Here is a 72089-nt window from a genome sequence, read left to right on the forward strand (position 1 = left end):
GTCCATCTCACACACAGGGAGCAAGACGTGGATTGGTGCCATGGGGTTCTGTATCGGACATTTTCTGGGTGCCCTCAAACCGACCCCACTATTTCTTTTCTCTCCTATCGGTTAGCCAATCCAGCAGAATGTGTATCTATGACCAGCTTCAAGAAAACTTTCTTGGCTATCCAGCAGTCCTTTTATGAAGCACCCAAAATCGATTCCTTGTCACCACAGTTCTGTTGCAACTGAGGCAAAACGGTCAACCTGGTGAGCAGCTTGAGCCAGCACAGTCTGGACGTTCAGTTAGTCGACAATTACTGGTTTTCCAGAAGAAACTTGATCACATCTTGTATATCCCCAAGAGAAAGAATTCAGCATTGACTGTCATATCACCCTCTCTGGAGTGACTGCCCGACCTAAAGAGATCGTCCTTCATACTGGCCACACACAACATTAGAGTTCTAATTAACCGTAGCTGGTAAGCCCAGCTTTGGTCACAGTCAGCCATGCATCGAGACGAGGCCGAACCTTAGGACTATCTTTAATTAGCTATCACCCAGTGACATCCGATGAAAATATCAGAAATCATGTAGCTTATTACTGCCAGCACATGCTGATGTGGAGCATTCAAAAGTAGATTTTAGGTAATAAAGAACACAAACTCACCAACCACGCCGGAGAGATTTCAGTGACGAACCACATTAAGCTTCTGTTGGTTTGGGAGGTATCTGTTAACCACCCAAATATAAACACACATTAGATTTGCACGTATTCACACAGGCCCAATCTAGCTGCAGAGTTCCGTGTGCCATATAAGATGTAGGATATTAATAGTACATAACAGAAGTTGGGCCATCAGGATGGTGATTGATTTTATCACAGAAAGCCGATAATTATTACAGTAAAAAAGCACAGAATATTCTGTATTGGTCTCGGTTGTTTGGCATTTCCAAAATCATTTTCAATCAAGTACAGTTTTTGGCTTTGGGTCCTCATCTTGGAAGTTATATAGGTACAACCGAACCGATTGGAGCAATGGTTGTCTTCATGAGTTTTCTTCAAGTATCGAGTTGACCATCCACTGCCTGTACCCAGCTCATTTCGGGGCATACCACGAGGTTTCGTTGGAGTGGGCGGCCAGGGGACACTCTCAGAAAATGATTCTCCTCCAAGATATTACTTGGATGGTAGTACTAGTCACCCGTCAGGAACAAAGACTTTATCAGTGTTGTTAGGTTACTTTCACCGGGCGTGATCAACGCCTCACATAATTTGGCCACCAAATATCCTTGATTGAGACATTTAGGTTTTGTTTCCGCACAGTAGCACAGTTATATTAGGGCATTTTAAATAGTACATTTCCGGAAAATGAGGATGTCACCGTCACTACAGGTGGAAAAAGTTGCATGGTCTCAACTACTCGACCTGAAATTCCATTATTTGGACTATTAACAATGAAGCCAATTCCCAAACAGAGGTTCTGCAGCACTGCAAAAGCGGTGGTACGGAAGGAGGCCTGCCAAACGTGACTATTCCTTTGTGGAGAGTGCCACTTTCGAGACGACAAGTAGGAGTAATGATCTTTTCTGGGTTGTTCCGTGCTCTTAGCTCAAAATCGCATGCGATTGCTGTTTTTCATTTATTTCAAGTCCGTCGGCAGTTCCATCAAATTGTTCCCTCCAGCTCTTCTGATGTCCCAGAATACCTTGCATGGCATTTAAAATGTGTCATCTTGGCTTGGTACTTGAGTTTGGGTGCTGCAATGACCCTGAAGGCAACATCGGTTGGAATTTGGCTATGTCATGAAATATAAACTGAAGCACTCAGAGTAATGAGGCCAACTTCTCAAATATTAGGCAGTCTGGAAGCAAAGTCGTGCTATATTCTGCAATAGGAGTAGAAGGAAATATGTTTTCCCATTCAGGTGACCACCGCATCGATATTTAAAAAACCTATGATGGTGTTTTCTCTTCATGGGAAAGACGTATCTAGAAGGGCTAGTCCTGTGGTTGATTATGACCACTAATTAGCTATCAAATACTAAATTCTAATTAAATCCTACCAAGAATAAGATTGGGGGCTAATTTTACCCGCAATGCACACTATGTACGGTGGCACGACGAATGAGATATCAATGCCTATAGCCCTTCTAACAAGTGGAAACCATACTACCAGGTTTCTACAGCTTTGACTAAGACGGAAAGGGGTTCGTATCGTCGGACAAAATAAATTTCAGTTTCTTTAGGCAATGAAGACCATATATCATCATCATGGACGGGTGTACTGCTGTTGTCAGGGTCCCCTAGGCGGCCTAAAGTTGGGGCTGTTTTTTCGAGAAGAACTATATACTTTAACCCTTAGATTGCATCATTGACCCTAAAAACAGAGATAAAAATTTAACCTAGCCAGTGTTGATCGACACACACCAAGATAAAAGTACACTGCCACGTGAACTTTTTCATGATAGGTCCATATTTCGTGTGCGGGTCAGGAACCTTTAAAAACTCACAAAAAATAAGCATCTGTAGCCTTTCAGCATAATTTTTTATATCGATCTGATCACTCCTAATTAAACTTTCAAACCTGGTAATAGCTCAGTTCATGTATTCCTAATAATGTTTTAAAACAATGTTTTATTAGAAAACAAGCCCAAGAGTTTGCCGCTGAACGTACAATCCGCACAGAATGATCCATTTCCTGTAATTTAGCAACAGGATGATTCTGATGCTTTCAGGAAGAGACAGTTTTAAGGCTATTTTTGGATTCATTCATGCTGCTTTTGAAGTATCTGTCACAGTAACCAAATCAGTTTTTCATTCCTTGATAAAAGTCCCATATAAGCACCCCACCTCTCGCAAACTCGCAATCGCTTATTTTATAATATAATGCCGCTACCCATTCCATGAAGATTCTTTTATGATTCACAGCATTCTGGAATTTGTAGGTGGTCGAGGGAACTGTAGACTCCAAACCACATCCCTCTCGTTTGAACAGTTGTCCTCCTGTCCTGGTGTGGTAATTCTAATGAGCCACCTTAGAATAATTACTGCAGGACAGGAGGACGACTGGTCATTCGAGAGTGGTGTGCACTTGAATTTTGAAGTTTCTTTCCTTGAAGGCTGTATTTTCCCTCCGTTGTCAGTTAGAACCATCTCACGAAGCAACAATCACAATATTTGTTTAGACCTAACGCACTACTCATCACGAACGAGAACTTCAGCTAGGTTCCATCAATACCAAATTGGTAAGGAAATGATTGTATTTTGCTGAATAGTTGTTCTCATTTAACCTCGGCAAAAACTTACAAGCACCCACCTAGTGACATTAGCACAACAAACGCAGCCCATACGCAGGCACACAAGGATACCCACCCCCTCGGTCACTCTCATTGGACTAGATAAGGTCATGTTTAAATGCACGTTACTTGGTAACTGGGTGGTATTGGTGTTTTAGTTGTCCGTACGCAACTCTTTCTCTAGTAGAATGATTGTCCTTAGGAAAAAAGAGTAAACTACCGTCAACTGACAGCCGAACTAGGACCGAAGACCAAACGGTTTGTACACTCGTTGCATCCGTTTTTTCCGATTTTCCCCTATATGTTTAGAACAGGTAGCTTTAGTCGTAATGAGCATATCAAATCTGTTATCTGTTTATAAAGATTAAATGTACGTGAACAAATCTAACTAATTTGTGCCCGGGAAATTGAGCTAACAACTAATCTTGTGGTAAATTGTGTGCCAGCTCCATATTGGCCGCACACGTTCTGTGAGCTAACATCACCAACCTTAGAAGTGCTGAAAAGATCCGCTTCTTTTTGAAACAACTTATTGAATTTATTAACACTTATCGTCAGCATGCAGCTGTAATAACCGCGTACTCGTCGCACAGTGGTTATAGCTGCCGCAGTTTCGTTCACCGATGATTTGGGGGGAGGGGTAGCTGGCTGCGCATTTGAGGCGGGAGCTGATAAATTAGTGCGTAAATAGAGTACTGTCAGTGAACTGTTAAGTGGTGAAATTGAGAAAAGAGCTATGCATTGAAGGCAATAGCATGGATGCACGAGTGCCATTGAGGGCGCGACTGGGCCCTGGATTATATTTACAACCATTGATGTGGCCCGTTTCGGGGTTCCCGTCTAGAAAGATGGCAATAACCGGCGCAGCTGAGTTTGCTGGTAATGGCTTTCACGCTTCGCTGCCAAGTCATTGTTTGACCGCCTCTGGCTCTCTTCCACCCTTCACATGGTTGTGTGAAAAGAGCCCTTCGAGGAAGTCGGTCGACTGGCATGCGGAGCGCGCTGCCAAACCAGTGCAACCTATGCAGTGTGATCAGTTCATCTATCGAGGGTAAGTTATTTCTCCCGAATACCATTCGACGTACTTCGGCATTGCTGATCCGGTGTTTCCACCAGACTCCGGCAATGCTCCGAAGACATCGATGGACAAACACTAAAAGTCTTTTGACGTCCTCAGCGCGCAGTGGCCAGGTTTCTGATCCATATAGTAATATGGAGCCCACCGCAGCATTGTAAGCTCGACCCTTGACAGAGAAGCTGATGTCACGCCTACGCCACAGGTGACGTAGGTGCTCTGTCCTTCCCAATCTTGATGGGAATATCAACAATCAACAATAGTTTATCAACAAAGAAGATAGTTCCAAATGCGCACGATTTAAACTCCCCGTTAGTAGAACAGTCCCGGGTTTGTTGCGAAAGAAAACCATTTGAACTGACTGGATTCTGTTTTTAAATTGCTATTCACTTGATAAAAAATAACATGGACTAAAATTTGGTTACGGATTTTCTATCCGTCTACCAGCTTTCCTTTTTGAGGTAGAAGACATGGAGCAAGTGTTTAGCCGGTTAAGCAAAAAAATCATTTTTGGTCCCTTAGCAACAATCAGTCTGCTCTAAGGGTTTAATTGCTTGGAATCCAATTGGGACCGGCCCACCCTGGTTTATGGGAAGACAGGGATCGGCTCCAATAATGCTTGGCTTTGTCGCTGCATAGTCTACTCTCTCCTCGCCCAATTTCTTTGGAGGACCCGTGAGGACAGTGTCCGAAACTGGTGGCGGAAGCGGTGGACGACCACCACCGGGATACCAGGATCGATCTTCATCTCCATTGTAAATGTAGGATGGAGCCGCGACGAATGCTGATGGCGGCGGTTTGGTGCAAGCTGTCACAGGTAGCGAAGGTTTTACTTTGTGCTGCAAAAAAAGATCAGGGAGAAAACTCTGACGATCGATGGTCATATACATTGTTTTCTCACTAAATGTTCAACATATCTTGCCTTACAAAATACATAAGTAGCCAAACACGAGTGAGCCGTGCATGTGAATTCACTCACGTAAGTGCTATTTGATATGCATACTCTTCCTTATTTTGCTCTAAAACGGCAAGTCTATGTACAGACCGTGGTCCTCAAACGATCTTCGTTTACTTTATTATTGTTAGAGGACGGTACGTTTACCGGCGTCTTGTAAGTTTTCCTTAACTTCGATGACGCTACAAGGGATGAGCACTATAGTTGAATGACGAAATTTCCATTGGCTTTACACAGAGCTTCTGGATATACTTTTGTCCAAAAGTCGATTGGGGAGCAAACTGTTGACGTGTTTGATTGATATGGTATTAAGACCGCTACAATAAAACTGACGTCGGACGATAAAAGTTATCCTTGAATAGATATAGACCTGGGGACCCTGCAACATTCTAGTAAGTCATAACGGCTTGAGTTGGCGTTTCTACCCATTTTTGTGTCAGTCCCACTCGTGAACCTCACCAAACCCGAGTGTTTTCTTTCAGTCCCAAGGTCTGAAATCCCTCATTTAATGAGGAAAAAGATATTAGCCAAAAACTTAACAAAACTAAAACCATACACACACGCTAATTTAATGATTAGAAGGGCCTGAGGCCAAATGTTTCACTGATTGCAACAAGAGAGGAGGAACTTTGACTGTGTATCTTACTCTGTAAATTCATAGAATGTCAGGTTTTGTCTACAAGACAACTAACAACAAAAGCCACACTTGTAAAAGTAAAAAATAAAGGTAAACTGCACACAAGCTTTACATTAAAAAATTACGAACCGGGATAAGGTGTTTGGCAATCTTGTTTGTGGCCTCCCTAAAACCTAAACTGTCGTCAGCGTTTGAGAGTTGATTTCTATTTATTAACTGTGGGCAACTTCCAGCTGTCGTGTATGATAAACCTAACCTCCAGGGTTTGTATGCTGAAACCATGTGTTGCCCAGCTACCACGCCGATCGAAGGCAGCGGGAGGGTTGTGATACAGCCAAGTTACTTAAGTCCAGACAGGAGCATTCCAGATGCAGAAGTTAGTTTCGAACCACAAATTTCCGATCACAAATTTCACGCTTTTGACTCTTCTAATGAAAACGAAATGAAATATAAAGCAAACCTCAGGCCCTTTTCTAAACAGGAAAATGTTGGTAACTCAAGTGGCGTAGATGGTCTTTGTTTTGTTTGTTGAGGTGGGCAACTTGACTGCAAACGCTTCATCACCAATCGAAGCGATATCATCAGTGCGTTTTGGGGAAGCGTAGTGGTGCGTAGCGATGGGTTGGAGGTTGTGAGATGAGTAATGTTGCGTGTGTATCACTGTACGCACTACTAACCGGGGCTGACCTTCAATCACGATTAGTTGTTCGGTCGAGTGGTTTCATTGGTCGCATATTATCCTGTGTCCTGATTCGTCGATGCTCACGTGACCTTCGAGCTTAGCATCTCCTGCCATCTTACTTTGGTCGGTGCTGGAGTGACCTCTGGTCTTGGCCCTTCCGAGTCCCGGCGTGTGAACTCTGTTGGGCTGACTCCAAAGACTTTCTCGTTTTTTTGTTTCTAAATCCGATATTCGGTACGTCTTGAGTATTCCGGTTGAGATTTTGGTTCTTTGCACATAGTGGTGCGTAAAATGGATCCATTTCAATGCAATGGTTGATCAAATCCATCGTGGAGTATCATGTTTTCAGAAATTTCCTTCCGTCTCCCGTGTCTCCATGTGCCAATTTTTCGCATTTTCCAGATCGAATTTGTGAAATTCTTGGTCTTGTATGGATATTAACGATAGGCGGCCAGGTTTCCGGATGTCCACGTTGTGTCTCTATTCGTGTGCAGAATTTCCTTCCAGTTTGTCCAACGTAGAATTTTTTGCAGTCGTTGTGGTTGATTTAGCATACTACACTTTTTTTTGGTTTTGTCTCGATTGTCCTTTCGTTTTGTGATTAGAATGGTGGGGTCACGGGGATTATTTTTTTTGAGCTAATGAACTGGTTTCGAGTTCAGATATACCTTTGATGTGATGCAGAATACCCGTCTGATGGCTTGTTGTTGCTGGTGCTGTTGCTGGATGCCTTCCTCATTCAGTTCCACCTGATAAAATTCCTTGGATATCCATCGTTCTGGAATACTCTGAATAGATATTTTTCTCCCATCTTCCGGAGTTCTGTGGTGCTGTGCTTCGCATCCGCCCTCTTGAAACAGGATTGGGACGCTGCTCCTCTTGCTGCCTAAAGGCACATTGGCATCGACGAATCAGGACACAGGATAATACGCGACCAATGAAACCACTCGACCGAACAACTAATCGTGATTGAAGGTCAGCCCCGGTTAGTAGTGCGTACAGTGATACACACGCAACATTACTCATCTCACAACCTCCAACCCATCGCTACGCACCACTACGCTTCCCCAAAACGCACTGATGATATCGCTTCGATTGGTGATGAAGCGTTTGCAGTCAAGTTGCCCACCTCACCAAACAAAACAATGACCATCTAAGGCTCTTTGATAATCACCTATGAGCAAAACTCGCAAAACGGCATCAGTAATAAAAACTTGCCTCTTTCACGGCCACCTGATCCTCCAAAGGACCATAGAGTGATTCTCGGCCTGGGAAAGATTGCGTGTAGAGTCCCCCAAATGGAGCATAATGTTGATGCCCTCCGCTTGCCAGCTGCTGAGTTGCATGCATACTAACCTGTGGATCAATGACCAGGATGAACGACCAAATTGCGACAAACCGTTGCAAGAATTTCAAGTGCCTTCTTTTTATCTGTTTCAAACGGAAATGCGCTCAATATGTATTCTATTCCTTCAGTGGTTTCATGATCCACCAGAGTGCTGTAAGAACTGCATTGCGTGAGATTGAAAATTTACCGTTTCACGCAGTTCAAGGCAGTTAGTCGGTCGTTATTTGTGAGTTGAATAACGTTCAATATTTCGCGTGCTTCAGCGCAACACATACGGCATAGTCTCTACACTGCTGCTCTAAAGTCTATTACGCCAAACATACTCTCTCTAAAGCTCTGATCACGCGAACCCTTTCTGGTGCCGTTTTGAAACAAGCCAGCAGGGCAGCCGCCTTCATAGTTGAGAAACATACGTTGGTAAACTCACTTGAATTCCACTGAAACATCCCCGAGAATAGTACAATTTTTCAAACTTTTTCTCTTTGTCTGATGTCTCAGAGACGAGGAGTGAAAGGAGTCTATTGAAGTCACCGTCGCTAAGAGGAACTTTTGCCATTTTCGTTCAGCTTGATAAAATAAAACAAGTTGACTGATATCATAAACAACCAGTCGTAATTACAGCCTCCGAGCATCACACAGAACATTACTTCCTGTCACCAGTTAATGGCAGTCTGATAAACTATTTGCATACACTACTAATGAGTAACTCGTCAAAAATATTTGGTTCTCTGTCGTTGTAGCATATACTATATAAAACCGCATGGTTATATTTATCCATATTGGAGAATTCACCTTTCTAAACCATTTCTAGCTATATTTATTAGCCTTATAGGTGTATTTTAGTACCAGAAGAATTTTCAACACGTGGCATTGAAATGCCTACTAACCATCAACGAAATTAGATTTATAGGGGTTCTAACGTCGAAATATCGAGACAGCATTTGAATTTGGTTCAGTTTAGAGTGGACAGAGGCGCAGGCATCAGGTCAGTTCATGAGGAACAGTTGTACTGATGCCGTCATATCTAGCCTTTAATTAGTACAGTAGACACAGTATGTATAATTTTGTAGTATTCTTTTGTTCGGAATGGTTATAGCTTATGGATTTGGCCTCGGCCACGGATAATTTTTCCACGTCGTTGGTTTCGCTTTTTAATGATGCTGGACATCCAGCAGCCAACCCTCCCGTCTCCTGTACGATGAACATGGTTTAATTAAAACACACGTAAGACGGTATACAGATTTTAGAGGTCATATCGCTGGATACATGTGAAACAGAGGCGGACTTGTGTATCAAAATCTTCGAGACCTCATTAAGCTGAGGCTACGATCACCTGTCGGACAAAATATTTAGCTGAAAAATTTTGTGGGTTCTGGAAACAGCTACTGTGTTTACGAATGTATTCTCGCTACGACCTGTCATGTGCTTAAAGGTTCCCCTACTTTCTAGCCAGAGCAGAAGTAGAGTTATCAAAATTTGTCCTGTGGTTCTTGCAGACAACTTCAACCTCGATACTACAAAAACAGAAAATCTGAGGAAAACTGAAACTTCAATGTTTTATTGTTGAACAATATCTGGATCCTAACTTGTAAATGTAGGAATGAGAGCTAAGGCACAATTTGTTTAACAAAAGACCAGTGTTATCAAAAAATAATCATGATGGCGTTATGGAGATAGTTCGGACGTTCTCTGCCGCTCAATAAAACCATGCCTTCAAAACAGATCCCCTTCGTTTTTTAAGATTTTTGCGAGGTTTGCAAAAGAAACGAGCTTTGCTTCAAGTTATTACTGGGTTCCTCTTCTTCGTTGTCAAGCGCTTGCTGAACTGCGTCAGCCATCAGCAAAGTCCTTTAATTGTATTTATGGTTACGCATTACACAAATGGTTGCCTCGTTGTATTGTTGGACGACTGTGTCTCACAAATGTCCTTGCCGTAGGTAACTTATTTTCCGACGACGTCATGATTCATTTTCCCGCTCCATTTCTACGTTGAAAACTCGCTCAACAGAAATCTAAGCGAAGAGATGATTTGAAATTTTCCGTTCAAGAGCTGAACCTGAGTCTCGGCACGAACACTCATTTTGTGGACTGAAGAGCCCCAAGTGATGCGCAACTGAGAACAATCTTATAAAATCTGTGTGCAATACGTAGTAGAGTGTAAAAACTAAAGAACACCCAAAAGCATCTAGGACTTTTAAAAACTAATATCAATAATAAACATGTGACTACGTCAAACTGCTGTGTACAAAAATAAATGAAAGACGTATGAGATCGCGCGTATGCTCTCTGTGATACGAAGTATAGTCCAAAGGAAGCAGACAGTATTCTGTGACCATGGTGAGGAATTGAGAGCGGTGTGCCAGCTTTTGTGTACATATGAGTTTCTTGTCTATTTAGGATGAATTTGCAACCACATTACCAGGGGAAAACAGCAGCTTCAGCAACAGACTGAAAATGAATGCATCTATTTTAGCAAATAGAAATCCTTTTGTTGCTCAACTGTTATACCACCTGAGGGAAGCAACAGAGCTATGGTAGTTCCAAGTTCCCCAAACATAGACAGATGCAGGGACTAAGTTTGAACCACAGACTTTTCGGTCATTAAGTCCGCATCTCAATGAAATGCTTGTGGAAAATCCAGAGAACATTGTGCTTACTAATTCTTGTTGAGATTCGTCTACTGGATAGCACGTGATAAAATGTCATCTCCATTCCCTTGAAAGGTCAATTCCTACAGTTTTTGACCGGATGCGGACGAAGTAAACTGAAATAGCAACTGATTATGCCATTTAGTAAATACCACTAAGAATATGTTGCGAATTAAAAACAGCAAAACAACAACAAGTTTACTGTGAAAAATATTTCATACATAAATTTTTCGGCTGTCGTAACCAATGTTTAGCCCCAGAAGAGAGCTAATAGCATTTATTGGTGCTACCAAAATGACAAATGCAAATAAAAATGATCAAAGGAGAGAAACAACATCTTGCTTACACATAAATTTTCTCATCATCATAGAGAACACAACGTAGCTGCTCAAAATTGATGCCTTGAAGTTGCCTAAACATTCCCCTGGTGTCAAAGGTTGACCACCGCTCTGCTTGCATTACCCTAAATTGGGTACAAGAAACGGTATTTTTCTGTGAAACAATGTATCAATGTTTGTAGCTCACAACCATATAACTGCGAAGTTTGGCGCAGGGCACATTCTTTTACTAAAGCCGTTGATGCGCATTGGAACCACCGCTTTCCAATCGTTTTGATTCGGATTTGTTGACACTAGCCTTTATAAGCTTTTGTTTTAAGAAATCTGTTGTTGAAGATTTGAAGGCGTTCTAGATACGCTGCCCGTAGAGCAATAGCCTTGAAACAAAAACATTTCACACCAAAGTTTCCTGCGGACGTCCATCGAGACTTAGATGCGTCAGTTAAGAGGTCAAAATAGGAAATCTAGCCTCATCTGTCAGGCCACTTTTTGAACTACTACGGCTTATAAGATACATGAAACGTTCCACAGTTTTCAGGGCCTTTCCTTTGACTGTAAGTGGTGGCAAAGTAACTGCATTTTCAGGCGAATAGTCGTGTGTTTTGTGGATACAAAGCTATAATTATTGTGTGGGCACGTCTTCGCAGAACTTTGTGGTTATTCAGATGGTCTATGAAGTTAAAAAAAATTGCTAACTGCTGATAGAAGCAGTATGTCCCGTTTGCTAGATGGAGAGTATATTCGCTAATACGGATAATAATAAGGCACCTGACGGTAATTATGTTTATGTTGACAACCCTGGTGGTATAATCTTTTGTTGGAGCACTATAGAGATGAAAGCTACATAAAAGTTGGATGCAAATGTTTTCAGACCACGCCGAGGAGACAGAACTGCGACTTCCCTACTGGAGTACATAATATTTGGAAGATATGTCATTCTTGGTACTAGACAGTTTTGTACATCGAAAATTTGATTCACCTAGCAAAACAGATTTATTTGTGAGTGAAACGTGATGCGCAGCTGAAGGGCAATATCTTTCTATGCATGCGGTGAGTGCAGACTGAAGAGAACTTTTTAATTGTGGGGCAGAACAATGATGCCACCATAGTTACATAAACGCAGACCTAAACCAATTGACCAAATGCTTTCAGATGTCAGAGGAGTTGACAAGTGTGGATCACAGAAGAGACCTTTTCAGGGATACAAAGGTAACAAAGAGCACCATTGTTTGTTCTCAACTTTAATCTGTCAACGACTCAATTAAACCAGCCTACAGCATAAAGGATTATAGGATCAACGACATCCACGTAGAGGTATCATATTCGGGTACAATATTCGCATAATAGCCATCAACTCTGGCAAATTTGGGCTTACGACACTTGGATCGGTGCAGGAAAAATTAGTGTATATCTGAAAACTTTGGCCTAGTACAGATCACGCGTGGCCAACTGTGCTGGTTTTTGACGTCTTCCTGGATGAGGACCCCGAGAAGGTCCACATCAATGGTTAGAGACATTGTCGGACATGGCCCAGTCGTGCCCTCAATAGCGCTCATGGATCCAAGCTATTGCCTTCAACGCATAGCTCTCTTCTCAACTCCACCACTTAACAGGCCACTGACAGTGCTGTATTTACGCACTAATTTATCATCCCCCGCCTCAAATGCGCAGCTACCTACACACCTCCCCGAATCATCGGTGGACGAAACTAAGACAGCCACAACCACTGTACGACAAGTACGCAGTTATCACTGACAATAATGATCATGAGTGTTTATTGTGATCTGATTGTTTAATAACCGGTAAAACCAACTCTCCACACGGAGTATGAGTTTTTTGGCATACTGTCATAAAGAACAAACATACAGTGTACCATTTGTGCACAAAGAAAGAAACGCAATAATCAAAACGAGTTTAATATAAAGAGTCTCAATTATATATGGAATTTGGGACTTATCGTGCAAAAAAGGACTTGCAGATCCATAAGTCTTCACCCTCAAATATTGAAGCTATGTATGTTCCATTAAAATGACCAGGCAAAAATAACGCTCTAAGCTTTCCTGATTATTGTAACCCTTGCGCGTCACAAGTGAGCTGTAGCTCCCATTAGCTTCCAGCAGGTAAAAAATAGTCCCTAGCGGGACTACGTTGTTTTCCCTATCAGTGATTAAACAACTGGCTGACTACCTCACTGAATGACTGGCTGACTGACATGAGAACGTAAGATAACAATGAAGAGAGTAATCAAACCGAATGTAATAACTCTCACTGGCAAAGTCGTGACCAAGTTTTGGAGAACAGTTCGTCAGCCGCAAGGGGTTTCACCTAAATAAGATACCGAATTCCTGATATTCACAGGATTATGAATGAAGATAAATATTGCCTCCGAAATCTCGCACCAAGCAATATTTGGAGTTTTCAGTTTGTCGGTGTAAAGTCGCTTATATCTAAGCAACTCCACAAGTGAATTATAAATAATATACCTAGGTATAAAGAAAAACATTGATAAAGTATAAATAATGGTAGTTCTTTAGAATTCTATGCTGAAAATTAGGTCTGGGTTTGGCGACCTATGAAGTTGGTAATTTCATATACGTAACAGATACTGGCAGTTGTTTTCAGTTTTAATCATTTGCTGAAGACACATTAGACTGTGATCCTTGTGACAAAGTACAGTTCAATAGGAGCTATCATCCCATCCTTAAAGCCAATCTAATCGATTTTGCGAAGCTTTCAGCATCTTTTGGTCATCTTGTAAGTTAGGGGATCAATTTTCAAACCACATGCTAAAAATGTGGCTTTTTATGACCCGAGACAGGTTGCGTCTAGCATAGTCATTTGCATTGTAAATGCTTTGTCAGTTCCTGTTACATTAGAAACTGGTGTCAAAGTCATGTTTTGTGGTCAATGCCAAGTCTTGTATTCTGATGGATTAAGTTTACGCGAAACCAGAAAAAAATATTTACGGCTGGGACAACTAAGAAGTGCAGGTGAATTTCAAACTACTTGTCAAATTTTGTAGCAATATAAGCCTGCGGCACTTCGATGACCAAAGAATCAGGGGTGATTCTTCAAACATCCAGGTAGTTCGTTAAACTTTTGGGCGAGGCTGAGAGGTGGTTGGGATAATTACCTATTACGGCAAAGAAACGTAGATTTAGCATATATCCCTGTTTTGTTATTCTTAGTGCAGGATAACATTAAATATCACTCCTGCTATGCAGAGCATAACGTTTTTGTTCTCTGAACAATATTGGTTAACCATAGATATCTCGTGCAGCCACACCCTGCTATGCTTTTTTTCCTGCGCCGCCAAACGCTCTGTAAATGTTGGATTAGTTAACATCAACATCAAGTGCTCCGTTGAGGTATTTTCAGCATATTTGGTTCATATAAGACCTTTGCTCCTGCAATATTTACCGCACAGATGATAAAAAAGACCTGATTATGGGTCTTCCACCGGAGTGCGCCCTATGTAGAGCGAAGTGAGCTACCTTTAGTTTGGAAGATCGGATTGCCAATCTCCTTCCTAAGCTAAGGTATTTATCCGAGTTTCTACTATGTGGAACCACAAGGTGTGTCTATCAGCTCTTGGTGGCGATTGGTCATCGGCTGCAAAAATGATTCACCATGAAGAATGGAGCTCTCTGTATTGTGTTCCTAATAAAAAATCTTTTTTCGAAGACTTTGCGTTCAATATTTTCTCCTTAGAATGTATGTGGTTTTGTGCAGGAAGTGCAACGATAAGAAGGCCATTGTTAATGAAATTGTCCAGGCAGGAGTTTGATCACCTCGATCCGTGTACGCGCGGTGCAACTGGTGGTCCGTTCAAGCACCGCCATACTTTAGCTTTCCAAAGCATTTTCAGTCCTTGTTTGAGAGCCCAAGTTCTTTCATCAATTTAGTAACCTGCAAAGCTTGCCACTTCCGCTAGCCTAGCAGTCTGGTTTCTGAGACACTTTATTCTCAACACCAGATCTCACAAAGCCTCCCATGCAGCGGCGCCAAGCCTCAATCCGCTTAAAAAGTCCCTGTTCGTCTTTATTTATAGACATCGTGCATCCAAGACAGTATTTTTGCTAAAAGATGTTAAGCACTGGGTGAACTGCTACGTTTGGGCGAGGTGGCCCAAGTGGTTAGAGCACGAATTTACTGACCGGAAGGTCCGTGGTTCGAACCCGGACTCTGCTTATCCACTTGCCCTAGGCTTGGGCAGCCTGGCAGTACCCCAGTCCCTGTTCAACCTTCGGGTGGCATGTCAGTTGATGAGAGAAAGGGTGCTACAACTCAACTAATCCATATGATTTTACTACCAACAACGACACACAAACAAGATGCTTCTTGTGCAGAGTAAGAATCTGTAATCCCAAAGGATGAATGGTTCATTGTATCACCAATTACTCCCTAGGAGGACGTCTTGGGCATAGAACTGACTTCTTTTACAAGTGCATGAGTCTATGGCGGTTATTCAGAATGAGACTCCAGCAAATTGGCAAATTCTGGATAATAATACCCGGGTAGGGCACATCACTGCAACCACAAAAATGTTGTAACGCTTTCTAGGCCGTTTTATATCTCTAAAGTCATCCCCTGGGACAGCAAGACAACTGTTGATACTGATACTCCAGGGCCTTTCAACTACATGGTCTATTTAATTATCCTGAAAGCATCAAGGTGGAGGGAAATAGTTGTGGTAATCGTGACATTTCTCATCACCAGAGGCCGATGTATCATTGTATGCCATCTGATTAGATAAGTAACTCTTTACTGCGACTGACTGCCCTTCCTCCATCCTTAAGGTTATTTTTCGTCGTCCGTGTGCATACGATAGTCTCCACCACTCAAAATAGTGGGTTTCGTTGTTACGGTAACTTCAAGGTCAATGAATAAAGGGTTGATGCACATGATTCACGGATTCATGGATTGATAAACATGATCGAGGCTTTTGCTCAAGTTTCCCGGGTCGCTTTTTCCTTGTCGGTCAGTGACTGTCGTTCATCTGAAAAAAGGGTGTAGCACTACTCTTTATGTTCTCAGCGCGGCTCAGTATGCTCGCCAGCGCAAGGATTCGGCTTTGAACTTCGTCTGCTATGGCTTCGGAAGTGGCTTCCTTTGAGAAATTTGTGGGTGTATCGTTTTCATACTTCACGGCATTTGAGAAGACCTTAAATGAATACGTGAAGGATAACTTTGTGATATTTGTGCGTTCATCCAGTAATCGAAGCACCAACACTATTCTGCGTTACGAATGGGAGTACTACAAATGCAGCAGGCGCCCTCCAAGGTTCACGGATTCACGGATTGATACACAGGATCGACGCTTTTGCCCAAGTTTCCCTGGTTGGTTTAGTTCCTGTCGGTCAGTGGCTGTCGTTCACATGAAAGGCATAAGTGGAAAAAGAGTGTAGCACTGCTTTTTATGTTCTCAGTGCGGGGCAGTATGCTTGCCAGTGCGAGGATTTGCAAAAAAAAGTGTCAAATATTGCCTTCATTGGGATCTAGAAGGAACGTGTACAACCGTCGGAGGGAGATGATTCCACGCAGCATCCACCCGAAATGAAAAAATTTGTTTAATAAATGTGTGCTCTTAGCTTGGAAATTTTATTACTATTTCCCCGCCGGGTGTTTGCTTGTTCAACCGTAAAAAACCTGTTTGCCAAGCTTTGTTCAAACAGGGCGTAAGTAGGAATTACGTCCCCTCGGGGGCGACGGTACTCCAGGGGAAAGAGATCAAGCATCGCGAGACGCGTTTCGTAGTCCACGGATTTGGGGCCGGCAACCATTCTCGTGGCGGCCCGCTGGACACGCTCAATGAGGGTGACGTCTTTCGTACGTCCTGAGTAGACAACTTGGTTGGCGCACTCAAGGAGCGGTCCGACGTAGGCACCATAGAGTATTTGGAAGTCCATGCGAGTAATACGGGAGAAGGTGCGTCGGATCATCCGCATAATGGCGACTGCCTTTTGGGCCGATTTCTCATGGTGCAGTGTGAAGGACAAGTATGACGAGACCCAGATGCCCAAATCCTTTTTGGCATCTATCCTCATGATGTTTTTTGGTCCTTTCTCACCATGCATAACAAAGGCATTCGCTGAATCCCCTCCAAACGATACATGGACGCACTTTTCATCATTCACAGGATGGTGCCAGTCCAACGACCACTACTTGGCAGCGTCTACATCCATTTGGAGGGAACTGGCATTGGAACTCAAGGATTTCAAGTTGTCCGCAAAAAGTAGACATGGACTCGCAAGAACGCCTGGGGGGTCGTTGACGTAGATCAGAAACAGGAGTGGTCGTAGGACTGAGCCTTGAGGAACTCCAATGGAGACCGGCGCTGGAGGAGAGTAGGTCATGTCTGCTCTCACACAGAATGATCTGTCTGATGAAAACGCCTTGATCCAGCGAAGGATTTTCCCTTGAATCCCGTAAGATTTGAGTTTGTGGAGCAGCGGAACGTGTGGGACCCTATGAGATGCTTTTCATTAATCGAAAAATATGGTATGCGTTATGAGTCCTTCGACCTTGGCTTGGGTTAAGCTGTCCATAAAAACGAGCATGTTTGTTACGCAAGAGCGGTTTGGGAGAAATCCGTGTTGAGCTGGAGATATCAGGTTGCCGGAAGCAAGCTGAATAGGATAGCTCGTTTCAGAATGCGTTCCATCACTTTGCACGGCACACTAATGAGACTTATAGGCCTATAGCTGCCAGGCGATGTTCGATCACGAGTTTTGTAGATTGGCGTGACAGTCGCTTCCTTCCAAGCAGAGGGAAGGTGGCCTTGGTCAAGCGACTGACGAAACACCAGGTGTAAATTATTTGCCAGTGTGGAGGGCGTTTCTTTCAGGATCCTTGGATGGACCTCGTCGGGCCCAACGCGCAGAATGGGTTGATCTTGTGCAAGAGTTGACGACTGTCCTCCACCGTGAAGACCAAGTCGGTTAGAGGCTGTTCGTAGTTTCGCCTTGACAAGAGTGGATGTGACGAGGACACTGGGGCTGAATATAGACCTGCATAGTGTCCTCTGTAAGCCTCAGATACCACTTTTGGGTCACTCGTGGGCTCAAGGAGAACGCGGGTGGCTTGTTTCTGCGGCGATGTCTCATGTATTTGAACAGTGCGTTTTTGTTTTTCCGTGGTGGCTTGTTTTCGTATGTTCCATTGGCGGATTTCCGATTTACAGCGGTTTCGTATTTTACGAAATGCCATCTCATCTCCTGTATCTCCTGGGCTTACCTTTTTGAAAATGTTGGGACTATTTTTCCAGAAATCGCAGAATCTCTTTTGGCAGCCTGCGGCTCACGCAAGTGCTGGCTGGCTTTTTTTGGGAACGACCATCGCGTAAGCCTCGTAGACTTTCCGGACAATGGTTCTGTATTGTTCTTCCACTGGAGCTGGTCTCAGTGTGGCTTGTGCAATAAAGATGCGCATTCCTGAGTAGTCTGCACGGCAGAAATCTCAAAACCACATTTGCGGTCCAGGATTTCTGGCCCAATAACAGATAAATCAAATGTCAGCACAAGGTGGTCGCTATGTCCCAGTGGAGCGTTAATCACTACGTGATTAACGAAGTGTCTTTCGTTGGTGATGACCAAATCCAGGAGGGATGGCCTAAGATTTCATAGTCGGTTTTATTCTTGTCGTTCATCTGCTCCCTTTCACCTGAAAGGCACAGATGAAAGAGGTTGTATTGCTGGTCCTTAGTTTCTCCGCGCGTGGCAGTATGCTTGCCAGTGCGAGGACTAGCAGAACCATTGTCTAGTAGTGCTCTGAACCGGATCCTAGTTGGAGCGTGGACGGCTGTCAGAGGAAGCCTACTTCAGGCAGCTACTACACGAATTGGGAAAATTCTGCCTAAAAAGTATTATTTTCCAAATTTTCTTACCATATACCCGTCTTCAGTTTGCTAGGTCAACGATGAAATGCATTTTGGGCGGACCTTGTTCAACCAGGGCATTAGTAAAAAATAGGTTTCCTCGGGGTGACGATACTCCAGGGGAATGAGGCCAAGCAGAGCGAGACGCGTTACAAAATCCACGGATTTAAGGCCAGCAACCATTTTCGTAGCGGCGCGCAGGCACGCCAAATGGGCGTTGAGACCTTCGTGCGTCCTGAGTAGACAACTTGGTTTGCACATTCGAGGAGCGGTCTGACGTAGACCCCATAGAGTAACTGAACGTCCATATGGTTAATGCTGGAGAAAATGCACCGAATCATTCATACCACGGCGAATGCCTTTTGGTCCGGCTTCTCATAATGCAGTGAGAACGAAGATCGCCAGATACCCAAATCCTTTTTAGCGTCTATCTTCGTGTTTTTATCCGTGTGCGAAAATTTCGGCGATTGGTACTTGTAGCTCCTTCAATACCGTCTTTTGGACCACCAGATTTTCTGCGGCTCGAAGGTTTGGGGCAAACTATCTTCTGTGTGGTTTCTTGGGTCTTTTTGATACGGTTTGATATAAAAGGTGTCTCTCTGAGGCCACGAGAGCTGGGTGGCAGCCCCAAGAAGTAATTCTTTTGGCGGCGCTCCCAGATGACTGCACCTTGAAGTCAGCCAGCAGTTTTCTGATTTGATGAAACTTAATCGGCTTGTCTGGCTGCAGTCGTCTTTATTTTGCGTTTGTGTGGACAAACGGGTCACCCACGATCAGCGTGGCCAACTGAGTATACGACGGATTTCCCGGTTTGCTGTTGTCAGGCTATTGGCTTCAGCAGCCAAGGTCCTGGGCTACGACTGTGTCCACAATCAATGAGGTCGTGTTCGACAGAGAGGAGCTGGAGATGGGCAATTTCACATTCTTAGTGGTTGTACGGTTCTCGCAGCATTACCTAATGTCGAAGTCAACACATGTAGTTGATTGGTCTGCAGGCTTCGCTAAAAATCTGATCCAGTCCGGCTCAGAAGTTGTGGCTTGTGTGTGGGGTCCACAGATTCACCTTTGTCGTCTGTTACGAAAAGAAGCGCTGATAGCTCTACGCACTTTTGCGCTGCTTCCGCTTCGCTAAAAATCTGATCCAGTCCGGCTCAGAAGTTGTGGCTTGTGTGTGGGGTCCACAGATTCACCTTTGTCGTCTGTTACGAAAAGAAGCGCTGATAGCTCTACGCACTTTTGGCGCTGCTTCCACGTGAGGTTTGCCTCATTCAGACCTTCCTTGTTTTCTGTATTCGGAGGTATGTGGTGCTTGAGTACAAACTGTTGTCCGAAGACGCCGCCGGTCGCTCGGCGTGCGTTGAGGAGCACAAGGGGCTATGGCTGCAATCGGTTTGACCATCAGTTTGCGGTCGGCTGGACTGGTGCCAAACTGAGGCCTTTTTCGCGACTCCCCGGAGAACTGCTGTGGCCTAGTCTTAGCGTCCATAGATGGTGACCGTCGTATAGACGCCTGATTGTTGGTAAGGCCTTTTGAATATTGGCAGCCCGCACCAATAACTTCTGTAAGGCAGATGGGGAGGAAAGTGTGATTGGAAGCCCAAGCTTTCGCTCGCTTCGTTTCTGGCGTGACCAATCTGCTTGAAGCAATCCGTGGTTAGGCTTTGTGAAGACACTACCAAAGGTGGTCTTTATTGTCGCTGCAGACGGCTGTATACTTTTCCTTGCAGTCAGAGAACCCAGGGTGGCTAGGGTGAGGTTCTCTTTGGGCGGGGAATGTTCGTTATCAATGTTCGTCCACTTCGCCGTGTTTTTTGTGTTTGCATCCTCCAGCGCTTTAAGAAGAAGCTCCAGGCTCGCGTTGATAATCCATATTAAAGCGGTACACTCACACTGGTCTTTCTGACCCGGTAGTGGGGTTTTGGTTTCGTTCTAGTGGCCCTCTTCTTAGTTGCGGTATGCATTGCGCCCTTAATGTAGAGGCAGCTGGCTCAGACGAGCAGATCAGGAGTGTCAGTTGATTGGCTTACCTGGTCGTCCCGTTAACCCGTGCCGCCAGGCCTTGCAGATGTGGCATTTCATACCGCATCTTACGTTTCGCCCATACTAGTTGTTGTCCATCGATGCCTGCAGAGATCAGTTCGTATTCACTGTCGTCAGATTGAGACTGGTGTAAAATATATTCTGAGTTTATCACGCAAATGTTATGTTAGAGTTAGCTAATCCAACAAATTACACGTGTGTACTCTGTAAATATATTGAACAGTAAAAGAATTCTCGCACAAATTTGCACGAGGAAAAAAGGAAACCAATTTCGAGCGTACGGGCACCATCAGATACCATAACTAACTAACATCAACTGTAGCGAAATTAGATTATTCTTCCATCATCGGCCGCATATTTGGACCTTCTTTGGTATTTGAATTTTTATAATTTATTTACCTGGTCCGGCTACTCTTCGGGTAAATCTTAGTAGCCTCCTTACAGTGATGTTCAATAGCGTTCTACCTTGGTGTGACCTTGGCGCGTGGTTAAACGCGTCTGAATTCGTTCTGGTGAGCCCGGCTTTCAAATGGCCGTTTTACTCAAATGAGCCTCAGTCGGTGTCTCCTTGAAGGATGGACCGCCGCAAAATAAAACAATTTGCGGATTCGAGTCGTAACAATTACCTGTTTCACGAAATGAAATACGAAAGTGTATTTTCGGTCATGCTGGAAGCATGCAAAATCTATTTGGCCCTTTGCCGCACATTCGATGCATATGCTGAGATAAAGACAACAGTTATTTGGTACCGCGGAGAGAATGTCGGCCTATATACGATGCTTATGGTTGAGGTTTGGCGCCTCACAGATTTTATACATTTAGCAACGTCCGGCCAGAAGCTATTCGATTTGTGCGCATTTGTCATATGTGGCCAGTTCTAGGTAATGGACAAACCACGGTACCCGTTAATAGAAAGAGCCGGCAAAGACGGCCATTACTATCCTGAATTTAGAGGTATCCACGTCGCGTTTGACGCATCCTTATGATCATAAGTCCCTCGAGGGACTTTGTGCATAATGGCTGCAGGCAGTAAACCCTGACTACCAACTCCATGGTCAGTCGTAAGGCTGCTCTCGGGCGTCATATAGACATGTTATTTCAGCAACAATCGCAAATTCCCGTTGAGCCCCAGAAGCAGGGCCTTGTTTTTCATTAAAACGAACCTTGTGATGTGACCAATATTGACAGAGAAAAAAGATAATGTTGAGCAGGAAAAATAGCAGTTTACAGGTGCTACACGGCATCCACAGGTATAAGTCCTGAAGCTGACGGCAGCCGCTGTTTGGCTTTTAGGAGGGTTACGGAGCGTCCTCGCAGGCCATTGGAGAGCCTTTTTACGGTACCATGAAAAAGGCAGACTCGGTGCAATGGAAGGCTGAAGTCGAAGGCTGGGGTGACGAACATCCGGTAACAGAGAGGTCTGGTAGGTACTCGGTGGATTTTTCGTGACACAAAACCTTTTCATGCCAAGTGAGTAAGTTACCCGGTTGACCGAGTTTTAGGGCAGTCAGAGACTTGATCAGTGCTGGGTGTCAGTCTGAAGTTCCCGTTTTTTAGTTGCTGTGGGTGACTAACCCTCACGACAAATTGTTTGGAAGGAACGTTTTCGGGCTGAATCCCTATTTGGGAGCATTGCTTTTCTTGTCTGGGTCACCTCTATGGAATATTCCTGTTGGGTGTCTTTCGTAGACTTTTCTTTGGTTTATGTGCGTTGAGGGGTGCCAGGACAATTGAACCGGAGATAGGGCGTGGGTTAAGTGGATCTTAATATGCTTGGATTTTGTACTTTTAGACCTGATCATTTCACTGATAACCACACACCACCTCACGTCATTTCGGCTGGCCTAAAGCCACTTCACGCACGCTAGTTGTACATCCTCTACTCTATTTACGATGGGATGCTTGGCGATTTCCGCCACCAGCCGGTGTAAATCCTAGTTCTCTCAAAATTTCCACATTTTACAAATCAGTTCTGTGCCCAGTGTTGTAAAATCATGGAGTAAATCACATCTGGTCGTCTCGCAACGTTATTTGACAAAGAATACTTTGCTGCATCATCGCCAAAATGGACTTCACCCAAATCTCTCTTGTTCGATCAACCTGGTGGTGGTAAAGGAACAACGCATTAAAGAGAGAACCCCGGGACCCGGTGTAGATGTATCTCACGTGGACCTAGGGAAGGCCTTTTTGGTGTGTATAACAAGTGTGACTCCAGAATGAAGGCACGTTGACGCTGCGAAATCAACATTTACGTTCCATTAAGGTCCGTGCTTGGCCATGCACTTTTTTCACCCTAATTAAGTGACCCGCTCGCGATTTTTCACTCACCATACCTGACCAATGTTTGTTGGTTTATTTCGGGTGACCTATTGTGCATACATACAGTACATTCTTGGGTACAGACTATCCGCTTCCCTCTGCTTGTCATAGAAGAAGAACAAACCACTGAGTCCGACCTAAGCGGATGAAATCTGTGGTGGAACTTTATTGGTTGCTGCAAGTTACGCCTTCCATATTTAGACCCCTTTGACCCAAAACAACACCATGAAGATTAAGTGTGCTTGATAAAGTGATGAGCCCATCATCCCCGATCAATACCGACAATTCCAACTGGGGACGCTGAAATCACAGAAGATCAGGAACTATTATATCCGTGTAGACCCTGCTTTGTCCACTTGGATGTCGAATCTATTCAGTGCACTCATTGAGTAAGCATTAGTGATTCAAACGAAGGGGAAGTTTTGTGTACAGCCTTGGTCTCCCAGTCCTACCAAGTATGACTCGCAGTGGGTGCTACCTGTTGTGGTCTGACACTAGGCTTCCTCTTGGCAATTTTTAAACGTATACGGGCGTTGCCTCTCCATCTGCGCGACGGTGAAGAAGACGGGAAATCTCACATTTTGGACGAGTGGTGCCCAACCCTCATATCTGCTCGCAGAAAACGAAGTGACACTGGCTAGATGTTTTCGAAGGTAGGCCATGCTCTCTTGGTGAACCACAAACTGAAGAAAGCGCATGCACAATTGACGCATGGGAATCGCATAAAAAATAGATAATGTTACCGCGATATGAGGCGTCTAGGAAGGACAAGACGACCTTGGTCAGCTTTGCAAGTAATGCTTGCGCATCCTACTCTTTTTTCATACTCCAGATCACCACAGATATCGCTCTGAGTGATTTGAAGATCAGGATTTTGGGAATTTCGTGTATGCCCCGTTTCCTCTTCAGAAGTTAAATTGAATAAAAACGGAGAGTGTGTGTGTGTGGATATCCTTGTCGGAATACTCGTAGGAGGGCTTTTGGAGGGCTCCCCATGCACACACGCGTCTGAAAGCATGTGAATGCAAACAGCTCATGTTATGCGCGAACTCTTGCGGCATATTCTGTTATGCAACCGTGTTGGAAGGAACTAACTGTTCATCATCATCGACAACATGACTTCAGTCTTCAACACCGATGCTTCACTACCGTACAACCACGTTTATTTGAAAGCCTTATTGTGAAGAAAAGAATTAAGATGGAAGGAGAAGGGACTGTGTTAGCTTTTTACAATCATTCCAAGATCCCTACACCTTCAGACACTCATCCAAATAATAGAGATAAAACTGACAACAAAAAGGCCACTGACACCAGTTGGCGGCCATATCCTACAGAGTCTCCAACCAGGCGCGGCCGGCCTACTGCCCACTGTTCTATTGTCCCGTCTTCAAGTGCCTTCGTAATACGACATAATAAGCGACGCAAAGAGTCTGGCTACAACGTGAGTCACGCTCATTCCTCTGTGACTGCCACATTCACCGCGAGCACACTATCCACTCACCGTTAGTTGGAGCGGTCTCGTTCTTCTGGATAGAAATAAATCAGACAGGAACCGCTGAAAATCTCACCTCCGCTCTCGAACAGGGCTTGTGGGAGTTCGTCATCACCAGAAGCTCGGCGCTGCTTGAGTAGTGTCATACTCTCGGACACTTCTGAGGCTGAACGGAGGTTCTATGTTCACTGCCAACCTCTCTGCTGAAGGTGGGCTGTTCGGATTTGAGGTGGCAGGAGACCAGATGATTTGTTGTTGGAAGTACTGTGTCCAGCGGTCCGAGCGTTGCCGTAGGTTCGCTGACGAGAGATTTCGGACGGCCAGTCGAACGAATCAAGTGTAACAGCCTGTGGACAGCAATATTCGCACTTCCCATTTCTTAGGGTTTTTCGGTGCACCATGTTCCCCGGTCTGTACGGGAACTCAGTTTCGCCTAGGGTCGGATTATACATGGGGTTGAGTTGTGGTTTCGGCCAAGAGGAATCTGTTGCCGGACCTCCAGCAAAGCCACTGTCCTATTAGCGGTCCGATTTTTGGATGAGGTTGGCTGGGTTGTAGCGCAAACGGAAGTTCCAGCTTTGGGTAGCGGTTTTGTTACTTATTCCCAGGGTCATTTAAAATCCGACATCGGACCGTCGTGGATGCGTTTGAGGGGCCGTTACTGATAGGTTCTTTGGGTTTATTGGCCCACTACCTCCTAAATGGCTAAGCGAAGTGTGCGCGGTTTGCCTGCCTTCTGAGTCAGCTGTGGATACTCCAGCTATGGTCCGCAAACAGATGTGGTCGTCAAGAGTGGATCATGAAGGTGTTGATACCAGTGTGTTACGAAGAAATTCGATAACGAGTACGTGGAAGAGGAAAAAGGAACACACCAGCAGTAGTCTGTTTTTCCTCCACCTTGCTGTATGCAGAGTGAGACAAACCGGCTGGTGGTGGCACGCGACGGCGGATGTGGCATGAGATCAGTAGTAAATGTGCAATTAGTGGCTGTATGTGGGGTGGTAAATTGCCAGGGCGCCCAGACCTAGGCATAGAATCCCGAAACTTGTGGACGCCTATTCAAAATGTCCACAGGTCACTCCAGTTGAGAAGACTACTCCCGTATCGTCAGTTGTACCTCCACTCTCCATGCGCTCTTATAAACGATGACCTCTGATGGTGTCAGCCAGTTAACCTCATCATAACCTGAGTTTCGCCAATGCCGTCCTGCATTACTCAACAGAAAATCAAGGCGAACCGTCTACTGACCCTTACAAGCAAGCTTCGTGCTTATGAAGGGGGCTCTTGTACCATCATCGACAGCATGACATCAATGTTCAACACCTATGCTTCACTACCGTACTAGGCATTCATTCAGGCAGTCTGGATAGAAACTGACGACAAGAACGCTGACATCGGTTGGCAGCCGTATCTTGCAGCGTCTCCAACCAGGCGCATTGAGGAGTACGCTGTCCCCATCCTGGAGTGCAAGTACCACCGACAGCACTCAAACGTTTCGTAATCTTCTTCACACTTCTCTGTCAGGTCAAGGTTTGACCACCTCTGCTTTCGTCACTCTGTTGGGCATGGAAAACATCACTCTCTTGGGCAAACGATGGTTCGGCATACGCGACCAGTCCCAACCAACGCACCTGGTGCTGGACACATTGTTTAATGTAAGTACCCGTTGCACAACCGAAAACTCGTTTTATAATTGCCCCGTTACAGATTCACTGACACCAACCCTCATGAGCTATGGTTGAGACAATGACCGTCGAACACCTGAAAAAGTCTCAGTTCCCCTGCTCGAATAGGTCAAGTCTCACAGTCTCCCTGGATTGTAGGTGACGTGTTCAGTGGCTGCGTGTCCAGGAGCATTACCCTAGACTTTATGGGTGCAAAGTGCATACCAAACGACGGGATGATTTTCGTCAGTTCATCCAGAAACACCTGCACCTTCTCCTTGAAGATAAAAATGATGTCCACACATTCCAGCTCGACAAGGTACAGGCTATTTGGATATCGGGGTTTAGGAGACCTGGCGTTCAATTTCATGATTTCATCGATCACGGAGTTAAATAGGAATGAAGAGAGTGGGCATCCCTGACGGATATCGCTTTGTGTTCCGAAGCTTTTGGACAGCTCGCCTTCCACTCTCACGCGTCCTGAAGTTTGAGAATACAAAGAGCTGATTATGTTCACGAACTTCCGGGGCATTCCGTGGTGGGTAAGAGTGTCAAGAAGAACAGACCGGTCAACATAGTTGAATGCGTCTTGGAAATCCTGGAATGCTAGAATTGTGGGTTGCTTATACGTATGGCGTTGTTCTAGCACCTGGAGATTTATTCAACGTAATCTCTACCAGGCCGGAATCCAGCTTGCTACTCTTGAGTCACTGTTCCCCGAGCCACCATAGAGCGACAAAGGACCAGCGATGCGAACGGTCTCGTCCAGCTGATCACTCTGTGGTTTCCACACTTACTATGGGCACTATTACCGACTCTTCCCAGTTGTCTGGGACAGAATCCTTTTCCCAAATGCAAGCAAACAGATCAGACAAGCGCTGTTTGGGGACTCCACCCCCATCTCTGAACAATGTGGGATGATAATCTGGACCAGAAGCTCGGTGTCGCTTGATGGACATATGCAGTCGTAAACCTCCGTGGCGGTAGATGGTTCCACTTTCACTGTCCAGGGTTCTACTTCAACCACGTGCTCCAGATGAGTGGCAACTGGTGGCTACGACAATCGTTTTTCTAAAGTATTCGTCCAATTGTTGAGGCGTTCTTATTGAAGATGATGGCTCCATTCCAATCCTTGGTGGTTTCGCTGGTGGGTGGTTTCTGGGGGCCGGTCGCACGGATCAACTGAAGTAGTTTGGGGCATTATTGGCTTTTTGGGCCTTCTGTGTCCACCACACTTCATGGTCGGGAACATGTTATAAGTTCCCCAAACCTTTTAGCTGGTCTACATGGAGATGTTGATGAGTGGTGGTTTGACACCGGTCCAGGCTGGAGACAGCGTCCTACTACCGACGAATATGCCCTGGAGCCAACCTAAGCAGTTGGTAACCGATGGCTTCCGACCGGGTGTTCTTCCCGGGTGTTCCACTGGATTGGCGAAACGCTCCAGATTCTACAAGGAACAGTTATATTTGTTTCGTTTGCTCACCGAAATACCTGGACACCACCAGAATCAATCCCAAGGAAGTTGAGAGCCGATCAAGAGAGAGATCCTCAGTTGCTCTCAGTCTTTTCAAAAACCTTTTATATCTAACTCTGAACACTGCAGTCGACGGCGGCCGTCCTTGTTAATAGTGAGCTGCTTTCAGGGTGGTGGATTGATCGAGTGCGACGTCCTCACAGTTCACTTTCACTGCGAGGCTGCCGCTGGATCCCCAAAGGGAAGCTAGAGTTTTTCCTCACCAGCTATTTTCACTTGCATAACTCTTATACGCGTGCACGTTCATCCAGGAAAACCTTAAACAATTTATATACGGAATCAAGAATATCCAAGAGAATGCCACTATTAGGATTTAGCCAGTCTCAAAATCCCACGCCTGTCTCAGACCTGGTTCCCGATTTTTCTGTCCTAATTACCACATCCTGGCACGTTGCAACTTTGAACTCTTAACCAAGCATACCACATCCAGTTCGTTCGCCCTTATCTTCTGATTTGGAGGGTGAGAGAGGTCAAGTTCAGATGGGTTCAGTTCAGATCCGTAATTATTTCCATGAGTTCACCAGATCCCTTGACATATCGTTTCATCAATTCTCCTTGATGTACGCAAATGAGTTACTTGTTCTAAGATGAGATATTCTGGAAGATCAGACTACAAGCGATTTAGTCGTGCTACTTGGAGCGTGTTTCAGGGTTGTGAATTTCAAATTGCTGCTGCATGATAGATAGGAGTTGACGTAAACCTCATCCTTTTGGACGAGCCAATCGACATGGTCAACACACCTAACTACCTCAGCTGCTGCATCAGTTTCAATGGCTTGGGAAATGACCCAGTCGTCCACCGAGTTAGGAAGGTCAGTGTCGCCTTTAATAACCCCTCAAAATCTACGGTTTCGAAATGACAGTTTTACTGTCAAGTGTGTAGCATGCGCGACATAGGTACGTCGTCTTGGGCAGAAAGTAAACTGGTGGAAGATAAACGAAGATCTTCAGCGTCTGACTATCGGTCTCGATAGAGTTTGCCGACTTTGTTGAGAACGTGGGATCAAGAATGGCCGGAACATCGAGCCTCCAAACGCTCCAGTGTACTCGACGGTAGGTGTCCTTTGGAAACCATTAAAGTCGTCCTTAGTACTCCATAGAATGCTTTCAAGGGACCCGCCGTCATGTAGACTCTGCTGAGGAATTCCACTCGTTCCCAACTTTGGTGTTTCTGCTAGAGTGAAAGGACGAAAGGGATCATAACCGGGCTGACAGTCCACTGATTGTCTCGGGAAATTAACGGCAGCAAGAACAGAAATCTTCTCTGGTTACTGGTGCGGATGAAATTACTCTGGTACTCCAACGGATACGACAGTGGTGTTGTTTAACCGTTCTCTGCCTTTATTTTGATGTCATGCAGACCGCTTTAGCGTTGTAGAAGATGACGTTGTACCTAAGTTGGACAGTGCTCAGGTTCAAACCTGTATCACTACCCATGAGTCCTTTTGCAAGCATTCCCGTTCACACAACGGCGTCCCCGGAAAGCAACGCTCTCCGCCTCTCTCCCCGGTGGTAGGTCAACCCCCTAAATAGGGCTATATGCCGGTCTATGGTGAATATCATAGGGTCAGTCTGCTCGATATTGCGACCGAAATACTTGCATCCTTCCCACTGTGAATTTTCACTCGTTGAAGACATAAACGCATAAGGCCAGGTCAAGGAGGTCCTCATCCTTGAAGATTTTCTGTAGACCAAACATTTACACTACGCCTGACCTCAGGACACCGACGCAAGTTTCAGCAGTCTATCATAGCATGCTTCGTGGACTATCCTGCGCCCTCCACTGGCACAGGTACTCTTAATTATTCAGTCATTTACATTCGTAGGACATTCTGGTGTCCATTTGGAAGCCCTAATCTGAATGTTGAACATGGGGTGTGATGATGATATCATCGACAAATTGGAAGGACTTCAACCCATACTAGACAACCCACTATTCAGGTCTTTTAGGAATGGTATTCAATGATATGAATAACAAATTCTACTTAGTTTGGGTCTATCTGCGAAGCCTTGACCTAGAACAAGTTACTGTATTCAGATACCTGGACCCAACTACCTGCTCTACGCAAGGCGAAAGAAAAGCTTGGTTCACAGTGCTAGACGTGCTTCCTTACATCTGAACAATACAGCGTTTAGTCTCCACAGTCTTCATTAGGTCGCGATTAGTGCAAACTCGGTAGCTGTTAGCCGCCCATGGACAGGTCTCTTCAGAGATCGACTCCTCCGGCCTCGGGAGATGGTGGCTTAAAAGCAACAATATCAGAACGTCGCAGTCAAAACAACCTCCCCTGGCTGTGGAGCCCGGGTGGATGTATATCAGTGGTCAGGGACACCAACAGACATGGCCCAGTCATATATCATACAGCGGTCAGGTACCCCAAGAATACCCCAACAACCGCTTTCTTAAAGTTCAGAATTTTGAGTCAGTGTTTGGGAAGGGCCCCTGAACAAAATCCTACCTTCTGCCACTGCTCTGTGGGTCAAACTTTCGGGTCAAAGGCGCAAGATGGGATAGCTCAACTATATCCTCTTCCTCTGCCTGGGCAACTGGTAATAATCACTCGCCTTTACTGGTTTTCGTTCACTGACTCCTCACATGTCCCTCACCCAAATCCTGCCTCATTTAGCTGTCAACCACCTAACCATTGCTCCGTACCTAAGCTTTTGTCCAGTAAAGGAAATCAAAATATACCCTTATCAAACCCAAGGGATCTATTCCACTTTGCTACTTTCAAGGTCTGTACGCTGTCAAATTGGACAGCAAGTAGCTTTTACTCAGACATAGGCAGCTCTTAGGCTGAGAACGACAACTTATATCGAGGTTTGTCTAGGTTACTCCGGTCAGGGAGAAGTACATGTATCGTGATTCTGGCAAAGTATATGAATGCACATGTCCTGATGCAGCCCACTTTGGCTGCTGATTCTGGGTTGACGCTCACCGCACAGATAACGGGGAGCGGCTTCATTTATGTGCTGAACATCACTTGTTTCCATCCAGCACAGGCACTCATTGTGTGACTTGGAAGCCACTGAATGGTGTGGACTCATTTGGACTATGTGACAATCAGTTACTGGTAAAGACCTTCTATGCAAGATTGTCATTCATTTTGGAGTACACCACTGGACTCCGATCACTGCATTGTGTGGGCACGCGTACCCACTTACTTTCCCTCGGGTGCATGCCGGTTTGCGCATAGCCACTCAGTTGATTGCAAGGTATCTCTGTAGCTCAACATTATCGATTTGAGTTGGCTTAGAAACTTTCAGAGCTCAATGTACAATTGTTGTACTGATTATTTGAGAGAGGTGAAAATAGCCATCCTTGCAGCGTTTGACGATGTCTGCCCCAAATCGTTCGCCCACAACGGACACTGGATCTCATCAGGCTCATCACCTTTGAGTAGAGCCAGGAAGACTATACCAGCAACGAACAAATATGGTTGTGCATGTATGTATATAAAACACCAAATAATGAAAAGCCTAAGGATTGACAGAGCGCTCATGGATCGCGAAACCCGGGGATTGGAGAAGGCTTTTGCTACGCACCCTGTTTTAGATAATCCGATCAAGTGTTTTGAGAAGGGCGGGTGTGGGTGAAACCATTCCCCCAAAATGACAGAACCTCAGTTAGTTCACGGACACTTCGTCTTGAACGATGGGCTAGAGGATTTCAAGAACAGTTCAGCTGTGCCTCATCAAATCGTCTCCTGGAAAGACCGACGATATTGCTGCTCTTGGATCAGACACTACAAGTGCCAACTATTTTAAATAACCTAAATACTTCTGCTTCATAGTTCGAGATGCGCTTTGCACGTGCAAAATGTGTGAAGTGTTACTGCAGTATTGAATGGGATTACACCCAATCGGCGTGCTAGATAAGTTCGTCTATGTGGGCAGCGGAATAAGTCCCAATGAAATGGCGAGAGAAGAAATCACTTACCGAATTGTGAAGGTCAGGGCAGCGTTCGCTAATCTGTCACATTCGTGGTGCCGACGTGGCATTAGCCTGCCTATCAAGAGTAGAGTGTACAACGCGGTGGTTCGATCCGCCCTACTTTAATGATCAGAGACGCGGTCGTTGCGTATGGAAGATTGTCGGGCGCTTTCTCTGTTTAACCGTAGTTGCCTCCGAAGCATCTCATGAGTGTGGTTGAAACATCGAATTTGTAATGCTAAGGTAGACCAAATGGTTATCGGGTAAGTTCACTCTTCCTCGAAAGATCAGCTGGTAACACTCCACAGGTTACGCTGGTTAGGCCATGTACTTTGTATGCCAGAGAACCGTTTGCTTCATGGAGCTTCATTCGCCCAGCCTCTTTTCAGATAGAGATGAAACAGGGGCGATCAATCCAATACCTAGCAACGAAGTGTGAAAATCCTTATCACTCAACTTAGCTGCGTTGGTAGATGGCGTCTCTCTGGACGGGGACAGCGAGGCAAAACAATCCAATGGTTAGTTACCCTAAATGATATGGTTGTGTCATAGAGGCAGTGGTGGTCTTACATCAAGGCCATCGCCTTCATTGTGTAGCTATCACTCCTCAACCACATCGGAAAACAGAACCATTCGACGTCAATGAACTGATTGGAACGTCGCTTTCAACGCGTAGTTCTAATTCCCTTATTCTTGAGCGAATTTCTAGTAGCTGTACCCATTGCATTTCGATGCATAGTTTGCAAGCTGGGTGGACTGAAATGAACTTGGGTAACGCTGGTCAGAGCTCTTCTGACCCGACAGCCTGGTAACTTTTCAAGACACAGATTCATGACGACTTCATAAAATGGAGTTGAGTCTTGACTGACGTTACCGGTGATCGAGTTGGCTCGGTGGTCAAAGCGCTAATTCACTGACCGGAAGATCCTTCGTTCGAACCCGACCTCTGCAGCTCGACTGCTGATGTCTAAGCTTGGGTAACCCGGGCGGTATCTCAGCCCTGGTGCTTCCTTCGAGTGGCATGACAGCTAGGCACCGGAAGGGTGTTACAGCTGAAGGATTGCCATTTACTATTATCAATGCTCAGCTTAACGGGCTGAATTGGAGACATGTGAAGGGGCCATTCAAAATAGGATTGGAGATTATCCTTAGCGATCCGGACACTGTCCTTTGCTGTCCTTGATTAACTCACTGGCAGACAGTATCCTAGATAGATAAAGATAAGGCGTTCAGCTGTAGCACCCTTCCGGTGCCTAGCTGCCATGCCACCCGAAGGAAGCACGAGGGCTGGGATACTGCCAGGTCGCCCAAGCCTAGACAGGGAAGTATCCTAGACACGGCTTCACAACCAGGTTGGAAGAGATACCGCGCATTCACATCCGCATTACCCTTTCCCACTTTTTGATCCCTCCGGTTGCGTCATGCCTCTCACACAAAACCTGTTCGAGCTAACGTCTTACAGACCCTATAGCCGAATTGTATTCTGAGCCCTATAAGATGCAGTGGCTCCTAAATACGCACCAAGGAACATGCTATATATAGGAGTCATAGAACTTCCAGGTTGTATCGATCGGGCAGCACGCAATTAGAAACTCAAACGTTGATGGAATGCATGTCGGGAAAGGTGAATAACGTGGTTATTCGAAATACAAGATGGGTAAACAAAAAGCTCCATAGTCCAAATAAGCAGTAATTATAAGCTATCTCGAAAAATAGGCTGTTATTAGATATGGCTGCTAATCGGTACATGTGGTGTTCATATTACCAATTTCTGTTTAGATTTAATGAGGTGTAGGAACCTCAAAATTACTATGGCAAACTGCCACTGAGTTCTTTCCCCATCCATTTGTATTATTTTCTCCACGACAAATAAATTATACTTGTACGGCGGCGAAGCATCAGTGTTGAACACTATGTTGTCGGTGTTGATAATGATCGAGTACATGGATGCAAAATTTGCTAGTTTGTTGTTGATGTCTTGGTATACTCCCTGTTTCGCTGTCCTATTCTTCCACCTGTTTCCGTTACCCTTCGGAAACCGGTATAGTTTTGTCCACCGGGTCATGGCTGTTTTTAGGCTTCGCTGATGGTTCCACTCAGGTTTTAATTTTACTCAAATCATAAGTGGATTCAGTTGCACGTGTCTAAGGTTCCCACAGGACTATTATAACGGCGCAGAAACAAACGAGGAGGAAATTAAATTGCAGAAGCCATAGCTCGCAATTGTGGATCCTGATGTTTTGAAAATAAGCATTTAGGCGCCGCTTAGAAACTTCCATATAGGAACGAGGACTATGTAACTGCACTTCAATCACGTCCGTCTTGGCTCGTTCGTATGCGCTTGGTGTACAAGGTGAGAGTACGTATAAGCAGAAGCTCGCGCACAGTAAAGAGCAACCATAACTGGGTCAAATGATCGGCGGAGTCCGAATATAAAACAAATACTTTGTCCAGAGGCATGCTTCTTGAGTCAGCTACAACTCTTAGCATTCGGGTATCCCAATGCTCATAGAGCGAACCGCTTTCGGTGTTTTTATATATTGAACCGACAACTTGGCTTTGGTGTTGACACCAGGTTAATGGAAAATGATGTTGAGAGTTCCGTAGTCATTGGAGGTGAATCTCGTTGCACCTAAGCCGCCGATATTGCTCAAAAACTCTACCCGGGCTCGACGATTAGTAGAACATAATTTGCGCTCGTCTTTGAGAAAGATCGGGGTATTTTTCCCACTAGCACAAAAATTATCTCTTTTGCGCGAATAACAACAAATAACAACACGGGCGATGACAATCAGTGTGGTCATTTGACTATTTTTATCACATCAACAGTCAGTCTCCGTCTTGATTGTCTGTCATTTTCCTGGAGAAAAAGATAGGTTTTACGATGCTGGAAAATCCGGTAAAAATTTATAGACCTTTTTCTAACACGAGTATTGATGGTGATAGTGTGTCCTACTAAATGTCGAATCTTCCGAAATTCCAGGTGTGGTTTCAAAACAATATGAGTAGATTTTTCATCCAACGAGTACCAAATTCCTTGTGACAACATGTTTCGAAACGTTCGCACAAACGTTGGTGTCACTTTCTGAAGCCGTGTCTTCAATCCAACAGATAAGAGTTTCTCTAAAGCGCCGATAAAACCCTGGCAGTTTATGTCGACTGTTTTGGCAGCACTCCCTTTTTGTGTTCGGTCAATTCTAGCCACCAGTTTGTGGAGGAGGCTGCACCAGAATTGCCCACCATAGATCCTTTTCCGTAACCAATGTTGTTATCCAAGAGGAAGTGTAAGTTTGTTGCTAAGAAAGTTACGGGTATGTAGTGGGCTTTGTCCACTTGTTACAAATCTTTAAGATCAGCGTAATACTATTTATTTTCACGTGAGGAAACAGCACTGTCCATCAGACAAAGCTGAACAATAACCTGTGGTTCTTCCAGATTTTCAAACGATGACTCTGGATCCTTGGAACTCTAAAGGTTATTTGCCTATGAGACACCTTACCTCTTCCGTACAGCTTTAGGTGAAAATCAGCTAGGCCAATTTAGTTGGATTCTAGGTTGTAAAAGTGTGGGAAGACCGATGATTTTTCCCTTCAGCTGTAATACCCTTTCAGTGCCTAGCTGCCATGCCACACGAAGCAAGCATGAGGGCTAGGATACTGCTAAGTTACCCTAGCCTAGACCGATGTCTGTAATACGAATTCCATCCCTGCGGCATCCTCGTTCGTTTTTGTTGATCTTTGTGCGGTAGTCATTAGCGAATATACACTCATCTGCAAACTAATTTGGTTCTTTCGAGAGACTCACCTGGAACCCAGCTGAATCCCTCGTTTATGATGTTCTCAGGCAACTGAATGTGCTGCACCAGGCCGCCTCATGTTTCAGTCGCTACGATATTTGAAATATCGCGATACATGTATATTTGTAATGTACCACTCATAAGGTTGCTGATGGATTTTCAGCAACCTTTGAGTAGTACATTACAAATAAACTTAACTTCGCTACACGGTATATTGTCTCGTCTATGCAGGAGTGTCTGTTGACGTCGGGCTTCGTCCCCGGGGACTGGTGTTGTCCACATACGCAAATCAGCACATGTATATGGTGCACGCTTTTATGTAGACTACATTAAGCCTTTCCCATTCTACTTTATTATCGTTCTGAGGATCCTTTTGAAGTGTTGTGGACTTGTCTGCGCATGTCTTTGATCTTAGCTACTGTGGCCCGAAGTGTCTAAACGAACAGAGTGTACCTGACGTATGGAGCGTATACAGGGAATCCCGGACGTTTACTCCAGCTAGGTCCACCGAGTCGTAGCGCTCAATTGTAATAGTCCGTGCATTGTCAGGGACTTTTAAATGAATTCCAGCATTAAATGGCTGGTATGCCTAAATACCGTTGAACCACACTGGTGTTCATTATTAGCTGTATCTTGGTGAACTGTGGAGGACGTTTCTCGCGGAATCTAGCCAGTAAATATAATTTTTCAGTATAAAGTGTCTGTTATGCCTTGAGGTTTAGAACACTTTTGTGTGATGAAACTGTTCTTATCTGGTTTGATTTGTATCTGGAACATTTTCGTGCTTTTGGACAGAAAGTTATCAAACCCGGAATATTCCTGGTTCATCAAGGATTTTCACGTTTGTGATCATCGCCCACCTTGCTTTATGGCCAGTTTCCTATTCGCGGTTCTTTTTACTTCTTTCCGAATTCTATACTGTTTCCTTTTCCGTTTCAGCCAAACGTGCCTTGGATTTATCGGGTTCATCGCAGTTCTGCCGCCTACCCTTATGTGTGCTTTTCGCTCTCACAGTGACCGAGGACCTGGAGACAGTACTATAATGGACCGCTTTTCCACCACCTATTCACGCAGCTACAGGCCATTTGATGAATTTCAAAGAAACATACCTCTTCGATGCCTAAACGGTACACAGACTAGCTCCACAATTTTAAACGGCAGTCGATCACCAGGCGTTGCTCGTCTCGCGCGATGTTGGCCATCGGATTTGCCAACAAGCCAAACCACTTCGTTCGCATCAAGCATTGGCGATACTTGTAGTAGTACAAGCACATACGCGATCTACCAACCACCTTTCACTCGTAGTGCGAATGACGATGACAGCCCGGGCTTCGCCCTACCTTGGGATGTGTCTAAGCCAATCATCGATAAGCAACGTCCTACTCCTCCTGGTATGTGTGCCAGTAGCACCACAGCAAACCGTTTAGGGTTTTCATTTGACGATACAGTCACCAGTGGGTTAAGTTCAATCTCTACCTGTGCAACCAACAAAGATTGCACTAGCTCGTGTTCTACGGTCATATCAGCTGACAAATTGAATGCGTGTCATGGCCTGTCGAACGGAGTGACTGAAGATCTGACCTTTGCCACAAAAACACCCTTACTGTTTTGCGCTCCACAAGCAAGAACATTGCCAACAATCTCCAACGCAATCGGGTGTAACTCGGATATCGGATCCGATCTGACGCACGGGAATTGTCGAAAAATCCCTGTGACCACAGAACGTGCTCTCACTGTCAATCCAACTTCACCTCCACCAGGTTCCCAGCTCGATTTCTCACAAATGTATAGCCAGGTTGCACGTATTAACAACCATCTGTACTTGAGCAGTCTGAATGCACTCACCCCCGATCGGTTGCGTCAATACGGCATTACACTTCTCGTTTCTGCTATGGTCGATCCTCCACCAGCGCAACTACGTAATGCCGTTATCAGTTCAATGCACGTGCCTGTTGAAGACATGGAAGGGGCTAATCTTCGAGCCCACTTTGATCGAGTTGGAGATCGGATTGCTTCCGAGCAGCGCCGAGGTGGTCGTACTTTGGTTCACTGTATGGCTGGTGTGTCTCGATCCAGTTCCCTCGTACTCGCCTATTTAATGCGCCATATGAATATGACCTTAGCTGATGCCTATCAACATGTCCGGTCCATTCGTCCATGCATCCAGCCAAATCCAAGCTTCTGGAGGCAGCTGCTTGAGTACGAAGAACGCATTCATGGTAGACGATCTGTCCGACTCCTTCCACCAGTCGGTTACATGGGCAGTTGTGGTATCAGTCCAACAAGTAGACTGTATGCAGGAGATCGCCCATCTCCCCGAACGTCGCATTTGGATATGTATTCCCGGCCAACGTCAGATCTGCTTCCCTACCGACCTATTACTTCCGTGCATTCCTTGGATTCAGGAAAACCATACATTGGTTGTCGTCAGCCTTTGGGCTAGCCACAAAAGCATTCGTTTCCTAATTAGAGCATTTACGCACATCGCACGATGATGTAGACCGACACTGCTGTGGATAAGTTCTCATGCTCAATCTGTTTGAGTAAATGTAGCACTGCGACCTTCCGTACGCCCTTAGATGTATGAACAACATTTGTGTACTACCCCGTTGTCAGACGGTTCTCACCTCACTGGCCTGCCCTTGCATTATCCTCTATACGAAAACAGATTCGAGCTCTCATCGTTTCCCTCGTTTTCTGACACAGAGTATTTGTTTACACTCAGTCCTCGTTTGTATTCTTCTAGAACAGAGCATCGAAACCATTTTTTAAAGTTTTGACTTAATATAAGAGCAAATTCCTTTTTCGTATATTTCATTTTTTCTCACTATCTTGATTTTCTATCATTCCTTTTTGTTAGGTCCGCCTTCTCGTATCGATGAAGCGGGCCCTTATATATTACACTTCTGATTATCGGATTATTTTTCTCAACCTGTCTATTTCGAAGATCCCAATTTGTCTGCCCTTGACCAGAATCCGGAAAAGCTCGGATACGGACACCAGTCCGGTTACGCGCCACTACAAAATCTCTCACCCGGTCAGAGACACATGGAAGTCTTTCGATCGACGCCGTCTGCTGGTTTTCTGCATTCCCTGTGCAGCTGGAGATCTCTTCTAACTGCTCTTGTCTTTTTTCAGCATGCAACATTTCGCAAAGTCCTCTACGCTGTTTGCTGATTTTCATAGCTATTCGCACTATATCAATTGTACGTTCTTATTTACTTTTCATCACCCTAAACTTTGGCGTGATATTTTGTTCTTTTCGCTGTTTTCCATTTAGCCGTGCACCCATCTAGTCTGGTTTGCGCGTGTACGAATAGTATAGTTTCAAGTCCGCACCTCCACGGTCAAAACAAGCAACGCATCAGTTTCTCACGCCAGCACCAACGTGGTCTACGAACATAAGACTTGAACAGATGCGTCCCCAAATTATTTTTTGCCCACCTTACCTCGTGGCACACATATTTTGTGATACGATCCCTCACCCATCTGATCTGAACCATCAACTCCTCTCACCCTCTTTGGAGGCTTATACCTATAAATCTAATTATGCCACATAGGTACAACACCTATGCTTGGTTCACAAATCTTCACCATGTATTGACCTCCTAGAGCCTACTTTATTATCTGATACTCAGATGTATTTGCCTGCTTACACATACACACCCGGTTGCACGTGTATTTCTTTTATTTTTCTTTGTTCGGAACTCACAGTTCGCCCAAGAGGGTGCGATTTTATGGCATGCAGAATAGATTAGTTTCAGTACTATTCTTCCTCGGTCTTGGTTTACCAACATATCGTGGCATGATGTCGGTTTGCATCAGCTGGTGTCCGAAACTAGTATGTCAATTTTGCTGATCAATAACGCTGCATCAGTCGTTCGTGACGGGGAGCGTCTGGTTTATTTGTTTCCTGGGTTCCAGTTGCAACGTTCGGGTTACTCTCAGTGGTCAAGGTACGAACTTATTGGTTAGTAGGTCCGGGGTTCAAACCCAACCTCTGCATCCCAAATGTTTTTGTTTAGGCTTGAACAATCTGTCAGTATATATACTCTCGCCTGGCGTGCGCCGAAAGTGTTACAACTAAAATTTTTTTTTCATTATTTTAACACATTCGAAATCGGCAGTTTGAAAGGTTCATCATTTTACCACAGCTATAGGATATACTCACATGGCCGTTGTTCCGTGGAGCTGAATAACATGGCAGATTAAGTTCGTCGGATCTTGACTTCCGATCGGAAAGTACGGGACTTCTTCCGCTAACATTTAGCTTGGGGGGGTTTTTTCGAATAGGTAATTTGCAAGGTAATTTGCTGCTCTACAGTATGGTATATCCTCACCCGTAAAACATGAGTTTCATATTTATACTTCGGTTTCATTTGTGCAGCTTCCCAGCTTCCAAGTTTTATTTCAGGTGAATTTAGCCAATATCCCCCAATCCTGGTGTACGAATTTGACTTCCTACCTTGCTACCCATGGATGCACGTGGTTAACTTGCCGCTAGTTCACGTGACTGGATTCACGGGCAGAAAATAATCTGAAGCTGACCCTGTCTGTCCCACGATCACCGTGCGCGTTTTTCGCTGTTGTCCGTTCCCACTGTATGATCACGTGACTTTCAGCATGACGATTATTTCCATTCGTCCCTGTAAGGTGTACTTTAGGTCGTGCGCTAAGGATTTGCGCTATTGATTTGTGGCACTAGATTTCTTTTGAAGGTTTATTTCCTTGAAACAACCTCAGCATTGCCATTGGATTTTGTTGAACGCACGGAATCTTATTTCGGTCAGAAGCCAAATGCATGAAAGTCACATACCTGACTTAATAGCCTCCAATATCAGGGCGACCTGGGCAGCTGCCTAACACACTCGTAAACCACGCAAGAAGTACCTCTATTAGTGCACAGGTGGCGATAGCCATGATACAAATCAGAGGGTGAATGTGCACTAATAGAAGTTTTTAACATGGTTGCGGCACGTATAAAAATGAATACAATACGAACTGGGAGCAAGTTAAAAAGGAACTTATCGTAGCCTTGGTGAAAGTCCGGACGACGGTAACGTGTTTTCTCCGCAGTTTGGCTGCTACACGTGTTCCATGATCGTCCGTGGACTTGTGGAGAGGTTGACGTCCTGCTCCCTGCGCGCGCGCGAGACTGTCTTGACTGTTTTCGGTTTGCCTTTATGTAGGTCCCAGTGCGTGTATGTGGGCACGTCGGCACATGAGTGGTTGCTACGCTGACTAGGCGGTGCAGACAATCGATGTCCGATGAGCCAGCTTAATGCGACGTGTTTGTGCGTATGAGAAAAAAGACAAGCCTCGCGATCCAGTGAGCGACTGTGAGTTGAATGGTCAAGTGTGTAGGTGACTGGGCCGCTACACCTCCATCGAGGAGAAAGTTTCAGGGGCGCGGTATTCTTCGCCGTTGTAACGCCACCTTCGAGGGAAAAACAAGCGAATAGGCTGTAGTTTCTGGTTCTTCAACTGAAGATGCTTTATACCACTGGCCAATGCTTATGAGCTAATTAGAGGTAGTTTACGTCGTAAGCACAGCTGATACACCCGCCGTATCAATGAGCTTTCCATTGAGTTCACATGTAGCAACCCGTGATTTAAAATTGGATGTGCAACTGACTTTAAGATTGTATCACGGTGACTATATTGAATAAGAGTGATGAACCTGAAGGGTGAGATAAAACAATACACAGTGATTCGATAATTTGGGAATCCAATTTCCACTGTTGGTTAAAGATATATTTTCGTGATGTACGATCCCATTTGATGGGTAAACCTACTAATGGTCTCGATGGCGAAAGCTGACGTCCGTGGAAATGGTCCATGGAAATGCGAGGGTACTGAATATCTGGAAGCTTCACTTCAGACGAAATGGGGACTTGTGTACCACACTTGGGGAAGCTGTTCTAACATTAAAGTTCGTCATCCCGTGAAGAAAGCGCACGATCTTTCACGAACCCCCATCCCCCCACACACACAAACAGCAGCATGTCAAAAACAAAGATGATCCATCTGGCCACATATTGATCATCCAATCGATTTTACTGGCAACTTGGATTGCAATTTACTCCAAAAGACCAACAGTAATCTACTGAAACTCTCGAAGTTTATAATATCAGCAGGGAAGTCGTAAGCTGATTTAAGGGCTGCATAAGCAGGACTCTATGGTGTTTTTAAGGAATACTAACGACAACTATGCGTCCCTTCGCAATAAGACGGTTACGGGCCCTTTCACGATCTTCCTTAGAAATGATACTGCACCCAAATGCCGCACCCATTTTTGTCGAATTCGTTTGTCCGGTTGTCTGAGTTGTTTACATTATGTTTATGGCTTCAAAATGAACTCTCGCATTCTGAATTCCGACAACTGGTAGAGTTTGACCATCAGCGAGTGTGAGACGTGCCAAAAACAAAATAGAGCACACGTTCCGATCTGGACCAACATCATGACTCACTCCACTGCATCGGTGTGAAAATTTCCAGATGGCTCGCTTGTTTGGAATATAGCTGTTGCGTTCCCTTCTGTGAGTCTTTCCTCCAGCATTAGGCACTGGAGCGGGTCAGCAGCAGATACCACAGATTGACGAATCGGCAGATGTAACAGGTTGGCTCAATCGATGTCACCTTCCTCGTCTAAGGCTTAAACTAGAAAACGCCCGCTTAGTTCAGATGGTAAAATCCCGTTAACGAATGGTCGGCTGAAAACACCTTCACGCTGTTCAAGTGAGAGTGACGCCAGATAAATGTCAAAGGAAACGGTCAAGTACACCTAAATCCCAACCTGATTTTCCAATAGGAGTCCAGGCCGAAATTCAGTTCTCCGAAGACCTTTTGACTTATTAAATCACCGGATGTAACGACCATTAAGAATCACCGGCAAGCAACTCCATAGCAACTTTCAGTTATGAAATAAAATCACATTTCGAACGAGACTCCTCCCGACTCGTCAGGAGGGTTCAGCGGTCCACGACAGGTTAACATCTTACTTTTTTCTTACCTGCCGCGCACTGCTTGAAAAGAATTGAAAGGTGAACTGGAATCAGTAAATGTCCTAACTGATCCTTGACTCCAAAGACTTCAGAAGCTATCGGTCACGTCCGGTTGCTGAAAGATTTGCTTGATACCGATTATTCACCGTTTTCTCACTGCACACTGACATTCCGACTGAAATTTCGAGTTAAACTCTGAGGCATTTTCTATGGTCAGCAGGGTGGTCGTATGATCTGTGTTCGATGAAAGATAATTTCTAACTTTGATCAGTATTTTTTTCCAAGCGTTGAGCACCAGTTTCGGAGCACCCTTGCACAAGCTAACCAGTCGGACTAGAAAATGATCGCACTTCTGTCACTGAGATCGGTTGCTGCCTTATTCTGTAAGATATCCAGCAAGTTGTAATGGATCTAGTGTGAACTACAGTCAGGACTGGACGAGGGTTCCATGTCGATCTGGTTGATTCTAATAGCTTACACTTCATGTTGCTGTGGCTTGGTCTGTTTCTTGTAAGCCTCTGTCTAACAAGGCTCTGGAATGCGAAACACCTTTGATAGGCACTGGTTGAGTATGCGCAGCGCTCATTTTGTCCACCTAATAGGTAATAGCCTCGATTGCTCGAATCGCCAAGTACTAGCTTATGTACCACTTCATTGCGTACACGCCTTTCGACGGAGTCCTACCCCGGGAAGGCAGTGGTAGTCGAACACTTGTAGACAGGGGACAAGAATGTTTTCCTTTTTCTGAGTCTACGTCTCCGGCGTACCTGTTTTGCCACTTTGCGTTTTAGATTTACTTAAGATTCAGTAGCCTCGGAGATGTTTACGCTTGAAACTTGAGTAGTCAAAATGAGTGGATGAACACCGAATACATTGTGGAGTTTTGTCATATTAGACAGTTGTTTTTTGTCGAAACGGCTCTATCGTTGTGATTGATTTAGATACAAAGGAAAGTTTCATTACGTGCTCCTCTGGAAGCGAGATCATAGCAAGTAAAGGACTGCAAGACATCCAGTCACTCATGCAATTTGCTACTTGCATCAGAACCCAGTACTGCGAAGATGCTGTTTCAAGATGGATGTGACAACCTGCTGAATTGTTAGTAGTTTATTTCTGAACAGTGTCGTTTCGAAACTGTGACCAAATGTGGCTGCGACGTGACCGGTTGGACATGAAGCTATACAATTAGTTCGTCTGCAATAAGCAACGGCCATCCTAGCGGAATCACTGAAGATATTTTAGTGTAAGTCCACTGCTTAGTGTGTGACTATTTATGATCACGCTACAAATGCATCTGACTTGAAAACCTCTGATCTACTTTTGAGTGTCACCTCGCCCTCACGTGGTCCATCATCGCTGTAGAGACGTAAAATAAAAGTACATTATGGTGTCACGTGTTTGGTTTTGGTTAGATAAACATCTGGAGATCATTTCCTCTTACCTTCGTGTTTACAAACTAGGGATCAATCTACAACTATTGTAAGCAACACCAACCTCTATGGCGAATGAATCGTAACAGTCCGTACATATTCCATTTGTCTTTGGACTGATATTAGGGAAGAATTTTTCTCTCCTTCATATTATGGTGAGCTTTTTTATGGGGGAATCATCATAAGAATGCCCTATCAGTAATGGTTGTTCTTGTTCAAAGAACCACCTAACGCTGTCTGCACCGCGACTAGGAATATTTTTTATCATGCTTGCAGCGTTTGTAATTTTGCAAAAGTGCATTTTCCTTTCCATCTGGAATATTGCTCTATACGCTTGCATGGTCTTGACTTAGAAGCCCTACAACAACTTAGTGAGTCTATGTTATCACTTAAGTCACGGCGAACAAGTGACTTTTGTAACCTCGGTGTTGTGAGGTAACGATAAAAATGATCTCGAGATAGGTTAGTAGTTAGGGTGCGAATTTTCTAACCTGAGGACGCGTGGTTTTAGGCCAACCCTAACATCTCGGCTGCAATCCTCTGGGCTTGAATAATCTGAGGTTATTTCAGCCCTCATGGCTCCTTTAAGTGGCGTGGTAGTACCGAAATAGCGTTTCAGATGAACGACTGTTGAATGCTGTCCACAGTAAAGATGATAAGTTAAACTTAATTCGATGGATATTCATTCTTCTGTCGCACTTTCCACCTAATGGTGCTTAGAAAGTATTCTGGACTGAACTGTGAACCAAAGTAAGCAAGGTCTGCTTGAGATTGGCCTACTGCCGTTGCGCTGTCGCATGCTATCAGTTCTTATGACGAGTCCAACAGATGCCAGCCAAGTCTCTACCAGTTAAGTTGGTCTAGATATGACGATGGTTTTTGCTTCTCTTGGAACCGTCACCTGGTTTCCGATCGCGTGCTTGTTCAGTATCAGTTTCCTCTATACCATTGACGAACATCTTGGAAACCAAATGAAAATCTCACAAGCGCTGTGGTGAACCAAATGTCGTCTAGACTACATCGTCAGGTGTAAGCTCTCGTTTGAATTCGGCCGTACTTTTTGCAGAATTCCGGGATTTCAAACGTGAAGTCATTTTCATCCAAGAACTGGATTTTAGAAAAAAGCTGCTGTGCTGTTCCCACTAGTCTACAATAAAGTTAATCTCTACGAATTAACAGACTTCAAGTAAAAATTCACATGCTTTCTCACAGAAAGTAGTGTCCGAAATTGATACCCACTAGCGTCAAACCTGTTCAAATTGTAGCCTACGACAGTTTTTGGTGTCCAATTCAGAGCAGCACAGGGAGATGGGGTGGTTTACCTATGACATGACAACAGAATATGGAAGCGATTACGAGGTTTTTGTGTTGTAGACTTGGTGCTTCTTCCAGGATGGAGTCCAGGTGATCCTTTCTTTGCTTGGAGTTTCGGTTGTTAGGCAAAGTCAGAGATTTTTATTTTTGTTTTTGCTTCCTTTTATTGGTTGTCTGAAGTCGCGGGCACTTCATAATGGTTGTGCTAGACTAGGACTTTTCTTCTATTCATTGCTTACAAAAGGATCTGCTTTCAGACAGATCACGTCTGAACACCTGACCGATGTCGTGATTTCGACGAGAATGATGAGGACCAATGGTATAACGAACCTTGCCACCAGGCCAAGTTTTTAATCATCATATTGGTAAGCTTTGTACACTCAGTCATTGAAACACAAACTGGTACGACTAATGTGCTATAGGTGCCGGAGTTTGGCGCAGACCGTCCTGGCGTATCCGATTTGAGAAGCGCAATATCAGAAGGGTCTCCGCAGGGAAAACTACCGCTTTTATCCGGACGGTGTCCTAGGTAACGGATTCAGAGGAAATAGAGTAATGTTGCCCCATGAAATCTGTCATGACTTCAGCGTGTTTCCAGGGTAGCCTACGGGCTTGGCTGCCATACTGCAGAGGTTTATTAATAGAGTTTCCATAAGCTTTACAGACAGTGCTGATTTGTTGGTCATTTGAAAGTCTTTCCAACCATCATTTCCTCCTATACAAATCGCACGGACATGTTCACATTTTCACGCGTGCCGTGACTGGCACAGTGTGAGCGCAACGGAATTCGTCGAAATTAACTACTGGTATATCTTCGGAATTTCAGTCACCACGTGTTGCTGTTCGGCTGGTCAGAGTCATGGCGAAGTTACAACCTTTTCGTGTTGGTGTATACAACATTTTGATAGCTGGTGACGGGACCTCACCTGGAGATTCCACGTGGGATGCACTCCTTTTCTCAAATAACCAGCTGAAGACAGTATCCAGAACACTTTAGCTGCCAACACACTGAACACTGGCTTCAACCAGATTGGTCTAAAATTAACCTATGAACTTTCCTGTCTTGAATTTCTCCTATGTGACAGTTTTCATATTGTTTTTCTCCCATCATGCTCGTCTGTTGTCCATTTTAACTGAAGTATGACGACTTCTGGCAGCAACTTAGTCCCATATCAAATTCCGAAAATACTGATGGCAAATGCACAGAAATAATCACAAAATCTCCGTGCACGTTTGTTCATTTAGCTGGAGCTCATTAATAAACACCTGAAATGCCACAAATACTAGTACACATTAATTGGAATAAATGAAAGCGAAAAGTGTATAACACTCACATTTAAGTTTGCGGATGGAACAGAACACGTTATAACACCTCATTCAAGATAACGCTAACCATATCTTCCTCACAAGGCTTCAAAGCTTCAAGATTATCTAAGTTCCCTTGGACTAAAAGGAATATCTAACTTTCGGATAACCGCAAACAAGTCTGTTAGTTTCAGATCTATGAGTATGTTGTTAAGTTCGATTCATCTGTGCGGTATGATCTTACTCAAACCTTCTTTCATCTTTAATTGTGTCTGTGCTCAGCATGGGAAAAATTTCAAACCCCAAAAGCAAGTGCGTTTTGCTCTTCGGTACTTTAGCTTGTATAACTGATGATTTGCACACTATATGGCATGCACATGACATTAGGTAATATGTGAAATTTTTCTAAAGTCATCTGTTAGCAAAAACATGACGGTCATGTTGGCCTAGACTGATAGCGCCCTGAAGCCCTAATCAGGTAAATTAGTGCACTCGGGTGTTTTGTAGAGACAGAAATTTTTACAAAACATCAATTTGGACAGAAGGAGCGACAGGTCTTTGGGGGGACCTCCCAAAAACGGATTCTCAAAATGCAAACCATTGTACGTACCTGAAGAATGACTCACAACACAAATACAGTTCACTATAATGCTAAGAAAATTACTTCGTGTTCACTGACATGACCATGCGTGAGAAGTAGGCACGCTGTGTCGCGCAAAAGACATTCAAACTGTTTGAAATCCTGGCAAATTCTCAGTTTGAGTATTATGTGGGCGCTGAGTCTATTTTTATTAGCCTCTTTATGTAAAACTGTGGACTTTACATGTGCATTCAAGCAACCACACTTGTCGTGGCAAAAACACTTTGTACGGGCGGGGTCGTTCAAATGCTGACTAGTGACACGATCGAAAGTACGGTTAATTTCAAAGTGAGTTCTCTCCCGAGTCCACAAAGTTAGATTTCATTGAAGCGGGTTTTGAACCAGTACCATATTGATACAGTATCCGTCGATTGGCAGTTTGATTAGCACGTCTGATAGTTGGATTCATAATTTAAACATGCGCTTAGTGTGATCTTGGACCACCCTGCCTCCTCCCGATATCCATCGTTTTTTCCTTTACATCCAGTTGGTGAAGTTGAATGAAGGTCTCTTGGCTCCTTCGCAACTTGTTTCAGATCTATAACAGATAAAAGGAAGCAATGATTGTGAAAGCCTACCAGAGGTGTATTGTGGAATGAACTATCATGGTTGTACAGCAAGAAAAAGTGGAACGCAGAAACTAGTTATCCCTCAGTCGGCTGAAGTTGACGAATAAAATCGATCCATCTGTTAAGTGCGCAAAACAAACCCCAAGCTTTCAGAAACAAGCGAGGGGCTGTTCATCAGATCAGACCAGTGTATATTATGTGCACAAAAACAGTTGAAGTTATCCTTGCATCGATCGGGTGAATTGTGGAAATCAACGTTGTTGCCATTCTTTGGTTATATACTTCCTCGACTGGAGAGAGCTATAGAAAGGTTAGCATACTGTGTCAGTCTGAATGAGACAGATGAAGGGAGCACAGTCCTACAAATGCCGTTTGGCTTGCAGCCGTACCACAAAGCCAAGACAAACCCCATCTCTTGAGCACTCGTAAATTCAGTCACTACTTCCTTGGGCAATAAATAATTAAAAACAGTTTGTTTCAAGGGTTACTTTACATGATACAATAATTTTAATGGATACGCATTTCCGGAGATTCCTTCTCAGACAGGTAAATTCTCATTTTCTTACAAGCAAATTAACCAGTTGATAAAACGTGATAAATGTGGCTATCTCATACGTAATCTATTTATTGTCTTGTGACCCACTTGTCGAACCTTCCAACTTAAGAAACGTGTTTTGTAGATGTTTCAAAGATCACATGAAGGAATATAACTTTGTCATTGTTGTCGATATCAGACAAAAAACAGCGGAACGCTGTTTACTCAAGCGTGATATGCTATGAGTTTCATTCGTTCGTCAGTTTTCTTTGTTTTACACGTGAACGATGAGTATTTTGCAAAACCCTCCGTCCGTGTTTGCGATTTGTGGTGAGTATAACTGAACTAACACACACTGTTTTGAAACAGCTTGAACTGAGAAGGAACGTAAAATCGGTTACTCTCTGCAAACGTGTTTGCTTAATGATGTTATATTCATTCAGATGATGACCTTAGTATAAAACACAGACCTACTGACAAATAGATACGTGGGACAACTGTGAGTGAAAATGTCAGTTGAATTGGCATCCGTTGTGTCCAAGTGGTCTCAGGTACCAATTTGTCCTATATTTGGCACCTGTTTTTCCGGTGACGTTCATGACCAAGTTAGCTGAGATAACAACGATTCGGCTGGGAAGGACGTGCCATTTTAGGGCTAGAAAATGCAAGTCGCCACACGGTTTCTTGTATAAAAACCATGTAAGGAATACTATCTAAAACTACTCAAACGATGTCATCACTAAACAAATTCTCAAAGCTAATTCTACTGGGAACGTATAAAAAAATCCCCGAAATACTTCATAGCACTCATGCTAGAAGGATACGAAAGAACAGGAGAGTTGAGTAGAAATGCATGTAATTTGACATGGGCTAAAGGGGAGAACAGAGTTTTGTTATTTAGAGGAACTTCGGAAAAAAAACCGGGATATCTACTGTTGACAAACGATGGGTTCGTTATGAGTGATGATTCAAGTTGAATGCGAGAGGTTAAACAGGTCAGATTGCGTTAGCTAAATCTGCGGCTAATAGACGGTGAAATTGGAAGGAGCTTCTGAGAGGTCAGGTGTAGCTTTGATTTTCCGGAGTTGACTAACTTGTTACTATGTGCTTTAGCGAAGTTTTCGGAAAAAGTTTTTGCGTGGTGTCATGTCATCTTCAGCTTATCCCCACTACAGGCTCCCCTCTCGCGAGAGATGACGTATAATTTCGGACGAAACTTTCACTTTGCTAATGCAGTCCGTTGACTGTAACAGAATCAACAATCAGCAGTCAAAAGAGTTTATTTGAAAAATAGTGACGAAACTTCCCGAAAGCTATCTCCGCCAATTCTTTCAGGTGGTTGATGGCTTGTCTTATTTCGCAAACTAACTTTCTCCGGAAAAATCACCTCTCCGTACACTATCCCAGCTTTGTGTAATTCACCACGCTTCAAACAGTTATTCGCATAATTCGTGCAGATTTGTACTGAGTGAGTGACATCCTAAAAACCAAACAGTACGGGGGTGAAAAGCACAATGAAAGTGTGTGAAATTATCAGCGAGTAAACCGAGCTCATATTGAGCAGATTGCCACCTTTCCCAACAAATGCTCAGTGACTTCTAAGATCTAAAACTCTCTATCATTATTTAATACGCCCACCTAATCCTACGGTCACCTCTCCTATTTATTTGTTCTGCTGCGCTCTACTGGAACGCCTAGTTAGCCCGGCTACGTGCATCTGGCATAGAAATATTCAGAAAAATTTGTTTGGTATGCTTCACTGAACACCACTCTTATCAATGTTTCAAACGAAGTTCAACAGGGAGGTTCTCCATGCAACTGACAGAAACCGATTTGCACTTTCTCCAAAGAAGATAAGGTTGCTACGTTGTAGTTGTATTCATTTATTTATTTGCCAGAATAATGAACCCAAATGTTTATTGATGGATGAATATGTTTTATCAGAGTTCATGTACTCTGTTTGTCCTAACAGATGTTTAAATTTGGATAAAAATTGCTTGATCTCGGTTGATGGCTCATGGCCGAATGGTTAACTGCTCACCTACTACCTGGAAGATCGAGGGTTCGAGACCCCCAGGGATTTCGTGAGCTGCATATCGCTGGTCGTTCCCAATGAGAGTAAAACAGTTATGCAGTGTTCCACGGCCTTTCATCATTGATAAGTTGTATTTACGGGACAACATTTCAATTGGAAATTAGAAAGAGGCTGAAAATATACCAAATGCTCATAAATGGTGAAGCATTTCCCAGGAGAGACCCGACATTCGGTATTAACTTGACGATTTCTCCCTAAGTCCTGTGTTTCTTACATCCAAAGCAGCCGGGCGAGCATACGTTCCTGATCACCTACACAACACCCTCATATCTCTTCAGGTTGTATATGATATTTAATCTGAATTGCTTTAAGAATCACGTTAATCGCCTTTGATTAGCTAAAAACAACGCAGTCTATGAGAATGAAGGTTGACCAAGAGCGACAGCACAATGTAGGATGTTTTTTCGCAATGCCTGAGGCGCAAATACAAGTAGACACACGCCAGTTAGACTGTGGCCACTCATGTTGCGCGATGTTATGAGAAACATGTACTCGTCACAAAACCCCAAAAGGGACCAAGGTGATGCCCAGGAAAGGTTAGTTGGACGGTTTCATATGACGATACTGTCCTACATATCTTTCAACTAAAAAGTAATTTTTGCCGGCCTCAGACAGTGGAGAGCATTAAGACAGCGACGGTTTATCTAATTCTGATGAATGACGATGAAGGATGTCGCTTAATGTATGGGAAGACATCAGTGACGAAGACAAACTGTGTTCACTGAAAAATAGCCATCTAGGCTAGAAAAAGGGAATATTCTGGCACAATGTCAAACAGATTCGACACTCCAACCGATTGTCTTTTCAGTGAAAATACGCTGCTTACCGAAAACGTCACACTAGCAGGTATGGCTTGTGAACCATCCGCGTTCAACACATCAGTTTACGTCCACCGAACACCATTCATTTAAATTTGGTGTCAGTAGATTTCTATATAGAACTGCTTGGGGCAAAAGACTTCGTCATTTGAAACTTCTACACAACTCTGGATGTTCAGACGTCTTCCATGCCATTGAAGTATGGTTACTTTGTCAAACGATCAGTACGATTTGACAGAATACTGGTATCTCTAATCCCTATTTCAGAGAGCTGTTTTACGCCGGATGAAATACCAAGGAATCAGAATTGAAAAGTCACAATGAAGCACCCTATTTAACAGGCAGGCAATATAGAAACCGATGGGCAGCGTTTGTTACGCAAATAGTTCTCTACAGCTGAGTCATGAAAAAAATGGTTCTTCAATAGATAAGAGCAAGGAAAAGGCGTTTCGTTTTCTCCCAAGTCCTGAGAGGAGCTGTTCTGCATTTTTTTCCAAAACTGATTAACATGGGATCTAGACTCCCTGCAAACTCGTACATACCACGTCAAACTTGGTACGCGGCTTGTAACAGTGAGTGTGGCCTGTCTCAATTGGTCTCGATATGACATCGCTTTGTTCACTAAATAATACACGGATGTCTGGATAACTTTTATCACAGCCACCTTCGAGTTCTCCGAATCCCACTCTTTTCACTTGTAAACACGTACACTCGAATTTATCGCTGTCACAGTAAGTAAACTACGGTCGTTGTTCTTAGAAGGAGAGTGATCGGTAACAAAGGAGTTGGTAGATGAAATAGATGAATTTGCTTGCTTTCAGGAAGTAGGAAACACTAAAAGGAATTAACTGCTGTTGGTTCCGAGCGGATTACATACACATGCACTGCTTGTGGATTAGTTGCTTGTTGACCGAAGATCTCTGAAGACCAGTATGCGTAATTGGATTGTAGACCTTTGTGAGAGCACAACTAATCACACTTCACCTTTCCGGAAATCTGATCGAAAGCAAGGATGCCGTTGCTCGTGGAGATGGGCATGCAATTACGGCCGGTTACCAATTGAGGTCTACAAGAATTCCTGATCAGGTATTATGTTTTTTGGCTGCCAATTTTTCACTCCCATTGATTAGTTTTCACGCAATGCACGAAAGAATTCAGTCAATTTTTATTTGTTCCCATTTTCGACTAGCTGCACCGTATCAAATATACAATTGCACCATCCCTAACCCGGTTTTAACCATTATTGTTACATATGGAACCGTAAAATTGGTAACATACTGGATCAGGAAAGAACACTGAAAGAATTTATGGATGCGTTGTGCTTCGAAACATCAAAAGCTGAAACCTACACAGGAATTTAAAAATAGCTCAAAATAGCCAAGACCAAACGACATTAAAATGAAACGCACAGTAGCCATTCAAAAATGAGGAGGTCGAAGGAAAACTTTCAAAAAACAAAGAATGAGACCTGTTAAAAGAGAAGCTTCGTAAATCAATTGGTCAGGCTCAAGAATGCAGGCCAGGAATTCTGAACAGGGCCAATCAGAACGGTGTCTGCTAAAAATAGGTGCGTAAACAATCGATAGAAACAAGATGACGCTACGTACGTAATTCTAGTGATCATCAGAGATATGGTACACATTAAGCAGTTCGCCCAAAGTATGTCTAATGTTTAGTCAAATCTTGCTGTTATAAATATGAGACGATTCCTGGACACCACGATTACACGCGGAGCTAATGGATTTGCCCAAAGTAATTTTCATAGAAAAGCTACACGGTCAGGTCATATATACTCTTCTGGAGTCTCATCACTTTGAAGTACATGCGGAAAATGGTTATGTTTTGTTTACGAGGGCATGTGGAATTTCTCAACTACATTGTGTTATCGATGAACTGCAATTACTCACGAAGATCATGGAGCATAATGGACATCCTTTACGTTAAAGAAGGGGTTACACCAAACTGCATACAAGAAACTGCTCTCCATATAGATCTTCTTCAAACGACCGTGATAGCAAAATTTAGCGGAGCTACTAAAGTAGGTACAAACTTCTGCAGTACCAGAAGTTCTCAAACAGATACAAGGGGTTACCCCTAATCTCAAACGAAAAGATGCCAACATACTACGCCCAAGTCTCACTGTGTACACCAGTCTGTTTGCAACTGAGAAGTGGAATATTTAGGCAAAAATGATAGCTGTCTGACCATTGAAATGCGATAGTACATGCATTTTTGGGTTCAAAGTTTTCCTTTCCAAAATACTCGACCCATTCGCCGACAAAAGCCATCTTAGTCGCCTATATTTTAATATCTACGGGCCACATATCATCAAGTTAATGTGATCGCGGCATTCAGTATCCTTCACCACTGCAATTTGGGTGGTTTTGGATTTGAGGAGACAGCCAGAATAAAGCTATTGCAGCTTCCGCCATGGGTCAAAGAGCAGCTGCATGCAGCTCCCAAGACACCCCTGGCCTAATGACATTGTAAGTCATAGTCATTGTCTGAGAGATTGGCCTATCCGATCCGTAGGCACATGATAAATTCTGCCTTAAACTTTGCTACAAACCTGTTTCTTAGGTCTTAGGATACAGTCCTGATGGGACATTACAGCATACTTGTAACTGTTGACTTCTGCCTTCTGAGACCAGAAAGCATCTTAGAAGGCAACATAATTCACCTGTGAGCCAACAAGAGCAAGGTAGAAATGAAAAAGTGATGGTAATTGATGAACTAATCAAACACAAGGAAGGCAGAACGCACCTCGCGAGCGAACCGCCTAAAACCGCGAACAGTCACATTGTGGGCGTAGGTTGACCCTAAGAGCTATATATTACCAGGCCCACCTAATAACGTACTGACGATGTCTCATGAATTAGTGACAAAACTTCCACAAGCAAATCATCAAGCTCGGCGAACAAGTCAATTGCTACCCGATCAGCAACCAAATAAAGTACCCCAGCTACCAGTACTCGAACACACTGCTGAACTATCACTGGGTTCATTAAGTTTAAAGTAAACTATTTCCGAGATACAGCAACTAGATTTTAAACTGCTAGTGGCTGGTTAAATATAGGAACATAAAATCCGACCGAAATTTTATATGGCGCTACTTAAAGACCAATCAGTGGGAGATGAAAAACCCGTAGCCAATAAACAAATAGGCTAGTTGGGAATTTTTGTAGACCGCAAGTGGTTTCCGGTCGCTTGGTTTATCGTCACTACTGATAACGACCCCCTTGCCTTTGTATGTGCGCATATTCTCCATCGTAGGCTTCGTTAGAACGCTCTCACGCCTACCATCCATTATTCAGGTCAAGTCTGCCTCGTCATACAAAGAAACTGATGTAGCGCACGTTGTGAGGTATGTATGGTCCACGTGTCTTCAAAGGCTGCTATTGGTTATGCTGTTGAGTTCGGTTTTTAAAAGTCAACATTCAAAGTTCGGCAATAATCCGCCGCGATAATTGTGTCAACTACTGGAAACTTATCGTTGGGTTAGAAAGCTTCATTTAATTTAGCCTGGGGGTGTGGATGGATGACATAAGTCTTGGGCAAGGGTCCGCATGTTACCGAGTGGAACATATGTGCATGAAAGCTGTAAGTACTTTGCTACGAACTCGAAAGTGATTGTGACTTCACTATAGATGTTAGAATGTGAGACTTCATTCTTTAAGACGCTGGTATGCTAGTCGAATATCCCTAAATAATTACTGGAGACAAATTTGGATAAGCTGGAAATGACGTTAACAACTCAGGCACATCTCCTTACAGACCATCTACGTTAATTCGTCTCAAGACCTACTGATACAGAGCCCATACTAATTCACATGATAAAGAAGGACGAAAGCAGCTGGCGAAGTGTCCACACATAGACCAGTTATGTTGTGGATATACATTGATCAATGAACGAGTACAAATGTACGGTTGTATATTGGTTTTCTTGCATAGATTTCTTCGATAGACTAGCTATAAAAGTTTGTCAATGCATGAATTTGCTGTAAATCCATCTGCATAGAAGCTTCGGGGACGTTCTAAAGAGAGCGAATACTGAATCCAATTTGATATCATGATGATTCCCCATTCATTTGCCTATTCGACCCATATACTTTTGATTTCCACTTGTTTTGCACATATGGATCCACCACTCGTCTTGCAACCAGGGCCGCGCCTTCTGATACCGATCTATCCGCACGAATGCATGTGTGAACGTGCGCAGCTGACCTACTTATCCGTGCGCGTTTGTGCCCGTTTGCTGAGCCTGCCCTGACTTATTCTGTCGTGATGCCCGTGTGATTGCAGCCCACACTTCCGAGCCAACGTTTCGTCCGCCGTCGTCTGGTGTGCGGACCCTAACACTGCACTGTGCTGGTCAGTGACAGAATTGCACACTTTTGACCACACGAACGTGAACACTTGAGGTTTGTTGTATAAATTCACTCAGCTTTGTGTATAAATACCGTAGAATTTCGAACCCAATTCTTCCTTTTGATGCCGAACATACGTGCGATCCAAAGTCCCGGATAGGGAACCTCAACAGTGTGTCTTTTCAGATTTCTCTTGTCCTTATAATGTGAGAAAGAAGAAGAGGAACGGCTGTATATAGCTGGTATTTTTAATATAGAAATCAGCACAACACAACTATGGGCATGAAATGCTTATAGGAAACAAAAGTTAAGTGACTCGAAGAATACTGTCACTTCACGTTTTATTAATCATACAAGAGTTGGGATGTTTTCCGATTGCGTCAGGGCTTAACCGTTCACGTCTATACTTATAGATAGAGGTGTTTCACCACAAGACCTACCCCAAGGTCCGTAACAGAGTTCTCAAATCATTTATAACAGCTTGGATGATGAGTTAATTGAATGACCAAGTAATGAAAATTGCTCAGTTTTATTCATCAAACGTCTAATAACTACATACAACACTTGTAGATTCGTGCAAATTTGAACTGAAAGACCAGTACGGTAGGGAACACTGTAAGTCGTCGCACCATATGATGCGCGCGTATGTTACAACAACAATAGAAAACGAGCTTTCTCATCCACATGCTAGGATCGCATTCAAACGGCACTTTAACCCATACCTTAGATTTTCGTAGAAGTATACTAGCAGACTTGTCGACCTGAAACTGACAGCAATTTGTCTGCAAGTCCCAAATGGCAAGTTTGAAAAAAAACAGTAGAGAAGCAGAAGGCAAATGCTGACAGCGGTACTAATCCAAATGTTCGGAAAACTACGCCATTGTCGGTTCAAAATGTTAAACTGTACATATACTTTTGTTATCAGAAAAGCAATAACTCTAATCGATACGTGTATATATTTCCAGTTGTCCGTCTGCAACTGATCGTTTTGAGCTAGAATTATTTGTGAGTGCCACAGTACGGTCAAAGTTCTCACTGGTGTAGGATTCTAAATAACTGAGGAATAGGTCATTTAATATACAACCGATCAGTATCCTTGTATTTTCGATGCAATTTGTTCACCACCTGTGCTATAGGAACCTGATGCGTATATCATAGCCAGGATTTAAGCACACCTAAGAAGATTTAATCTCTGGTAATGGTTCCTACTTAAGTCCTGAAAACAAGGACCGATCGCTGGTCACTCCTTTGTATCCTCATGCTTATGTGGTTTGTTACCCAGCTTGTCCAGGGAATAAAATCTCCAGGTTGAATCTTCTGATACTGCTGTGTGCCACTGATTTTATTTCATAGCTAATCTGTATAAAATTAATCGGAGGTTTTTACTTGCCGTGACCATCTGCACAAAAGTCTTGCGCACCTGTATATATTCACTTAACTGGAACTATCGCTATGGAAATGCTGAACTACACAAACTTGTTCTTAGCTTTCCGTAAATTTAAATTGTTCTCATTTATTTACAGCGCAACAAATTACCATCTCACGGGAGAACCCAACTGGATAAAAGTGTATGTACTTGCACAGAAATTCTAGCCGCATATATCTGATGTTAGTTTTATGTACGCCCTTGCACCACATCCTGCAGAATAGTTTAGTGAAAACCATTTGATTTGCTAGGGCGAAATTTTATTATGTAGCTAAGGTGGTGTTGAAACTATTTCATTCTAATCCGTCAACATATTGCTTGAAAATTTAATATCTAGATGGAAACGAAGTAAATACCAATATTTCGACGATTAATACCCCCCTGGGTCCCTGCGTTGTTGAACTTAGTAAACGGAACGTAATTTTTCAAGAGATTGGTGAACTCTGTTTTGGATCATGGTGTGAATAACCAGTTTCCGAAAATAACCACATCCAACTGATGGATGGGAATGTGAAAAAGCCAAATTGGTTCATTCAGGAGTTGGGAGGCCATCCGACTTACCGGTAACTGTCCGGCACAAATATCTCCCTGGTGATAACACCAGCAACATCATTTTGATTTCTTAGGCACTGACAGTCTATTCAGATCCACTTAAAAAATGGGGATTTACGCGACATTTATAAATGAGGTAAGACATCTTGAAACCTAAGTGCATGTCGGATGACGTCGGTAGAAATAGAATATAGTAGTGTAGAATATGGTAGAATATAGTGTTGATGCACATTACCACACCTTATGAGTGGCGAATTCTTTCTGCCTTTCTACCAGCCCATCAGATTCTCTCAGGTCAACGAGAGCCTCACGAGCTTACCTGCTGCACACAAATGGCGTTTGAATCGTCCATGGTTTGACAGCTATAAGTAGATATTTGACACTGGTCGCTGTCGAGCGCCCAACATGTTTGTGGTCCTGCTCTGAACACTGCTCATTCGCGTTTACACACGAAAGGCAATAAAGCCCAAAAAACGTGACTTTTTTGTAAATTACCTTCAGGCATACGAGTTTAAACAAATTAAGGCGACTTAAGGAACGCAAACGCGGTTAGATGGCCCAAAATTATGCGGAGTTTGTCCCGACATTCCCGCTATTGATGCTGCACATGATCACACAGCCGCACTTTTAGTTTCGTTCACCTACAACGTTTTCAGCAAATAGTAAACACATCGTCTTAATTTTGAAAAAGTCAGAACTCATTCAGTTGGTAGACATTTCAGTGAATTTCCAATCGCACTATGCTACACAGAATGATACTTCAAACAGTGGTCTCAAACGAACTGTTATCCATTCTTAAACAGAGAATAGTAGACTGTCCCATATACGAGCAGTCTGCGGTATGACTCAGAAGGTTGAAAACATGGTCCATACTTCAAAAGACTCAGCCCATTACGTTAAAAAGTAAGTCAAAGGGATCCGTAGGAATTCGCTGAATACTCGAATCAGCCACAATCAATCCAGTCAGAGGATGTTAACTATGGAAGTTACAAAGTATTTATGGTCCATGCCAGATTCCTCTCTATTTGTGTACAGAATAAACCTGTTCCAGATGTGCGTCAGCAGAACAAAACAAATAACGTTTGCGTCCTAACCGCTGACAGCCTTAGCCTAAAATAAACCTTGAAATCGCACTGCAAGTATGAAAGATATGTTCCAAATGAGTTCCAAATCTTCCTACAGAGAAGATAGTTGCAATCAATGTGGAATCACAAGGTTTTTATAATATTTTCCCCTTCCAGATTTGACAGTGGCAAAACTTGCGCAAAAATTTTGCTTCTAAACCCGATAGTACGCGCATCATAAAGCAATAACTGGTCGCATGGGGCGGACAAGTTGCATAATAATACATACCTTAAAAGCGCAAGGGCAGTTAGCACATCAATCTTGTATGAATTTAAATGATTGCTGAGAGATTTGTTTGGTAATTGGCATGACACGATACTCCCAGCCATTAAGCCTTGTGCATCAAATCCTGTTTAATAACCCAATACTGGCTGCGAAGTGTACAAATATGTCCTGTGACAATCCAGTCAGATAGGATGCAACCGATCTACTTTACAAACCGGCATGCCTAGTGTAAATATTTCACTTCGGGAGGCAGCAACCAACAGTTTAAAAAATAGAAACTTCACATTCTGCTTCATCTGGTTAGCTTTTTTTGCGCAGTGCGTAAATATGTTGTGCACGCAGTGCTTTGGCTAGCCCCGTTTTAGAGCAAGCGACCCATTATTCATGACGTCTTCGGTAGGGATTTTCCAGTCCAACGGGAAATGGTTGACCTAAAATGAAAAGCCCGAAAAGTGACCGAAGTCCCGCATACTTGCTGACCTTCTTTTCCATCTACAAAGTCTGTGACCATTCAACGATAGGAATTGTCGGTGGCTTTATTTTGTGTTTGTTAGGTACGGCAAATGAGCAGTGGATGGGCAGTGGATGTGCAAATCAAGGAACAATGAAGAACTTGGGCGCTTGCTGGGCACCCACTGATAGCAACTCATGATTCAAAATTCCATACCATTCGAGACCATGTTTAAGAGTGGTTTTAGTGAACCCAATATGAAACTAAAAAGAACTATAATGATGGATCACTTTATGTGGGAGTGATTTGTACGTGTTCGTGCGCTATATGAAGCCTGTAAGGCCGTCTGATTTAAAAACCTGTCACGTCCAAAGCGAAACAGCATACTGACTGGAGTCGCTTTCATAAGATCACCGAACAGACTTTTGATCCTTATTTAATGTACTCAGATGACGCACTGTTCCTTCTTGCGAAAATTAACCTCAGGATGAGGTTTCGAAAGAGAAATTGTTGTCTACTTGATTTCCGACAGCACCAGTCTTTGATGCATCAAGACGCGGTATTGATTTGACATAAACAAAACATTTGGCGCTAAATTTAGACCGCAATTTTTCATCTGATTAAAAAGTTTCTTTTTTTCTCACCACCGTGCGAAGTTGACTTAAGCCAGTGGGCAGGAGAATGGGCTTGTGCGAGTGCAATCCAAAAAAGCATCGCAGATAACAACACCGATCATCACAATTTCAGAAAAATTTAGAATGAAAAAAATAACCCTTGAAAGGGGGAGAAGTTAGGAGTCTTCACAAGGTGGTGATAATAATAAAAAATCTACTCTTATTAGTGCTTCGGAAAAGTAGTTGAGATCGTAGTTGGCAGCATAGTTGATAATACAAGCAAAATACTTACAAACTCTCTAAATATGGGCTCACTTATAAATTTTGGAATTCAACCCTGAGATTTCATGCGACTGAAATCGAGTAAACCACTAATACACAATGTAAAAGCGACCGGAAACCCTGAAATGTAAGAAGGACTGGTAGCCACTCCCCTGAGTCATCTCATATCTACGTATGTCTTCCGAATAATCTATTCAAAAGACCAGCGTCTTGTAGCCAAGTGTAACATGTGGGTGTAAAATATAGATTACTGCACGGCGTATAAACCTGGTAGCATCGAACATATAATCTAAGGCTGCAAATAGTTCAAGAGTATCCTAAGTTTTCATTAACATTATGCACCTTCTTGGCGTCGTCCTCGTTACCATTTGTGCAAATATGGCGACTCAGTGCCATGGTTTTGCTGTGCTTGATAAACGGGGAAGTATGGACGAAAAGATACAGAATGTAGGTGATATTAACGGAGCAAGGATAAAGGTTAATGAAACAGAGAAACTAGGAGATTATCATCGGCTTTGGACTTCTGCTACTTTTAGCTAACCGTACTTGTTATGGCACCAGCAATTTATAAAAGCTTGAACTTTGCACAAGACAGAAAAGCCTCTGGTGGCAGGAACAGAGGCGGTTGACAAACTTTGGGAAGAAGAGTACTGGGCATATTTAATGCACGTCCCAACGAACTGACCCTAACATAATTCATCCTCAAGATCTTGCTATTATCTACCGTATTTTATCCAGATATATTTGATGACAAAGCTCGCGAAGCCACCATTGCCCGCCGTTTGCTGCCTATACATGACACGTTGGTATTATCAAGCTTTGGTTGTCCAAAATAACACAGAATGCAAAACAGCATTGCTTCATCGTTCCCAAAGCACTTGCTCATCAGTTCATAAATCGTACAACAACCCCGTCCACACAGATCGAAAACCCCTTTCGCAGTGTACGGAATGCTCATTGAATCAATTACACACCATAAAGTCATAGATACAATCAAGGAACAGTCTGTAAAGAAAAACTCTTAGGCCCTACTCACTGGTGACTGGGTTTGTTTCTGTCCGCTAGTTCACCTGTCGTCGCGGGCTTTTTGATTAATCATCAACATTTTCGGTCTCGTTATTGTTTCATTGCCTCAATATGTGTGGACCAAAGGTTACGGAATACGGGATTAACCAGTGTTACAAGATTTACCAAACAACCCCAATTTAGTGACTTTTCCTCGCGTTGCCAAAACTTGTGACAAAGATTCCTAAAGTAACTGGCGTCCGATGTTTTCCACTTCATCCGCAGTAAATGTATCCGTTCCGCTCAGTTGACCTATCATTTCCGTGATTTAGAATTTGCACTCGGCTCTGCTAAGAGAGACTCTATAAAACACCCACCTGGTAACAGTACAATTTAATACTTATTTCTTATTACAAATGTTCCCTACTTCATTGGGCCCACAAAGTTTTGTCAACCTTTTACTCATTGAGTTGTGTATTGCCTGATACATTGACACCCTAGGTGAATTCTCGGGAGCTCTATTCTTCAGTTCTAAGCCTATTTTTTCTACGTACCAACATGTATTCATAAAAAGGACCGGAAGCGAGTTGCTCCCTTTTGTCCCCATGTGACCTTGACCTGGTCCGGAGTCAAATCGTATGTAAACACCTGCTTCGACCGCCAAAAACTGCATTATTTGAACCTTACGGATAAATAAAAAGGACCGGAAGCGAGTTGCTCCCTTTTGTCCCCATGTGACCTTGACCTGGTCCGGAGTCAAATCGTATGTAAACACCTGCTTCGACCGCCAAAAACTGCATTATTTGAACCCTTACGGATAAACAGTCAAATTTGCACCATCGTTCCTTCATAGACTTTGCGTGCTGGTTCGTCTATAAAAACCGTGTCACTCTGCATGGTGTCACTTCCAAGAAAGCTTCCACCGTGCTTACCTCGCCCCAAATCTAACCTATATAATTCCTGTGGAACGTGAATCCAGGCAGCTTCATTTTTCATAACACAGCTTTCAAGTTGAATAATTAATTGTACCCAACAAATTGGTTAACTATCTGGATGTTAAACGAAAACGAAGGCAGATTTCGGGTCAGAACATGCACAGCTAGTTTCTCCTAAAACATTTTAAATACTGTGGTAGTGTTGGCACTCACCGACCGCCTGCTTCTGGGCCAAAAGCTTTGGCAGAGGGCCCTGTTCCCCGTCCTGTCTAGGTCTGGACGCCGTACGTACATCCATCGGTAGCACCACCACAAATACTGTCATACCTGATTGACTTGGCATGGTTCCATCACCCGTGTAGCCTAACGTGTCGCATGCAGCAGTGTCGATAAGTACAAAAAGCTACCACTGACGTTGCCGTTGTCTCACTATGGGTGTTTTTACGATGGGCTAAAAGCTCAGGTACCGTTTTAGTCGAGTCGATGGTGACATTAATAAACAAATATCTGCAAACACTGACTGATCCTGTGCAGTAGGAGAGGGAATGAGTTTAAATCATCCTAATGCACTAAATCTATGAAGGTGGAACGAAATTTATCGATTGGTATCTGCCTGCTTGTTTGGTCTGGGTGAATCCGGGCAGTTGTATCAATTTGTGTAAGAGAATCATTCGGCACAAATACTGAATCCCAGGACTTTGATGTAGTAAACGTATAGCTTCTGATTACTTCCACGGCACCCGTATAACGGTGATAGGTCAGTCCTGTTATCAGTTAAAAGCAACCACTAGATAATATCTGGTAAGATTAGTTGTTCAAAACTAGGGACACATTTATTCCGCTGCCTAAATTATTGTATCCATGATCTGTGTGAGACTACACTAGATTGCATCACTTACTTTTAGAGTTCTTTCATTCCTATTCGAACTTTGGAGAATATCTGTGGTTTCCAAAACACACGAAAATCAGTATCCAAATGCTCGTCTTCCAGTTGTTTTGGAAATCATGGAGAAGATGGTAACAGCCTTTCTTGCTTGTTTTCTATTCTATCCCTCCCCAATTATAAGGAAAATTGCAACATAAAACATACTGTGTCCTTGTCTCTGTACTTTATTTTTCGCTCCTACCAAAAGTAATTTTATACTTAAATGCATTCATTCTTGAATTCCTCCGGATTTTCCTCATTAATGACGGACAACTCTTCATAATTTTTTTATTCGACCAACTAATCCGCTTTCTGATTTGATTAGGTGACCGAATATTGTTTTTACACCTCGAATTCACAAATTTTTGGCCAGTCGTCCTTGATTCGTTCTGCTAATACTACTACAGGGCGTTGTTTTGTAGTTATTTCTTCTCGGGCTTTCTCGGACCAATCTCCAAATCGTTCTCTCGGCTGAATACTTCTGCATCATCTTATTTTCCTCTGGTCTGTAGGAGTTCTCAGAATGTGCAAGTGTATGTTTTTCTTGATGGCGATCTCTCTGAAAACCAAATAAGTTTAGTACCCATCTTGGAGTCGAGAAATCCCTCTCTTCTAAAACAGGTTCTTTTCTGTATAGACTGAATTGCAGTTTTGTATATAAATTCGCGCACTTTGTCATTGTTCTTTGTCACTTTGGCATATTACGTGACTTATTCAAGGAGGAAACTTGTGTTCTGGAACTAGGTTTGAAACAAACGGATTAAATCTCGTTTCACAAGCTAACGTGTTAATTCTGAAGTGTACTTTTCCTGTCTGTTTAAAGTTCTTTTCAGATGTCCTCAATGACTTTTCTTAGTAAAAATTCTCATCCGGAATCCACGCAGTTAGAAAAGGAATGACGTCAAACATAAACATGTCTGGTAATTCCCCATGCGACTATCGAGTTACTGACAGCAAAGCGCGTTACCCTACTAACCGGGAAGCTGTCAAGTTTCACTTCTGGACAAGCGTTTTGAATTTAATGAATTTTTCTTTGATTGATCATTTGCGGTAATCAGAATGATATGGTGAATTGTCACAGAGTTACAAATTTATTCATCTGACCATTTTATCTTTTTTTAAAGCCTCATGACTATCGGGGTGTAAAACGGTGTCAGCAACTGACGTTCCTTGCCAAATTTTTCAGCAGACTGATGTCAACCATTTTCGCCTAGTCAGTCACGTGAATGTAATGTGGGTGTGACAAAATGTCCCAAGGCTATTAAAACAAAATCTTTTGTCAGAAAATTTGGTACCAAAGAGAAATATGCGTGAATACGTTTGTTACGTATATATTTCTTTCGTCGTAACAGAACCTAGTGTAATGGGACAGTAATTTATCGACTCTGGTTTCTGAACATCAACTAAAGATAGGTTGTGCTTACTTGACATTCAAGGAGAGGAAAAAGAAACTGGATTTTTTTTGCACTTTGTCAGATCAGCATTTTGAACAGATTACGCACTAATGGGTTTGCAAACAAGTCTGGGAATGAACAACGGTTTTTCTTACACATTTAATCGATCAGTCTGGTCGAGAACCAGATGGTAAATAATCATTTGTATAAAAAAGCGAATTAATTCATCTTAATACTTGCTGGCAGCCAACGGGTTACGGCAGGCTTAGGTAGCTTGGTGGATAGCGCAGTAAAGTTAGCTTGACAGATCAAATTGGGTTAATGATGAGTTCTGCTCACATTAGTTGAAGTTAAAATTTCGTCGACGAACTTGTACCACCTGCAAAGAAAAAAAGCCCAGCTATCGCCAGGACAAAGTTAAGTGTGCACTCAGCTTGCTGCGAACCCTTGTATAAATTGCGCGTTGTCTGATTGGTTTACTTTTGAAATCGCTGTACCTTCAATGCCTGAAGAGGTCATCTGAATTGTCAGGCAACATGTGAAGTAGAACTTGTCACTGCGGTGTGGTCGGCTCGCCGCAGCTACAAGTGTTGTCATCCAATTTCTGGGATGAAGATCTTAACGGTAAACTTTAGATTGTTGCTTTTTGGTAGCCGCCATTATTGATGATATTGAATGTGGGCCTGGTGCCATTTTGTAGGACGAAAATATGCAGTGCACATGGATCCATTTACCAAATCGTGGTGGGTGGATTTTGATGGACTGGCATCTGCTTAAAAAATATTCCTCAAGTTTCGAATGACATCCAGTCGTGAATTATCTTTGAACAAATCATTCATACTCTTTAGATTAATACACTTGCATGAAACAAACCAATTTCTCCGTTAGCAGGATCAAAGGTCCAGGGTGAATGTTAAGTAGGGAAATTTTCGTGGCTAGAATTTGGCACGTCGGCAAGATACCTTCAAGCATGGTCTCACGGCAACGTCATTTATGCAGAGAAATATTCACGAATGGAAACACTGCAAGCTTCTAAGTAGCGATAAAGTGGACAGATTTGTGAAAAGCAATAATTATCAGTTGAGTTTTATCGCACGAAGACCGTTATTAAAAACAAGCATGTCATTGAACCTCCGAAGAATGCACTCCTCGTGGTAATTTATGCTGTGGGGAGGGAGCAGCAGACATAGATCCGTGTGATGGGCTTGCCCGAAAGATACTATTTTTGATTATGGCAGCCATAAAGAAAGCAGCACACATGATCAATATGTCACTTGTTTGAACAGAAATGTGGAACCCTGAAAGATGCTTTACGAGAGGCGAATTTTAGTAGGACATATAAGCAGTTTATGAGCTAACCGGAAGTCATCTGAAGAAGTACTCATTTATCAAAAATGAATGTGCTGAAACTTTTATGTAGAGACGATGTACCTGCTTAATGTCGAAGAATGATCAATTTACGAAGTTGATGTCATCAAATAGTCCAACGTATGGATGTTGCACTGGTGTGTAACATGGCGTGAGTGGAGTGCAATATACTGTCTAAGTCTGAGTTAATCGCACTGATGATCGGCCGTGTACATGTGAATAGCATGTTCCTAAGCTACCTTCCAAGCGACTTCAGGCTCAAACCTCCTTCGAATTTCCTTAACTGCGCTTCACAAGAATGGAATAACTGCACAATGCTTCTCAGCTTATTTTGGATCCACTTTCAGGCTAAAATGGGGCGAGATGGCTCATTGGTAAAAGCGCGAATTTACTGACCGAAGGGTTGCGGTTCGAAACCGACCGCTGCCTCTCGAATTCCCCTGTCTAGGTTCGGACAACCTGGCAGTATACCAGCCCTCGTGCTTCCTTAGGGTGGCATGGCAGCTAGGCACTGAAAGGGTGCTACAGATGAACGATTCAGGCTAAAACCTCGACTGTGATTTCGAAATCTACTTACAATATCATCCCGCCCGGCATTTTAATGTTTGAAAAATCATTAATTTGGTAACGAACTTACAGAAAAAACGAAAAATCCCGGGGGATACCCACTACTGCCCAGAGCCCAAGGGGCCTACAAATAGCACTCACACCTGTTGATTGTACCCGCACTATCTGGTGTTCAGCCGGAGGGTGATTTCCATTTTTGTGTTGTGATAGCCTGTTGAATAAAGTTATCGTATGTCATAAGTTCTCTAGCTGCGACGTCACCCTTACTTTCATCACATTCTCACCCTTTAGTTGGTGTCCTGTTTTCCAAATAAACATCCAAGACTGATGTGAATGTAAGGCCTTCCGTTCGTTACGCAAACCACGTACATCGATGTAATATGCAGATAGTGAGGATATGTCAGTGGAGCTTGCCTGCTTTAGTTATTTACTTGCGTTCCAATTCATTCAGCCCTGCTGTGACAATACTGTGCAACACACCTAGTCAGTTAGTAAAATCGAGGTAGTGCCAGGCTCACGGAAGCAGATGGAAATGGTTGACAGCAGTTAAAATGTCTGGTCACGCCTGACCTCTGACGTTAAGTTTCAGTAAGTGTTGTCAGACGGAAATGAAATGCAAATAAGCCATTCGATTTATTTTGGTATTGTGTTCGGTTGACTGGCCATGAGTTGCTCTGAATGCTGAAAACATCAGTCAGTCGTGCTTCTGTCTAAGCTATTGTTCGGCACGAATGCAGGGGCACAGAATTCTCCTTCTGGCAACGGTCTCAGGAACAGCTACTACGCGAACACTGAACAATAATTCCTCTAGAGATTTGAGACAGACTAACTCGTTTACAACAGAGGACTGACCCGGAATCTGCATGCGCTTTGAAACTATCCAGTTCTTTGAGGACTGCCTAAACTATTTTCACATGATATAAGTATATCAACCGTAATCTTAGTTTCACATAACCACTACTAGCCCATACAGACTAATACGGGGTACATGCGAAGCGACTATTTCCCAGATTATAATATCATAGATGAAGTCAGAGAGCTTCCGGACCCAACATGCCGCACCTTCCGATCTGCCTCTTCAAAAGCATCACTGGTGAGTTATTCATACCGAAAATAACTCTTGGAATAATGCAAGGATGCCATTTAGATGGGGAACTGAAATCAGCGCACGTTAACAGCTTGAAAGGATTGGTGAAAAATCATCGATCTCGGTAAACAACTAATGGAAAAACAGGACCGAAATCCCACAAACATCGGTTTCATGAAATCCTGGAGCAGTCTTCGCTCTGCGTATGTACTTGAACTGAAGAATAAACTAGAGAGTAACTTAAAGCTCCACTGAATGGTTGAGTATTACTAGTTCTGTTTAAAAACTAGCCAAAACTCTAATAAGGATGATAAGTTACCATCCAACAAAAACGACACAATCTGACACTAAGAGTTATTAAAAAACAAAACATACCTGACTGAAAAAAGCATTCCCTTTCCAGGATTAGCACATTTTTACAGTGACCGCTGACAAGACTGATCAAGAGCCGTCACATCAAAGGCTTGACCGCCGCACAAACGGTGCTAACTGGGAGCCCTTCTGTAATTAGGTCTGTCAGTTGGTCGTGTATTTTGGATCCACGTCAGTGTGGTTGATTTAATAGGATATGACTATCCCTACTTTGTTCCGAAGGTTAGGGAATCACAAGGTTCGTGGGACAGTTTTTACGAGACCGGTACAGGGACTCACCACAGAGAAACAGTCGCTGTACAGTGTCTGGCATCCGAAATTCAACAGACTTACGCCATACAATCTCGAGTTGGTGAACCTACAGCGTCTATTCTGCCTCAGAATTCATGGAATCCTCCGGTTCTTCCAAGTTTGGCATGATTTAATGCCCTAAAAAAGGTATTGCCCACATCATCTTCAGATATTTTTGTCAAGTCGTTCCGCATCGTGAAAATTCGGGTACGCAGTAATGACGTCTCTTCTTTCGATGGCGAAGCCTTTGAAAGCCTTCGAGCTCGGGGAATAGATCAACAGATACCTGATCAAAAACGAATACTATTACAACTGCTAAGACCGGGCCATGCATGTGCTATGCGAGTTGTGGTAGGCGTTACCACCGTTGTGAACTGAATTATGAGACAACAACCCCCAGGTTGTGACCATATTTTAGAATCCTTCATCCTACCTACATTACATTAAGTGTTACATGATGAGTGCACAATTAAACGCTATAACAGTTCTACTTGTTGTTGAGAATTGTTGTAAACAGTCATTACACTCAGGTTCAAGCACACATCGACTGGGAATAGTATCATCTGTTGCAGCGACTTAGGACTATGGGAAACATTCTACGGACGCTTGCTACAATTCATTGTTTTAATGCACAACAATGATGAAGGTTTGTTTGCATTTAGAAGAGAAATTACTGTAAAATTAGTAACAGTAATGTCTGAGTTGTACATGGCTGCAGTCACTAGACCCACCACCATCTAGCTTTCCACTGTGAAAGTCTATTGTCTGTTACCCCTTCCTAACAGATAGTTTGTTTACATTTTGGTGTTTTGCGCAGTATTAGGACCCAAATGCGGAATAATATACCAAACAATACAACGGATATGGCTCAAGGAAAGTGAAAAACTTCGCATTAGAATTTAGAATTTACCCACTAGGCCTCAACAAACGTGTACAAAAGTTAAACTGAGGGCAGACCTGGCATACACTAATCTATCGAGAACTACCGTAACTGGAGAAAAACAACCATTTGACAGATGACTCAACTGGACCTTAGATTTAATCATCCCTACCAGTAGTAGTTTTATGTCGATGGAAAATGCTGCGCCTCTGAGGGGACCGGTATAGTGTGTAATACATTCCAAAGTTTTTATTGCCGTAATAAGTTTTGAGTGATGCCTGGTGGACTGAAATTCAGAAGCGCTTTCCTGTTTTGTTAAATGGGTTGGCTGTAAAAGTGTCGACTACCATCGAGGGCGAGTAAAACAGAGAAGGTTGGAGTGAAATTTCGTGTCAGGTAATCGGAAAACCTACAACAAAAAATCAAACTGGACAAACCGAGAGATGAACGCTGTAAGACTCCTACAAGATAGCGCTTTTGCTACCATTAGTTTTGCCTTTGTTAAAGAAGTTCATTCATTGACACAGAGAACGTGATCAACTTTGTAGCGGCAGAAAGACACCTGAATTTTACTTTGCGATCGCAGACAGGAGACAAAATGCCTGGAACCCAGCTGAATCTCTCGTTTGTGATGTCTCCAGGCAACTGAGTGCGCTGCATCATGCCGTCCAATGCTTCGTTTGCTACGATATTCGGTATATGGCGATACATGTATAATCGTAATGCACTACTTATAAGGTTTCTGTCGGAGAATGACTTATTTTTCTCAAGTCTGTTGGATTTCGCGCAGATTCTTCCAAACTATGCAGTCACCAAGCATGTTTCATTGCTAAGGTAAGTAGAATCCGATTGTTTCAACAGTTTAGTTACGCCGAATATTGTCATCTTGTTTGAAATGCTGGAGCGAAAGTCATCCCTACTGCTGAATTATGCCTGATTACAGCGGATACACGTATTGGTCAAATTCTATTGTAGATGAAAACTTAAGTTCATCTCTTTGAGAGAAACATACCACATATCTCAAAAATCGGACAGAAAAGTATGCAATAACTAGTCCACTTTTTCGAAAATGAGCATTTCGGCTCTTTTGAACATCCCAGTTTCGTCCCGCGCCGTGAGTGGGTCATTTCTTCAGTTAAGTTAATCAATTATCAAATTCCCTAACTCATAGACCAATATAGCAGATTCCTCCAAAGAACAATCGGTCGAGTGGATGGTTAGTTGATTGTTGCAAGTAGCTTCGGGTCAGTCTCCAATCGGTGTCCTTACCTAACTAAACCCGGTTGGACCAGCTCCATTGGGCAGTGCTCGGTGCGAGGTAAGACCCAGTGTATGATTGCGAAAGGCTTCGGTACATTGCATGAACACAGCAGTAAGGTAAATGTTCATTTTGTGAAAAGTAACTTAGGGTGATGAGCCTAACGTCCGAACTAAGCAACTTGTGCTGTGCTTCCATAAAAAGGCTCTAGGTTACTAAATTATGTCACGTTATGACCTCGTCTGAGTCCCCCATAATCATCGCTGAGAGGTAGAGATGGTAATTCGAATGCCAGAAGGGATGTAGGCAGCCTGACAAGGTACTGAATTTATACTTCATGTTTTGAGACTCTCCACGAGTCTTAGTGTGACGTATTTTCAGGCATAAAAATGGCTGGAAATCAATGAACCACATTTGAGAAAAAGACGGCTGACGGCCTGGATAGACCTCGAAAATAAAAAATTACATCCCATTCAATGAACCTGTGTATACTAAATATATACATAAAATATATATACTAAATAGAAAATATATATGTAAACATATGCACTTTCCTCAGTAATAGAAAATCCCTCCATCGACATTCTTTATTTTTTCCGGAGTATCTGGTTCTCAATGGGATAGTTTTATCTGAATTTCTGCTTGAGCTACCAAAGCAATAAACCAGACATGATTGAAAAAGGGAACAAGTCTATGGATAAGAAGTAAAAATAAGAACATTCAGAAGGGCTAAAATTCACTAGGATTTCCGGAGTTGACAAAATTCTTAACCTAAACCAATGAAATACTCAACTTATTGATTGTATGGCCTACGCAAAAAACTAAAAAGCTGTTGTCTGAGCAGTTAAATCACCCCTCACTTGTCGCATAACTAAGTTACTGACTCAGGTGCATCCTCATTGGTGATAAGGAACGATTAACAGTTGGCTAAAAAATACTACAAGTACAAATATTAGGCAAATAATTCTGTCCGTTTATAAGTAGCATTACTTTTGAGTAATACCCCAGTGTTTGTGTCCTCAACGAAACATCCCCATAAAACTCGATGAAAGGGCAAATAGTTTTTCGACATGATCATGCGAGGGAAATTTCTTTGAAGGAGATCTTGTGTTAAATCTTGGTTAACAATGAGAGCTGTCAGCTCCTTATTGAAGTAACCACACCTTAAAGAGCAATCTTGAGAGATTACCGTATATAAATGTGTCCGACGTAGTATAACTTTTGAATTGCACTCGATGAATGCTCGACATCTTATTGCCACCAAAATGTATAAAAATGTTATTTTCCGGTAGAAAAATCTTACCAAAAGAAGTGGCTAGTGAACTGAAAAGAGGTGGTGTGAGAAAGTGGAAAATATACAACAGCCAGCCTATGTCGAAGGTCGGTTCCAAGGATTCAAACACGTCATTCCAAAGACGTCATGTGTCATAATTATCCACGTCATATCCTATCACATCCAAGGCCATTGGCATCTCCAAAAACTTATAGTTATTTCAAGTTATTGTCTTTATGCGTATCATCGTCATTGTTACCTTCACCATCAGCAGAACCGTCAGCAGCACCAGTAGCAGTAGCAGCAGTCAGGGAACTAGCAAAGGCAGACCCGGTTGGTTTTGGAGTAGTGGCATTAGCGT

At 43.4% G+C, this 72089-nt stretch overlaps 3 protein-coding genes across 3 annotated transcripts; 1 reads left to right on the forward strand and 2 right to left on the reverse strand.

The window, feature by feature from the left end:
- Window positions 1-4873: 4873 nt before the first annotated feature.
- On the reverse strand, window positions 4874-8533 carry T265_06132 (hypothetical protein; the record flags this gene model as incomplete). Its single annotated transcript, XM_009171325.1, has 6 exons — window positions 4874-5194; window positions 7863-7985; window positions 8029-8128; window positions 8165-8262; window positions 8301-8369; window positions 8405-8533. The coding sequence occupies 6 exons, from the start codon at window positions 8531-8533 to the stop codon at window positions 4874-4876; spliced, it is 840 nt and encodes a 279-aa protein (XP_009169589.1).
- Window positions 8534-9415: 882 nt separating this feature from the next.
- On the reverse strand, window positions 9416-17040 carry T265_06133 (hypothetical protein; the record flags this gene model as incomplete). The annotated part of the gene is made up of 5 exons (XM_009171326.1): window positions 9416-9491; window positions 15876-15951; window positions 15986-16200; window positions 16225-16330; window positions 16572-17040. The coding sequence occupies 5 exons, from the start codon at window positions 17038-17040 to the stop codon at window positions 9416-9418; spliced, it is 942 nt and encodes a 313-aa protein (XP_009169590.1).
- An 18019-nt stretch (window positions 17041-35059) lies between these two features.
- Window positions 35060-38064, forward strand: T265_06134 (hypothetical protein; the record flags this gene model as incomplete). Its single annotated transcript, XM_009171327.1, has 2 exons — window positions 35060-35109; window positions 36664-38064. The coding sequence occupies one exon, from the start codon at window positions 36664-36666 to the stop codon at window positions 38062-38064; it is 1401 nt and encodes a 466-aa protein (XP_009169591.1).
- Window positions 38065-72089: the final 34025 nt, after the last annotated feature.

The sequence above is a fragment of the Opisthorchis viverrini genome (genome assembly GCF_000715545.1).
Source record: "Opisthorchis viverrini unplaced genomic scaffold opera_v5_122, whole genome shotgun sequence".
NCBI classification, from domain to species: domain Eukaryota; kingdom Metazoa; phylum Platyhelminthes; class Trematoda; order Opisthorchiida; family Opisthorchiidae; genus Opisthorchis; species Opisthorchis viverrini.